The 57185-nt window shown below is 44.6% G+C and overlaps 2 protein-coding genes across 2 annotated transcripts; both read right to left on the bottom strand.

Moving 5' to 3' along the window:
• Positions 1-805: 805 nt before the first annotated feature.
• On the bottom strand, positions 806-12194 carry LOC137534748 (gastrula zinc finger protein XlCGF57.1-like). The gene is made up of 5 exons (XM_068256378.1): positions 12143-12194; positions 9167-9222; positions 8816-8901; positions 8409-8694; positions 806-3030 (listed from the first exon to the last, which is right to left on the bottom strand). Exons 2-5 carry the CDS (start codon positions 9198-9200, stop codon positions 2258-2260), a joined length of 1179 nt encoding a protein of 392 aa, XP_068112479.1. The 5' UTR covers positions 9201-9222; positions 12143-12194; the 3' UTR covers positions 806-2257.
• A 4464-nt stretch (positions 12195-16658) lies between these two features.
• On the bottom strand, positions 16659-32151 carry LOC137534708 (zinc finger protein 260-like). Its single transcript, XM_068256326.1, has 5 exons — positions 31982-32151; positions 27203-27322; positions 25507-25641; positions 22034-22259; positions 16659-20579 (listed from the first exon to the last, which is right to left on the bottom strand). Exons 1-5 carry the CDS (start codon positions 32093-32095, stop codon positions 19405-19407), a joined length of 1770 nt encoding a protein of 589 aa, XP_068112427.1. The 5' UTR covers positions 32096-32151; the 3' UTR covers positions 16659-19404.
• Between the last annotated feature and the right edge of the window lie 25034 nt (positions 32152-57185).

The raw sequence follows: 57185 nt of genomic DNA, 5'->3' as shown, positions 1-57185 counted from the left end.
AGGCCTGAAGATAGCGCCGTTTCTCCGCGTTCTAGCTGCCCATTCTCGTGTCCTGGTAGACTTCCTGGTTGTCCTCTGGCTCCACCCTACGCGTTTCGTCACTCCGCGTGACTCATCAGGGGCCTACCCGGGAGGCACGGGGGAGAGCCCGTTAATTACTCTAAATGCTGTTACCAATCCCTACTCTTGTGAGTATTTTAGCACAATAAAACTGTTTACCTTTTTACGGAATTACGCTATGGGATCTTACTTTAACTTATGAGGTACACTGAGGAACTTCAACTTGAAGGAGAGACAGCCTGGAGAGGAGGATTATCCACCTGGAGCAGCAGACATCTGACAGTCTGGAGGATCTCTACTAAGGAGGATATCAGAACCTATCTTGACCAGTCTCACAGTGGTCAACTTGGAAGGGTGAGTGCGGTCCCTAAGGGGACATTCAGCTACCTTTCATCTACTAATTGAAGTGGAGCGCTATCTATTATTTGGATCATCTGTATATAACTCATTACAGGCACGGTGTGCAGCCAAATTACACACATCACACCCCTATTACTTCTCACATTCCCTGTGTACATAGTATGTATATAACTAAAATGGGAAAATCAGTCATCTAAGTATACTGCATTATTGCTAACACTATTTGTTAAGAATAGCTCCACTTTGACACATAAATCTTATAATATATATGGAATCAAACAAGTCATAAATTGGTCACAAATTGGTCTTAAAATGTGATCCGATCTTCATCTAAGTCACCACAATAGACAATCACAGTCTGCTTAAACTAATACCACACAAATAATTAAATGTTTCCATGTTTTTATTGAACACGCCATGTAAACATTCACAGTGCAGGTGGAAAAATTCTGTGAACCGCTGGATTTAATAACTGGTTGAACCTCCTTTGGCAGCAATAACTTCAACCAAACGTTTCCTGTAGTTGCAGATCAGATGTGCACAACGGTCAGAAATAATTTTTGACTATTCCTCTTTACAGAACTGTTTCAGTTCACCAATATTCTTGGGATGTCTGGTGTAAATCGCTTTCAGGTCATGCCACAGCATCTCAATCGGATTGAGGTCAGGACTCGGACCACTCCAGAAGGTGTATTTTCTTCTGTTTAAGCCATTCTGTTGATTTACTTCTATTCTTTGAGTCATTGTCCGGTTGCAACAACCATCTTCTGCTGAGCTTTAGCTGGTGGACAGTATACAGTATATCTATATATGTATTGTGTAGTGTATGTATCTTAGTCTAGGGCCAATTTAGGGGGAAGTCAACTAACTTATCTGTATGTTTTTGGGATGTGGGAAGAAACCAGAGTGACTGGAGAAAACCCACACAGACACGGGGAGAAAATATAAACTCTGTGCAGATAGTGCTGCCCTGTCTGTATTCAGGGATGAACTCCAGTCCTCAAGTGCCAAAGTTCCTCACACATTTTAGGTGCAGCTCAAATTAACTGATGGAACTAAAACCAAGTGAGGTTCATCATGTAGAACACGTTTCTCAGTCCATCCTAAACACTGGCATGGCATTGGCCGTCAAGGACTGGAGTTCAACATCTGTGACTTGGTAGGCTTGTGTGTAGCACAGCTGCACAACCAAGTTTGGAGGGTCTCAGCACTAGATTGGTTGGATCGAAGAGGACGTTCAATGAATGATCACCGCTATCAGCTGCAGCAGTGATCATTCATTCATCAGACACTTTGATTGGTTTTTGGAACACATTCCTATTCACCAATCAGTGCTCTGCCGTGTAACTTCGAGGGCCTGTAAATACACAAGTATGCATGTCTATGCCCCTGGGAGCTAGAGTGAAGTTTTAAGGGACATAGATATGAGTAGCAAGAGTTGGTAAGTGGTTAAAGCCTCAGTCCTAGCCCCTGCATCGTTTGTATGTGAAGGGAATACAAACATGTATTTATGAGTAGTCCTAATAATACTCATTACACTTACATTCATATTACGCAGCTACGCAAAATAAAAGAATGATGTTAAGTGGAAGTTTAGGTAACATTTTATTTTTACCATTTGTTAGAAGCTGAAGGGTTAAACCACCTGAATGGTTTCTCATATCTCTTGCACTTGGCGAGATCTCTCCAACTGAATCTGACTTCCGCCATTGCAAGCAGCTGACCCTCCGTAAAGAATTTCACACCCTCAGGGCATCAACGAGCACAGCTGTATAACTCTTCTGTGGTCTATGGTAATCATTCCATGTAAAATATTTCCTACCCTCTGAACGTAGCACTAAGCAGCATGATTTTTCTGATGTCGTTGAAGGTCTGCTTTCATGGTGTACCGTTTTCCACAGTCCGAGCACTCAAAAGGCCGCTCCCCGGTGTGATTTCTCTGATGTCTAAGCTGGTGCTCTTTCCGACTGAAACCTTTCCCACACTCTGAACATGAAAATGGCCGCAATCCAGTGTGAATTCTCTGATGCCTCCGCAGTGCCCCTTTATCAATGAAACTTTCATCACACTCTGTACAAGAAAACGGGCGCTCTCCCGTGTGAATTCTTTTGTGCCTAAGAAGGTCTTCTTTCTGAGTGAAACCTTTCCCACACTCTGAGCATGGAAATGGCCTTTCCCCTGTGTGAAATTTCCGATGTCTGAGGAGAGCTCCTTTAACAATGAAGCATTCCCCACACTCTGAACATGAAAAAGGACGCTCATTTGTGTGTAGTTTCTGATGTTTTAGTAGGCTTCCTTTCTGTATGAAACCTTTCCCACACTCTGAGCAGGAAAAAGGCCTTTCCACCACATGACTGCTCTGATGTACAAGTAGAATCCGTTTTCTGTTGAAACATTTCCCACAAACTGAACATGAAAAAGGCCGCTCGCCTGTATGAATTCTTTGGTGTACAGCAAGATATGATTTCTGAGCAAACTGTTTCCCACACTCTGAACACGAAAACCGTTGTTCACTCCTGAGGCTTTTCTGTCTGGCGCTATTGCCTTCTGCTCTATTATTCCTGGTTGCCATACGGCGTCCCACTGAGGTATTGTTCATATATTTTCCATCTGCCGGGGAACAAAATATTGAATTTGAGGAACACTCATTTTTCACTTTTTATGTGGGTAACATGATAGCTGTACTTGTTATATGGAGAGATCTGATGGCTGCATTTGTTATATAGAGACCTGATGACTATGTTTGTTATATGGAGACCTGATGGCTGTGTTCGTTATATGGAGAACTGACGGCTGTGTTCATTATATGGAGACCGGATGGCTGTGTTCATTATATGGAGACCTGGTGAATGCATTTGTTATATAGAGACCTGATGGCTGCACTTGTTATATAGAGACCTGATGGCTGCACTTGTTGTATGGGAGACATGACGGCTGCACTTGTATGGGAGACATGACGGCTGCACTTGTTGTATGGGAGACATGACGGCTGCACTTGTTGTATGGGAGACATGACGGCTGCACTTGTTGTATGGGAGACATGACGGCTGCACTTGTTGTATGGGAGACATGACGGCTGCACTTGTTGTATGGGAGACATGACGGCTGCACTTGTTGTATGGGAGACATGACGGCTGCACTTGTTGTATGGGAGACATGACGGCTGCACTTGTTGTATGGGAGACATGACGGCTGCACTTGTTGTATGGGAGACATGACGGCTGCACTTGTTGTATGGGAGACATGACGGCTGCACTTGTTGTATGGGAGACATGACGGCTGCACTTGTTGTATGGGAGACATGACGGCTGCACTTGTTGTATGGGAGACATGACGGCTGCACTTGTTGTATGGGAGACATGACGGCTGCACTTGTTGTATGGGAGACATGACGGCTGCACTTGTTGTATGGGAGACATGACGGCTGCACTTGTTGTATGGGAGACATGACGGCTGCACTTGTTGTATGGGAGACATGACGGCTGCACTTGTTGTATGGGAGACATGACGGCTGCACTTGTTGTATGGGAGACATGACGGCTGCACTTGTTGTATGGGAGACATGACGGCTGCACTTGTTGTATGGGAGACATGACGGCTGCACTTGTTGTATGGGAGACATGAAGGCTGCACTTGTAGTATGGGAGACATGAAGGCTGCACTTGTAGTATGGGAGACCTGACGGCTGCACTTGTTATGTGGGAGACAGAATAGCTGCACTTGTTATTATAGGGGGGAAAAAAACAAAAAACACAAAATCCAGCCTCCTCACCTCGAGCTAGGACATTCAAATACTTGCAGATGTAATACAGAGGTGCTGGAAGGGGTGTGGCAAGCATAACAGCAAAGTCAAAATGAACTTCCGCACACTCATGTAAATCCTCATGTGAATCCATTCACAAAAATCGTGCAGAAATCAATGCTGTCCCTACAGCTAAATTAAAAGCTGAGACCTTCGTAACAAGAATAAAGTCTCTTGCATAGTCACATACACCGCGTAGAGGTAGCCCAGTTTTGTATGTGTCCTAACTCTGGCCCTGTAACATGCATAGCACAAACATGCACGCATTCAGCGCATCAAAACCTATATAAGGAATAGGAGCACATATTCCTAGGTTTTGATTCGCTGAATGCGTGCATGTTTGTGCTATGCATGTTACAGGGCCAGAGTTAGGACACATACAACACTGGGCTACCTCTACGCGGTGTATGTGACTACGTAAGAGACTTTATTCTTGTAACGAAGATCCCAGCTTTTAACTTAGCTGCAGGGACAGCATTGATTGCTGCACGATTTTTGTGAATGGATTCGCAGGAGTGTGCGGAAGTTCATTTTGACTTTGCTGTTTTGCTAGCCACACCCCTTCCAGCACTTCTCTATTTCATCTGCAAGTGTTTAAATGTGTTCAGAAGTTCATTTTGACTTTGCTAGTTATTATAGGAGACACAGTGGATGCACTAGTTATTATAGGAGACACGGTGGATGCACTAGTTAGTGATACAGTAATAGCTGTCCTTAGTCCACAAAAATGAAATAAACCAATCAAAAAAATAGTTACTTGTGCTGAAGTCCCCGTATTTTTAAAGTCAGATATACATATCTGATTGTGACTGTATATATGATGTGTACACAGGAATCTCTTATATTTACTAAATAACATCTATGCTGTAAGTATAAAGCCTGATGTGTAGCCGTGTCACTAATAGAGATGGTCAATGAGATGGAAATAATTCTGCGTTGATGCTGATTTATACAAATTTATGCACTCTCTTTGCTCATGAAATCCAATAATTTGATATGTTGTTAGAATTTGGTTTGGTGACTATGAATTAAAGCGTACCTGAGACGGATGAAAAGAATAGTTTTATACATACCTGGGGCTTCTTCCAGACCCCTTCAGGCCAATCAGTCCCTCGCTGTCCTTCTCCACCACCTGGATCTTCTGCTATGAGTCCCGATAATTCAGCCAGTCAGCACAGTCTGGCCACGTGCTGCTCCTACAGCCAGGAACATTCTGCACCTGCGCAATAGTGCTGCGCAGGTGTAGAACGCTCCCGGCGGCGGAGTGTGTGCATGCGCACTTACGCAGAGACTGGCTCAAATGCCTGGACTCATAGCAGAAGATCCAGGTGGCAGAGGAGGACAGCGAGCGACTGATTAGCCTGAAGGGGGCTGGAGGAAGCCCCAAGTATGTATAAAACTTTAATTTCATCTGTCTCAGGTTTACTTTGTTACACAGTAGTACTATACTGTACATATGCACTCCCCACAGAGCTGCAGGGAATCCACTGAGAATGTTGTGCACATTGAACACAGAGGTGTTGTCTGTCACCCATAAACCTGGTTCAGATTGTGCATGAAGAATGTGTAATAGAGGAAGAATCTCCTTATTCCCCTGCAGAGTACCTGCACATCCCTCTTACATGTACCCACAGTCATATTGCCTAGGGCCTGATCCATGTTCAGATTGTGCATGAAGAATGTGTAATAGAGGAAGAATCTCCTCATTCCCCTGCAGAGTACCTGCACATCACTCTTACCTGTACCCACAGTTACATTGCCTAGGGCCTGATAGATGTTCTTTGTTCCTGCCTGTACCTTTCTACAAGTACTTTTACCAAGGACTAGTTTTAGTCTATGACTAAAAGTATTAGAGGCAGAAATCAGCCAAATAGTCAGGTAACTGGTATTGTTTAAAAGGGAATAAATATGGCAGCCTCCATATCCCTTTTTCTAATGCACAATAAATGTGACCACACAGTGAGTCTTTTTTGGACATACACGCTTGTTGAGTCCTGTTTTCCCCATTTTCCTAAATGTTGCAGCCTCCATATCCCTCTCATTTCAGTTGTCTTTTAAAATTGCTAAGCATTGGCAGTTAGGACATGCATTTTATGCTAAATACTTTCAATCAACAAGATTGTAATATGCAAATTAGAGGAGTCGGAGGAAACCTAAACTGAGGAGTCGGTGGATTTTTGTACCGACTCCACAGCATGGTTATTATAGGCGACACGGTGGATGCAGTAATTATTATAGGAGACATGGGGCCTGATGCATGTAACTGCGATAATATTGCCATGCGCAGACAATACACTGCAAAATTACCCTTACTTCCGTCAGCAGTGATGCGAGTTACGTTATTAGTGCGACCCGTGGTACTCGTTGCTGTACTCGTACTGTTGCTATGGTAATGTGTATTACTAGCGAGTGGTACCATAGAAACCGTGGGTCAGGCTAATAGGGTAACTCACGCTACATTTATAAGCCAGTCATGTTGCCCAGCTACAGTGGTGTGAAAAACTATTTGCCCCTTCCTGATTTCTTATTCTTTTGCATGTTTGTCACACTTAAATGTTTCTGCTCATCAAAAACCGTTAATTATTAGTCAAAGATAACATAATTGAACACAAAATGCAGTTTTAAATGATGTTTTTTATTATTTAGTGAGAAAAAAACCTCAAAACCTACATGGCCCTGTGTGAAAAAGAAATTGCCCCCTGAACCTAATAACTGGTTGGGCCACCCTTAGCAGCAATAACTGCAATCAAGCATTTGCGATAACTTGCAACAAGTCTTTTACAGCGCTCTGGAGGAATTTTGGCCCACTCATCTTTGCAGAATTGTTGTAATTCAGCTTTATTTGAGGGTTTTCTAGCATGAACCGCCTTTTTAAGGTCATGCCACAACATCTCAATAGGATTCAGGTCAGGACTGACTAGGCCACTCCAAAGCCTTCATTTTGTTTTTCTTCAGCCATTCAGAGGTGGATTTGCTGGTGTGTTTTGGGTCATTGTCCTGCTGCAGCACCCAAGATCGCTTCAGCTTGAGTTGACGAACAGATGGCCAGACATTCTCCTTCAGGATTTATTGGTAGACAGTAGAGTTCATGGTTCCATCTATCACAGCAAGCCTTCTAGGTCCTGAAGCAGCAAAACAACCCCAGACCATCACACTACCACCACCATATTTTACTGTTGGTATGATGTTCTTCTGCTGAAATGCTGTGTTACTTCTACACCAGATGTAACGGGACACGCACCTTCCAAAAAGTTCAACTTTTGTCTCGTCGGTCCACAAGGTATTTTCCCAAAAGTCTTGGCAATCATTGAGATTTTTTTTTAGCAAAATTGAGACGAGCCTTAATGTTCTTTTTGCTTAAAAGTGGTTTGCGCCTTGGATATCTGCCATGCAGGCCGTTTTTGCCCAGTCTCTTTCTTATGGTGGAGTCGTGAACACTGACCTTCATTGAGGCAAGTGAGGCCTGCAGTTCTTTAGATGTTGTCCTGGGGTCTTTTGTGGCCTCTCGGATGAGTTTTCTCTGCGCTCTTGGGGTAATTTTGGTCGGCCGGCGACTCCTGGGAAGGTTCATCACTGTTCCATGTGTTTGCCATTTGTGGATAATGGCTCTCACTGTGGTTTGCTGGAGTCCCAAAGCTTTAGAAATGGCTTTATAACCTTTACCAGACTGATAGATTTCAATTACAGTACTTTTGTTCTCATTTGTTCCTGAATTTCTTTGGATCTTGGCATGATGTCTAGCTTTTGAGGTGTTTTTGGTCTACTTCTCTGTGTCAGATAGCTCCTATTTAAGTGATTTCTTGATTGAAACAAGTGTGGCAGTAATCAGGCCTGGGGGTGACTACAGAAATTGAACTCAGGTGTAATAAACCACCTTTAAGTTATTTTTTAACAAGGGGGGGCAATCACTTTTTCACACAGGGCCATGTAGATTTGGACTTTTTTTTTCTCACTAAATAATAAAAACCATCATTTAAAACTGCATTTTGTGTTCAATTAGGTTATCTTTGACTAATAGTTAACGGTTTTTGATGAGCAGAAACATTTAAGTGTGACAAACATGCAAAAGAATAAGAAATCAGGAAGGGGGCAAATAGTTTTTCACACCACTGTATATGAAGCTCTCACTCTTCTAGAACCAAAATATAAATGTTAAATGCTGCTGAATTTAGAGTTTGTTACTTACCTGTGTTGATATCTAGAGAACAATCCTCTTGTATGATTGTCTTGATCACCTCTCCTTCATCCATAGACTGCTGATCACCCATCTCATCTTCATCTTCTTCCTGTTTAATGGTTATCATCAATACACCCTCCTCTATAGACTGCTGATCATCCCTCACATACGTCTCTTCTTCTTCCTCCTCTTTAACAGTCTCCATTATGTTACCCTCCTTTGTTGACTCCTCATCAAATCTCCCGAATGTCTCTTCCTCTTTAACCTCAACCTTCATAACAATCAAGTTCTCATCCTAATTCCACAAAAATCCAGAAAATAAAAATAATATGTTAGCCTTATGATAGACTTGAATAAAACGTTACAGTTTGTAATATTTTTTTTTTAGCATTAGAGTGACTCTCACTTCCACCTACTTGATAATGGTGATCTTCCTGTGGACAATCCTGTGAATTAAGAGAACCTGTATGTCTCTCTGGTGGGTTTCTGTTGCTGGATCCATCTGTAGGAAACACACACACTGACTGATTACATTGCCTCTGTGCAATTATCAGATGATGGGTGATCTAGGTGGACCCTCCATACTGCCCTCTCCTTTGTAAGAAATGAAAGGAGTTTTGAATCAGGATGATTCCATTTATTGTCTAACTTAGAAGAAAAGGAGTAAGCTTTTAGCTGTGAAGCCTTCGTCAGACTTGATTCCTGCATACTGACAACATTTAGAACACACCAGCTAATATACACTGGACATTAAAGTCTTCTCTTACCCAGTGACGTGAGGGGTGGCAGATTCTCCATCATGATGTCTTCACAGTCCTCTCTCCTGTATGGAGCAATAGATAAAAAAACTTTAGAGCTGTCTATCTGAACCTTTTCGCCCAGGAGGAAACCTTCAAATAATTTTTGGATCTCAGAGAGATCTTGTATTAGCACCCCATTGCATGTTACTCCTCAATAGTGCTTTCTATTACTGCAACCTGTGGTAGTGTTTCTTATTATAGTCATACCTCCCAACTTTTTGACATAAGAAAGAGAAACACGTTAGCCAAGCCCCTGCCACACCCCTAATCACGCCCCACCACGCCCCTAGTCACACATACCATAAAGATTTCATGAGAAAAGTATGTAATTTTCCAATTCTAACCACACTGGTCCTTTCTATCCTGGTTAATTTTCCTTCATATTAACATTTGAAAATAAGAAATATATTAATTTAAAGGATGGGAATAAAGTTTAGCATCAGTTAAATACATTTTTCACTAGAAAAATATATATATTGACACAGATCTGTACATCAGTCCTGAAAGAGGGACAAATGAGGAAGAAAGAAGGATAGAGTTCCCAAAGAGGGACTGTCCCTTTTTCGGAAAAAAGGGACAGTTGGGAGCTATGATTATAGTTCCCAGGGCTGTGGAGTTGGTACAAAAATCATACAACTCCCAGTGTTCTCCCCAGGCTCTTTTAGCCGGGTGCTCCACCCGGCTAGTTTTGGTGAGCACCCGGCTGCCATCAGCTCAACTCCACCTCTGCTGTAAGCAGAAATGTGCAGAGAAGCACTGGCCCTGCATTCTTTCATCTCGCCCCACCCGGCTACTTTTTCATGCCACCCAGCTGGAAAAAAATTCTGGGGAGAACACTGGACTCCAATTCCAACTCCTCAGTTTATGAATCCACCGACTCAGACTCCAACACCAATTACCAAAAATGGCTCAGACTCAGAGTCCTCCACTCCGACTCCTTAGTCTAATTCGTACCAGGTTTGTGGATTCGGTACAACAATCATCCGAATCCGTCTCCTCAGTTTCTGAGACCACCGACTCCAGGTACCCAAAATTGCTCCGACTCCTCGACTCCAACGCCACAGGCCTGATAGTGCCTACAGTTTTTATACTACCTCACCAACATACTGTTTTTATTACTGCCCGCCTTATTATACTGATTCCCAATTTAGCTTTTCATTTTATTGAGGAGTCAATGAGGTACTTTTTCACCCCCCCCCCCCCCCCCCCCCCCAAATGAGGCCAGCCCTATTGGAGAGAGACATGCCAGGGAGCCCCTGCAATGTCCTCAAGGAACCCTAGTTTATATTGGTGTAACCAATATCTTTCATTTGGGGCTTTCCACAAACCATCTACTGTTCTCTGATACAGTAAAGGTAACATCCAACTGAAAATTGCTACAGAGATCTGGTCACCCCAAGATGCTTTGTGATTTTCTTAAAAATGTTCTATCCATTTCATCCACTCAATAGTGATTAGCATCATTGTCACATGATCCAATCACAAAACGTCCTGTATGCCCGGCAGTTTGACTTTTTTTTAAAGGAGAATATTAGCAGCCACTACATGTAATCTCCACTGGGATTACCTGAACTGTTTTTAATGTACATACAGAGGTGAAGTAAACTGTAAATGCAATGTGTGCACTATTATTGTGGGATGGGGTGTAATGCTGGGGACTGCACTGTAATGTGTGGGTTAGGGGAGGGCTTGGGGAGTCACTGGCCTGGGGTAAAGGGGGAGGGGTAGAGGCGGGCTCAGGCAGAGCAGTGAGCAGAAGGCTGAAGTGACTCATTTCCCCAGGATTCAGTGAACCCATCTTCCTCCTAGGCATCTCAGTCTCTATGGCCCCAGCGGTGTCTGTCATCATATAACCTGCTGGTAAATGTCCGGCTACCTAATAATGGGGGCTTTCTGGCAGCCTAATACTAGGGGATCTCCTCTTGCTATTTTTAGTGTCCGTCACATTCTGGCTACATGTACTCAAAGGTTCCTCTGGCTATTTTGAGTGCGAGTCACATTCTGGCTACCTTAGACTGGAGAAGGGGGGGGGGGGTCTCTGGCTACCTATATTAGGGGGTCATGTTTGGCTACCTATACTGGGGGCCCCACTCTAGATACCCAGTACAGGGGGCTCTGCTGGCTGCAAACTAATGGGGGGTACCTCTGGCTACCTATACTGGGGTCCCCACTCTATGTACCTAGTACAAGGGGCTCTGCTGGCTATAAACTAATGGGGGGGGGGGGTACCTCTGGCTACCTATACTGGGGGCCCCACTCTATATACCTAGTACAAGGGGCTCTGTTGGCTATAAACTAATGGGGGAGGTACATTTGGCTACCCATACTGGGGGCTACCTAGAACCCCTGGCCAATCTAGCTATGTACACATGTGGGCTGCCTAATACTGTGGGGCACCTTTGGCTATGGCATTGCAACAGTGCCCAAGTCACTAGGTATGCTGCTATAGCACACATCCAACTGAATCACTTTCTATTGATTTTGTGCAGCTTATCGAATGAAAGTCTGATCTTTCTTTTTACATGCCAGTGCTGCAGAGCTAGGAAGGCTGCTATCTACATAACCTTACTAAATGGGAGGAACAGTGACCCACTACAGGGTAAATGTGACTTTTTTCACATCGGCTAATAAAGTAGTTACTGCACTGATAAAGTGCTGCAAATGAATGGCCACATAAGACTAAGGTAAGATTTGTGTTTGGAAGAGTTTTCAATTAATACATTCCCGTTTTATGGCAAATGCAAAACAAGAGAAGAGTCAGTTTCTGAGGTCTGAAGAATAGATATGCCTGTATCAGGTAGTTTGTAAAAATATCTTTCAACTCCTCACATATGTATGAAAATAATATGTGGGTGTAGGTAAATATAACAGATGGTACAACAACCGCTTGCAGGTGGCTCAAGAGGAGTATATACATAATCAATCATCATGAATTCATGTTACCTTCTATCCAGCAATGTCCCCTCTCTATTTCCTGCTGCTTCACATCTAGGAACTTCCTTTTCTAAGTATGACATAATTTCCTGTCACCGTTCACCACCTTGTGGTCAATGTGGGAACTGCCGTTCTAACTTCTTAATGATTTTTTTTATTACAGACACAGTACAAGACAAATAAGACAAGACAAATAACATTTATATTGCGCTTTTCTCCTTGCGGACTCAAAGCGCCAGAGCAGAGCAGCAGCCACTAGGGCGCGCTCTATTGGCAGTAGCAGTGTAAGGGAGACTTGCCAAAGGTCTCCTACTGAATTAGTGCTGGCTTACTGAACAGGCAGAGCCGAGATTCGAACCCTGGTCTCCTGTGTCAGAGGCAGAGCCCTTACCCATTACACTATCGTCACTTTACTCAGAATCAATGTATTTCTCAAAAAAAAAAAAAACAAAACAGAAGTTGTACCCAGAATTGTTTGTGGCACATACCGCATCGGTGATGGTACAGCAAGCATAAACACAGGGGCAAACCCAGGATTTTCAAGGGGGGTGGAGGGGTTAGGATCGTGAATGGTCTCCCTCAGCCATGCACAATACAGTATAATATGGTAGGACATCATGCTGGGTACACATGGTGCAATTTCCCGTCCGACTGACAGCATCTGACAATTATTTCTTAACAACAGGATCGATCAGGAGCAGTTTGGATACAGATAATAATGAGGACAGCTGACATTGCTAATGAAGGGGAAAGTGAAGCATTCACACAGAAGGGCACACTGCTGCTCCATGCTCTGTACACACCCTGCTGCTCCATGCTCTGTACACACGCTGCTGCTCCATGCTCTGTACACACGCTGCTGCTCCATGCTCTGTACACACGCTGCTGCTCCATGCTCTGTACACACGCTGCTGCTCCATGCTCTGTACACACGCTGCTGCTCCATGCTCTGTACACAGGCTCGTGCTCCATGCTGTACACACGCTGCTGCTTCATGCTCTGTACACACCTTGCTGCTCCATGCTCTGTACACACCCTGCTGCTCCATTCAAAGTCAACTGTAGCAGGGAAAGAAAGGGGGCAGTGCTGTGAGCTGCAGGATACCTGCAGATATTCTGTTGTCTCAACTTGTGCCTGTCCCCAGACACTGCACTGGCCCTAGTGTGAGGGGGGGGGGGGGGGGGGGATAGTGGGCAACTGTAATCCCCCACCTGAGTTTGCCTATGCAGGTACATTGCTGTAAGCTTGCTACTGGGATGGCTGGAAATTGTCTATCCAGTATCCTGCTGAGGACTGTCTCTTGTGTGGAGGAAAAAATGGATGGTGAAGGTTTGGAAGCTTGTGACTAGGATTGTTGGGATTTGTTGTTCATGTAGTAGCCTGCTGCAGAGAACAAAAATCATTTTGTGGACAGTTTTGTGTGCAGTCTATGCCCAATAAATGATATCTGTAACGTTCAGCTATGCTATGCTGCTGTGTGCTCTCACCTGCCTGGCGTTCTGATTCCCGCGGCCTGCGGGAAAGTTTTTTGCAAATTTGTTTTAATCACGTAGCTAGTCTAGCGCTAGCTACATGATTCCCCCCTCCCTGCGGCATCCCTCCCTGCCCTCCGATCGCCGCCGGCGCAAAGACCCGTCCAGAAATCCCGTTCTGAACGTGATTTCCTTGAGGGCTTCCCCCGTCGCCATGGCGATGAACGTCGTGACGTCGTCGACGTCACAGGGAGTCCCGATCCAGCCCTCAGCGCTGCCTGGCTATGATTGGCCAGGCAGCGCACGGGGTCTCGGGGGGGCCCTGTATCGCGGCGGGTAGCGGCGGATCGGTGGCGATCAGGTAGGACACGCAGCAAGCAAAGTGCTTGCTGCATGTTTTAAAAAAAAATTATTCAAAATCGGCCCAGCGGGGCCTGAGCGGTGACCTTCGGCGTCTCTGGAGGAGCCTAGCTCGTCCAGAATGCCAAGTGGGTTAGAGCAGGAGTGTTTCAACAGCAACTGGTCTGAGTGTATTAAGTGATAAAGATGCTTATCCTGCAAAACGTTTTCTGCTGTTATGATTTGAGTTATCAGATACTTAAAGCCGAATATAACCCAGCATTTCATCTTTGCTCTAAAACATTATTTACAGCATATTATATGCAACCAGCATTTTTTTTTTATTAGACCAGCATTCGAAGGGTTACACACAGAGCTTGAAAGTTAAGTGCAGTGAAATGTGGACACATCCGAAGTTGTAGATTACTTAAATGTGTCAAGTGAGGAATGTGACATTTTCTGACTGTGGAGAAGCAGCTCCACACAGAGGTCTGGTGCACACTAGAGGAATTTTTCTGAGCGTTTTGAGTTTTTAAATATGCTGCTAATGTTATCCTATGTGTCTGTGCACACTGGAGCAATGAGGTTTTGTAAAAAACCCATAGCATTACATTGGGAAGAGCTTTTGAAATCTCTAAAAGCTCTTCCCAATGTAATGCTATGTTTTTTTTTTTTACAAAACCTCATTGCTCCAGTGTGCACAGACACATAGGATAACATTAGAAGCAGATTTAAAAACTCAAAACGCTCAGAAAAACTCCTCTGGTGTGCACCAGGCCAGACAGAGTCAAAGCATGTCAGCCTTCAATACATAATGAATAAAACCAGTTATTAATAAAATGCAAAGTCAGCTCACAAAGCAAAAAAACTGTACTTTTGGGAACCTATAACTTCTAAAAGAATAATACTACTTATGCACAAATGCAAATATGATAACCGTATGGCATATAAAAAGTAGGAAAACATGTTTTTATTGAATATTATGTCAGGGTTTTAAACCGCTTTAAGCAGCACTGGCCCTTTAGGAGTTAGTGCCAAACAGTTGCATGCTGGGGGTTCTTTTTATCTATAATATATTTATTCCCTTTATTTCCCTGCCAGCTGCTTATCTGAAACACGATCCCCTGCTCACTTGTGTTTACAAGCAAGGCTGAGGCTCAGTGATTGGAGGAGAAAAGAAAAAAAGTAAAGGGCAGAAATTACATCAGGAATGTAGCCTAAACTATGGGCAAAAAACATGGCCCACACCAGGAACAGAATTCTCTTCATTTACTATATAAAATTCACTGAAATCAAAACGTGGACAGTACAATACATGTGTTATGTAAGTAGATCAAGTATTTATCTACTTATATATGTTTTTTTTCCCTGCCATAGTATGGCTAATTTTACTGCTTTAACGGACATCCGAGGTGAAAATAAACGAATTACATAAACAATTGTATCTGTCCTCCTCCATCTAAAAATAACATTTTTAGTTATTCCAGTTTTATTTTATATTTAAATCGACTTTTTATGTTTTTACTGTATCATGGCCTCTTCTCAATGACACATTCACTGATGTATGCCAGAGCTAAAATCTATGAGCTATTGATCCTTTTTATCTCTTTTCTGCTCTCAGAAGCTATTTACAGTCAGAAAAGTGTTTTATGGCTGCAATTCCTTATCAGTGAGGGTTACCCTATAGTCCACTTGGACAGAAACGGTCACTTGCATACCTGATTTTTAACTCTTTCAGGCAGAGAAAGAAAAAAAGGAACACAGTATAGTTGTGTGCGTGCTTGGCACTGTACATAAACATGTCTATCTCATCATGTCACATCGGATGTCTTTTAAGGTGGCCATAGACTTGACGATTCTACTCATCAATATCAGGCAAATTCACTGTGATCACTGTGATCTAATCTGTTAGAAATCGGTGCTGAAAATGATGCCTGATTGATCAATTTTCATCCAAAAGCGGAAAATGCTGCTTGATGGGCAGTGGATTGGGAGTGTCGAGTGTGTCACTAACATTCATTCATGTCATCGATTTGGTGACAAGTGATGCAGAGTGTTGTCAACAGAGCTAACTCTCACCTTTCTGGCCAGCGAGCCTCCTCTTGTGTCTGCTGTCTTTTCTCTGTATTTCAGCACTCCTCCCTGTATCTTCTCAACCTGTTTTATGTGACAAAAGCTGGAGGCCAAACACTTAGAGGCCCGGCTCTGCTGCCAACACCAGGGGTGAGGATAGATGGGTGAGAGATGAGTGAGACCTGGGTGACCCAGCAGGCGGCAGTACCACAGATCAGAGAGCGATCTATCTGATGGTCGATCTGGTGGCCATCTATAAATGTATGGCCATCTTTAGTCCGGTCACTACTGAACCATCACAACGGCCAAAATGTCTTTTAAGGTTTTACCGTGGTGTCCCCACTGCAAACCTCCTGCAACACTTCTGTTCCTTGAGGCATAACTACAACCCCTGCGGTGTGGAGAACAGGACATGAGGGACAACAATACAGCTTAGACAAGAGTTCTGGAGAAATTCACCCATTTCCTGTCAGGACAGATGGGATCACGACAGCAATGTAGGCACAAAAGAAGGTTGCATCCCCTTTTCACACTATCCAAACTTAATTCATATATTAGCTTGAGATGGGATGTAGCTGTTGGGAGATAAAGTATGTCACCAAAAGGAATTTATGAGGCACATAAAGAACAAGGACATAAAGTTAAGGAACTGAAAACCATTTTATTGACACAGGAAGCAGAACACTTACTTACAGTATATCGTATATACACAATGCAAGTTCCAATAAAACAATAAGGAAATGTTGTGTATGATCCTACTATCCAAGTAGTGCACCAACATACTGACAATAAGAATATGGAGGCTGGAACCGGAGCCAATACTGCAGACTTGCCTGACAAGGTGGAGACTCTACACTTCCCCCGATCTTATTATTTAATTTAAAAAAATAAATAGAATTGTATTAAAAAGATTGGCCCACCCCCAAAAAGTGGAACTAAACTCACAGCATGTTGACCTTTATGGGCAAAAAATGGTCTTCATTACAATTTATGGAAATTCTGGAGAGGTAAGGGTGAATTACCCTATTGTTGAGAAAATCCACTCAGTTCAGATCTATTAATGAATACAAAAACACATACAGAAGGAATTCTGAGCTGTCCCTAGCCAGATTGCAGCAATATTCATCTCTAATGATGCCCATAGATTACTCGACTTGGCAGTCGATGGACCATACGATTCGGATTGTCTGGAGTGTGCTGGCTGATGGGAGTATAATATAACAAACATAGTGCAAAGTGGTATGGGCGGAGCTGCAAGTGTTGGTGACGGCAGTGCAGTGCAAGCTGCTTGTAAGGCAGATCTTCAGGCGCAGAATCCTGCCGGAGTAATTCAGCTTAATTCTGGTTGAATTTCAATCAAAATAATGGTGAAAACATTTAGGGGCCTATTTATAAATATAATGAATCAGCTGATGGCCAGAAAACTGCGTTCAGCAAGATCAGCGTTCACCAAGATCACCATTACGGATTTCCAAGTAACGCTTAACAATTTGAACATAGAGAATGTTATTCCAAACAGGCCTCTTAGGTAAAATGATGCACTGTAAATATAACACTGCAGAAGCTGACCGCACCACTTGCTTGTATACAAGTGGGTAAGCTAAGTCCCAAGCTACATAAGCAAGCAGCATCATTATCACCAGATACAATTGTCAGGGGTCCCAGGTGTGCAGTATGTTCTGCTCCATGGAGACGAAAGCGAGCGCCCCAATGAGAGAGATGTCTGGATCAGATTATTCAAAAAGGAGAACCAGTAAAACAAACGGGGATCCAGCAGTTAAGCACAATATCATACCAGGATGTGCCACATGCATAGCAAAGGGCAGCTTCATTTATATAAATAAATAAGGATACCTTACATTCTACAAGTGTAGTGAGTCACACTTATTGTCTCTATGTATTGGGGGGGGGGAGGGGTTAAAGGAAGCTGTTAGTGTTTGGCGCCAGGAAGTAGATAACATTAGGGATGGAAGTTATGTTAGGTGTCAGGTAGGGCATAATGTCGGGGCAGGTTAGGGTTAAAATGACCATACATACACTAAATGATTCTCACCTACGATCAAACCTGCCAAAAATCAATGCTGCCCAATTGTAATTTCAAACCAATGTCACTAGAAGATTTTGCTATTTTGCTTGAAAGGGGACGGGCCAGGGGTGCGGCAGTAGTTCGACGGCAGGCTGACAGAACCCTCATCCCTCCCCTCCCCCCTCGGGTCTCTCCTAAAGTTTTAATAGTGGTCCCACGGAGGCCTGTTGTGACGCGGAGAACTCACACACTAACCTGTCCTGCTGGGACACTCTGTACTGTATCCTTCCGTCTCCATGACCCGGAATTGTGTTTTGAGAGTATGTATACCCTGCCGGGTCACAGAGAACATGTGGCGGGAGGGTGTAATGCAGACAGAAAGAAATGGAGGGTGTGCTATGTCCAAAGTGTGCTGTGAGCCATCTGCAGGGTGGGAGTAGATCTAGGGGCCCATCAGCCAGTCTTGGTCTGTGGCGGTTCTACAGCTTGTTTAATAGAATTCAAGCTAAAATCTATTCAGAGTATATTTGCAGTGTGTGGCTGAAATAGATTCCTTTCCAATTAGATTTTGAGTGATAGAGGGATCTATCTTTTGGGCATGTCAGAGTGGACATCTGCCAGTGTATAGCCAACTTTTGGTGTCAGGAAGGGCATTATATCAGTGGGCAGATTAAAGTTAATAATATTAGCAGGGGAGGGTTAGGCATCAGGAGGAAAAAACACATTAGGGAAATAGATTAGGTGTCAGGAAAGTGTGTCAGCTGTCAGAAAGGTGTCTAGCTTAGGGTAAGGTTGAAGGAAGGTGATAACATTATAATTAATCCCAAAAAATAAAAGATCGAAATGTATTAATGCATTATAATAATAATGATCAAATGATTCTTCAGATAAAACTCTTGTCCAGCAATTCTAATCACACGACCAAAAGCAACTGACTTAAGAGAGCAAGTTTCTGGCTCTGAGGTTGGGACTGCTGCTTTGACAGAATTATCCTGCAGTTCAGATTGCAAGGGGGAGGGCACAGACTAAATCTTTCTGAGAAGATTGCAGCTTACAAGACTCACAGTCTGTGATACAGGATGTGGCCGGTTTTTGGGTTCCTGACATTAAAAGTGATATATCTGAAATTAGCTAATCGATGAGCTGCAGGTAAGACACAAACAAGTACTGCACAGGACTAGGGGAAGATTTTTTTAAGAAAAATATTAAACTCCATTTTTATTATACTACGAAGGAAGCCACAGGAGGAGAGGGAAGAGTCTGAGTTGGGTAGCAAAAGGAAGCAGGAATGGAGTGTACAGGATCTCACCCCTCACTTATCAGTGAATTCTCTGGTGCACAAAGTCTCATCTCAGAATAAATTATGTTCCACATTCTTGACCTAATAAAGTTCCTCTGTGTGATTTTTTCTCATGAGAAAGAAGGCTTTCTTTCCTAGTAAAGCATTTCTCGCACTCTGAACAGGAAAATGGGCGTTCCCCTGTATGGCTTCTCATGTGTCTGAGGAGGTCGCCTTTGTGAATGAAACATTTCGGGCACTCCGAACAGGAAAAAGGTCGCTCGCCTGTGTGACTCCTCTGGTGTATGATGAGCTGACAATTCTGTGAGAAACCTTTGCCACACTCCGGACATGAAAAAGGATGCTGGCCGGTGTGCATTCTCTCATGTCTGAGAAGATCTCCCTTGTGAATGAACCCTTTCCCGCACTCTGAACAAGAAAAAGGCCGCTCTCCTGTATGGCTTTTCTGGTGTATGATGAGCTTGCCTTTCTGTGAGAAAGCTTTCCCACACTCAGCACATGAAAAAGGACGCTCGCCTGTGTGAGTAATTTTATGAACAATGAGCGTTTCTTTCCGGGTAAAACACTTCCCACACTCTGAACAGGAATAAGGGTGCTCACCGGTGTGACTTCTCTGGTGTCTAAGGAGGTCTCCTTTGTGGATGAAACCTTTCCCGCACTCTGAACATGCAAATGGACGCTCGCCAGTGTGACTTCTCTGGTGTATGATGAGTTTACCTCTCCGTGAAAAGCCTTTCCCACACTGGGGGCATATAAAAGGCATTTCCCCCCTGTGCGACTGCTGGTGCATGACAAGCTCGGACTGCTGAGTGAAGCACTTCTGGCACTCTGGACAGGAAAAAATAGTTCCTTCTAAGTGAGCTCTCTCATGCACATCACGAAGAGACTGGCTTCTAAAGCACTTACCACATGCAGAGCATGAATATGTCTTATCGCTCCCATCTCTAGCGCTACGGGGTTTCTCAGGGAAGAACTCCAGAGAATGAAATGGATCATGCAATCTCTCCTCACTGTGAAATCTCGGATCGATATTAAGGATAAAAGGATGTGATGGATCAGAGGATTCCTCAGGGTCGGAGGCTGATACTGAAGTATCCATATGGTAGAGTCTGTGATTTATATATTGATTAATGGGGTGTTCACTGGTAGAATACTGTGCCAGGCCATTTTCCTCTGCAGCATCGTTGGAAGACAAATTAAGATGTTCCTCTGAAATGTCCCCATCATATTTCCCATCTGTTGAGATATACAGGGAGCATGAAATAAAAAGAGTACAGGCAGCTGTCCTTCCTGTTTCACAATAAGTAGCCATGTATTGTTGGTAATATGATGTTATACTGAGGAATGGAGATGGGCCTTTCATATGGTGTACAGTATCTGCTCCTCATTTGTTGGGTACATGATGTTATACTGAGGAATGGAGATGGACCTTTCATATGGTTTATAGTATCTCCTCCCCATTTGTTGGGAACTGATGTTATACTGAGGAATGGAGATGGGCCTTTCATATGGTGCACAGCAGTGTTCCCCAACCCTGTCCTCAAGGCCCACCAACACTGCATGTTTTGTATAAATCCACAAAGGTAGTAAATCAGCTCCACCGAGACACTAATTACCCCATTTGTGACTGTGTGTGGTTTCCTGTAAAACATGTACTGTTGGTGGGCCTTGAGGACAGGGTTGGGGAACTCTGCAGTGCACCATATGAAAGGTCCATCTTCATTCCTCAGTATAACATCATAGCACCAACAAATGAGGAGGAGATACTGTACACCATATGAAAGGTCCATCTCTATTCCTCAGTATAACATCATAGCACCAACAAATGAGGAGGAGATACTGTACACCATATGAAAGGTCCAGCTCCATTCCTCAGTATAACATCATAGCACCAACAAATGAGGAGGAGATACTGTACACCATATGAAAGGTCCATCTCTATTCCTCAGTATAACATCATAGTACCAACACATGAGGAGGAGATAATGTACACTATCTCCTGATTTGTTGGAGACATGATGTTATACTGAGGAATGAAGATGGACCTTTCATATTATGTACAGTATCTCCTCCTCCAAGAAAACAATAGGTGGTGGAGGCAGTACAGCGATATTTTTATCACCAGCAATGAGAATTTTCACAAAAAGTTTAATTTCAGTTTCAATATGTGGCATATGATATATAAAACTATAATGAAATATAATTAAAATCTCATCAATCTCATAAAATCTCATCAATTAAGGATAAATTGTCAATAGGTTTAGACTCTTAAGGTCCGTACACACGCCAGACTGCAGGCAATGACGGGTCCGTCGTCACCTCCCGCTGGGTGGGCGTTCCAGCGACAGTCTGGCGTGTGTACAGTCTGTCTGCAGACTGATACGGCTGTTTCCGAGTGATCCGCCTGGCGGATCGCTCAGAAACAGCCGTATCAGTCCGCCGACAGACTATACACACGCCGGACTGTCTGCTGAAAACCCGCCCAGCGGGAGGTTGCCTGCAGTCTGGCGTGTGTACGGACCTTTAATCTTGCTATAATTAAGACAACTTTTTTCAGTTAAAGATAGTCTAACTACACTATGTGTAGCTTAATGTAACATGCACCTGTGTATGATGCAGCCTCATCCTTTTGGATCATATAAAAACACCCATGCCTCTTTTTTAGCTGTTCACTCATGCGTCTTTTTTACCTGTTCTGATATCTGGAGAAAAGTATTCCTCTTTAATTGTAGTCAAGATCTGTTCAAACCCCTCCTCTGAAGACTGCTGATCAACCGTCACATATGTCTCTTCTTCTTCATCTTCCTCCTCTTCAGCTGTACCAATCATATCTCTCTCCTCCATAGACTGCTGATCACCCACTGCATGTGTATCCTCTTCTTTGATCTCAACTTTCACAACAATCTCCTCCTCATCCTAAACCCAAGAAATAATAGAGAATAAGATATTCGATACATCTGAGCAGTTGGACAGTGTGCTTGCTAACAGTATAAGAGTAGAATACCTTCTATTTTAAGAAGGCAAACTGTTGTTTTGCATAACATTTTAGTAAGAAGGCACACTCCTAGGAGTTCTGGTTCACCATGAGCCTGCTGGGCAATCTGTAACTCTGGGTGTTTCAAGTCCTACTCCAAAGAGCCACATTAATCCATGCCATGCACTGATGAGGATCAACAAATCCGAAACAGTCTGTATGCATGTTGGATTATTGTGGCTCTGTACAATTACCAAGCTGACACATCATTGCATTCCAGCAGTAATGGAGGTGTGGTTAGCTTACAGGGACGACAAGAGATGATTTGCATATTCAGCAGTGATGCATCATGGGAGACATCATATGCGCACTCCAACATGAATTATGGCAAATACCTTCTGTTTTAAGAAGGCAAACTTCTGTTTTGCATAACATTTCAGTAAGAGGAGAGCTTTTTGGTCCATTGTAGCCCCTTACACACTCCTAGGAGTTTTGGTTCACCATGAGCTAACTGGGCAATCTGTAACTCTGGGTATAAGAGTAGGAATCCTTGGACTAAACTGCTTAATTAATGCTCCAGGGTGGCCTACTGAGCATACCTTAACTGTCTGCAGCTCTCAAGCACCTTGAGCCCGACAGGAGAAAAGCACTATACAGATGTTAGGATTTCTTGTGAACTCTAATCAACCAACACTGATAAAAACATTTCATCTCATATCATAGATTGATGCTTCGTTAGAGTTCTAGAACCTCAGCTCCAGATACCTGATAATGGTGTGGGATGGTGTGGTCTTTCTGTGTATGATCGTGTGGGTTTCTGTAACTCAATATACTAGCTTAGTGAAATGCCCCCTATACAATGTGACCCATTGGCATTCCTCTTTGACTACAGTGTACATTATCCTCTACCTATAATATGCATTCGTGAATCATAAGGGTGAGTCGAGTCCTGGATCCTGTAGGCCAAACTCTTTTAAAAAGTCATGTGGCTGGATAGTGTACTGGTTAAGGGCTCTGCCTTTAACATGGGAGACCAGGGTTCGAATCAGGGCATTGATCAGTACCTATTCAGTAATGAGTCCTTAGGCAAGACTCTCTAACACTGCAGGGTGGTCTCTTCTGCATGCCCTTAAAGAGGAACTGTAACGACAAAACGGCCCCTGGGGGGTACTCACCTCGGGTGGGGGAAGCCTCAGGATCCTAATGAGGCTTCCCACGCCGTCCTGCGTCCCTCGGGGGTCTCGCTGTAGCCCTCCGTGCAGCGGTGACGCAATATTTACCTTCCTGGCTCCTGCGCAGGCGCTCTGATGCCTCTCGGCGCCGAAGTAGGCGGAAATACCCGATCGCCGTCGGGTCTGCTCTACTGCGCAGGCGCAAGTTTCCGGCGCCTGCGCAGTAGAGCGGACCCGACGGAGATCGGGTATTTCCGTCTATTTCCGTGCCGAAAGTCGCCACAGCGCCCCCGCTGGAGCCAGCAAAGGTAAATATTGAACTGACAGTCGGCACAGTCGCCGGCTGTTCGGAGGGCTGCGGCGAGACCCCCGTGGGACAGAGGACGGCGTGGGAAGCCTCATTAGGATCCGGAGGCTTCCCCCACCCGAGGTGAGTACCCCCCAGGGGAGGTTTTTGTTGTTACAGAGTCTCTTTAAGTGGCAGCAGCCCTCAAGTGCTTTTGAGTCCAACAGGAAAAAAGCATTAGGGCTATTATTATTTCTAATACTTAAAAGAAAAAGCAACTGTAACTACAACTACAGCCAGATAGGCCAACAGACTTTGGGCATCTTTTGCCACATGCCCAACTTGTTGCTGTATGCTCCATCCCCTATTGCCTGATGAAGCAGGGCCACAACCACGATACACGTTGCCTTGACCCTTTGGAGTGTATATATAAATAAATTTGCTTGTTGATATAATATCAACCGTTTTTTAAAGAAAACCTGTAACGAAAAAAAAACCTCCCCTGGGGGGTACTCACCTCGGGTGGGGGAAGCCTCCGGATCCTATTGAGGCTCCCCAATCCTCCTCGGGCACACGGCGGCGGCGATAAAGCTCCCCGAACAGTGGGATGTAAGTATTTACCTTCCTGGCTCCAGCGCAGGCGTAGTATCGAGTATAGGCGGAAATAGCCTGCGCAGTAGAGCGGACCCGACAGAGATAGGCTAGAGCCAGGAAAGGTAACTAAATCAGCGGTTGTCAGGCTTGTCGAGGGAGGATTCCGGGCCACTTTGGCGGAGCCAGCGCTGGACTGCCTTCAGCTACAGGGGAAGGGAAAGCCTCATTGGGACCCTGAGGCTTCCCCCTCCCGAGGTGAGTACCCCCCAGGGGAACTATTTTTTGTTACAGGTCCTCTTTAAGACCACCACTGCCTCTGTTCACTTCAACATATTTCAAACAAATGTGATGTTTGAACAGACAGACACATATACCATTTATTTCTAAAAAAAAGGCATCTTTGTTTGTATTTGGGTCAACAAAAGATCACAGAAAACACACACACACACCTTTGCTAGATGTTCAGCCACTGCACAGCAGGTGCCTAGGGCCCATTCAGTGTCAGGGGGCCCAGCTGCCACTTTCTCTGACCCTTCTCCCATCTTACATTACCAAAAGGACCATAAGGAGGAGCCACAGCTACTGCCTTGCTTAGGGCCTCATTGCATATGAATCTATCTCTGCTTCCCCCTTCTTACTTGACAGGAAGGGGTGACGGGTTATTTGTGTTCTCGGTTGATAAATTAGGTCAAAGCACCTTCTCGATACCACAGCCCCCATGGGGAGAATTCTGCTTGCTTCACAATAGGCATCATGCTGACGACACTGCACACAATTGGGGAAAACACAGAACGTGTGCAAAAAAATGTCAGCCTAGAGCAGTGATGGCTAACCTTGGCACTCCAGTTGTGACAAAACTACAAATCCCATCATGCCTCTGCCTCCCTGGGTTATGCTTAGAGCTGTAAGAGTATTGCAATGCCTCATGGGACTTGTAGTTCCACCACAGCTGGAGTGCCAAGATTAGCCATCACTGGCCTAGAGCGTCTCAAGTCTGAGCTGCAGAAAAAGGCTTCTAAGAGGCTCCTGACCTGGAACTGTAACAGTGATTCATCAGATGTTACCCCAACAGGGAGATACTGCACAGGTCTAAGGAAATGTGTATAATAATGTACCAGAATGCCCAGCTATACTCACCTCTCCTGACAGCAGCTCAGTGATCCTCCTGGTGACTTCTAGAATCTTCTTTTTGTTATTTCGCTCAGGTGTCAGGGAGTGAGATGGAGGGACTGTGATGGTGACTTGACCACCAGCCTTCACTGGAGGAACCCTCTGTGAAGAAGACCAAGTAATGTTACATGAATCTCCCAGAATCCTCCTAACCTCTCTAGTCAGGTCTGTCATGTGACCCTCTATAATCCTCTTCTTTTCTCCATACAGCCCTGTGTTTTATTAAAGGAAACCTGAAGTGAGAGGAATATAGAGGCTGCCATCTTTTTTCCCTTATAATCAATGCCAGTTGCCAGGCTGTTAAGGTGGCCATACATCTAGCAATTTGGCTATACAATCAACCATTCGATTCGTTTTATAGAATTGAGAAGGAATCGAGTGTGTTCCAGAATTCCCAATCGATGAAAAGTGGCTGATTTCATGTCGAATCGACCAGCTTAGTCGATGGAGCAGGATGCAAGATATTGGTCGATCGCACAGGAATCGGCTACTATTCACATGTCATTCAATCGACTCTGAATCAATTTTTTGCATTCAGAGCATGGAAACAAAACATCAGTCAGATCTGTGAAGGTGATTGGTGACGGTGAATTGCATAACATATAGCTTGTAGTGTGTGGGCCACTGGTCGATCGACTTTCAATAAACCATACTGAAGTCAACTCCTTAATAAAGTTGATCGCTTTGCCGATTGAATCAGAATGGCTATAGTATGGCTACCTTTATGCTGAGCTTTTGGCTTTAGTTGTTTTTAAGTCACACATCTGCAGGCTTATTAAGGGCTAGTGTCTTGTAATATTAGCGGCAGAGCCTCAGAACAGAAGTCAGGCAATTGGCAGCATGGTTTATTAGAGAAAGAAGATGGCAGCCTCCATATACCACTCACTTCAGATTCCCTTTAACAGAGATAAGAGTGCTGTCATGTGACCGTCCCAGGATCTTCTTCACCTCTCCAGTCAGTTCTGTGTTTTATTAAAGGACCACTATCCCAAAAATTGTATTAAATGTAAAATATACATAAACACATACAACTAGGAAGTACTTTCTCCCAGAGTAAAATGAGCCATAAATTACTGTTCTCGCATGTTGCTGTTACTTACAGTAGGTAGTAAAAATCTGACAGAACTGACAGATTTTGGACTAGCCCATCTTCTTATGAGGGATCCTTTATTTTACAAGCACTTAGTTAATGGCAGTTGCTCAGTCCAACTGCTAAAATGGTGTGCAACAGGTGGGGGAAGCCTGCATGTTTGTATAGATCCCTTCCATGGAATGCTTTGGTGACAAATAAACAAAATGATAAAAATTCCCCAAAAGGAGATGGGCTAGTCCAAAACCTGTCAGTTCTGTCCGATTTCTACTACCTACTGTAAGTGACAGCAACATAGGAAAAAAGTAATTTATGGCTCATTTTATTGTGGAAGCAACATGCTTATTATTTATGTGTGTTTACATGTATTTAGAATTCTACAATTGTTCATGATAGTGGTACTTTAATAAAGATAAGGTTGATATACCATCTCCCAGAATCCTCCTCACCTCTCCAGTCAGGTCAGTGTTTATTAATAAAGATAAAGTTGATATCATCCCCTCTCCAGTCAGGTCAGTGTTTTATTGAAAAAGATAAGAGTAATATCATGTGACCTCCCAGAATCCTCCTCACCTCTCCAATCAGCAGGTAAATAATCTCCAGGGTGAGGTTTAGTATTCTTTTAGTTATGAGATTCCAGTCCTCATCCATCCTTGCAAATGTTGTCATGTGATCTACACAGGTAGATGCTCTCTGTACAGAGATAATAAAGGAGAATTATTAGGGCTGCAGGACTCTACACTATATTAGAATGGGGAGATACTACTTATGTTGAAACCTCAGCATTTTAGAGGTTGCATGTTATACTGTGCAGATGTCATCTTTTAGGATAGCTAAAGCAGTAACTATCTTTGCCTCGTTTCTCAAACATTGCTCCATAATTGGTTGACACAAGGCAGTATAATCGGTATGCAAGAAGTAGGGCAGCCTTTAAGAAAGAGAGTCCCATGGTCAAATTCCGGGGACAATAGAATGTTATTTCCCAACCCCCCAAAAATAAGTGGTGCTCTCAGATTCTCAATGTGGTACTCTTTGGGAACCTCAACAGAGAGGGATGTTAAATCCCCACACCCCAGGCATACATCCAAATATACAGCCTGATAGTTAAGCAATCAGAGTAACAAAATGTTAATATTTAGGTTTCCAAGGACAAAAAAAAACAACTTTGGTTATATGACCTGTAGCAGCCTAGCTAGACTGAAATAAGGCAGGCTCTGTGGGTGGGACTACTGCTTGGCTTGAATTATCATGTTTGCCCATCCCTCTTCCAGGACATCTCCCTAATTTCCAGAAATCATCTCCACCAGTCTCTGCTCTGCACATGTAGCTTCCAATCCTCCACAATGGTCCCGCCCTCACACTCTTAGGCCACATACACACATCAGACCATAGTCTTTTAAAAATGAAAGATCACAGACCAATCTTACCACCCTTCATGTAGTAGGAGAGCCATACTCTACACAGTCTATTCTATGGAGCTAAACTCCCCATCAGATAGAAATCTTTGCAAGATGCTGCACACACAGATGCTGTACAGACACAAAAGATCAGTATCTGCAAAAGATCTGTTCCTGCCAAAAATCCATTCCTGCAAATTGCAATGATAGTCTATGAGATCTGCAGATAATCATACACACCTTGTTTAACAGACATTCATCTGCAGATCAGATCCACCAGGATGGATTTTCAGATCTGCAGATGATTGCTTGATCTGCAGATGAATGTCAGTTAAATCATGTGTGTATGATGATCTGCAGATCTCATAGACTATCATTGCAATTTGCAGGAATGGATTTTTGGCAGGAACAGATCTTTTGCAGATACTGATCTTTTGTGTCTGTACAGCATCTGTGTGTGTAGCATCTTGCAAAGATTTTTTTCTGATAGGGAGTTCAGCTCCATAGAAAAGACTGTGTAGAGTATGGCTCTCATACTAAATGAAGGGTGGTAAGATTGGTCTGTGATCTTTCATTTTCCAAAGACTATGGTCTGATGTGTGTATGAGCCTTTACACCCAAGACTTCTCACAGACTGCAACCTTTATTTGAATCTCTCTGCTAACCCATGATAATTACTGCTCTAAGACTTGAAATCTTCAAGGGCTCCTTTAGAACAGTTTTCTATCCAAATAGAGAGAAATCACAACACACCAGGCCTCCAATACCAAACTGATCTTGATGTGAAAATAAACTTATGAGCTAATAAATTGTATAGATGACAAACAGAACTTCTAAAGATGTATGGGCAAATCATCGAAAACACAGATCTCTGATCAGAGAGATTTTCTGTTGGCTGCACATACGTTTCAAGCGATTCCCAATTAATTTCAGCATGAAATCTCTCTGGAATCTGCCTTACATAGTTACATAGTTATTTGGGTTGAAAAAAAGACATACGACCATCGAGTTCAACCAGAAAATAAAGTACAACACCAGCCTGCTCCCTCACATATCTCTGTTGATCCAGAGGAAGGCAAAAAAACCCCACAAGGCATGGTCCAATTAGCCCCAAAAGGGAAAATTCCTTCCAGACTCCAGATGGCAATCAGATAAAATCCCTGGGTCAACACCACTGGGCATTACCTAGTAATTATAGCCATGGAAGTCTTTCATCGCAAGGAAAGCATCTAAGCCCCCTTTAAATGCAGATATAGAATTTGCCATAACTACTTCCCATGGCAATGCATTCCACATCTTAATTACTCTTACTGTAAACAACCCTTGGTACTTATCCGTTAGCCGGGCGCATCCGGCAGGTGGCGACAAAACTCCACCAGAGTTACATCTTTCCCTACTATCCATGTCGGCCTGGAGGGGGAATAGTAATTAGCGCCACCTGCCGGATGCGCCCGGCTAATGGATAAGTACCCAACCCTTTCCTAAATAAAATGTCTAAGGGTCCATTTCCACTTGTGCGGGACACGTCAGCGAGACGCCCGCCGGCACTGAGCGGGTGTGCGAGATCGCAGGCGAATCCCATCAGCCGTGCCATGCACGGCTATGGGATTCGCTGCCTCCCAAGCGAATTCTGCGGGGAGTTCTGGCCGAATCGCTACCACAAGCGACTCGACCAGCGGCACCATAGTCCCCTATGGCAGAGTTTCCCAGCGCGATTTGCCTGTGGGGAAATTCTGCGGATTCGCGGCGGTTTCCGCTATAGTGAAAGCGGGCCCTAAAATGTTTTTCCTTGTGTTGCGGCACCTGCCGCTGTCTCCCCAAATGTTATGTGGTGACTCCCAGTCTGGTACGCTGCTTCTCCTGAGCTCCGTTGTCACACGCAGTCACCACGTCGTGGCATGTACAGCACGTGGCATGAGTGTGACCTCACACACACACGCCTGGCAGCGCTCAGGAGAAGCAGCGGACGAGACCGGGAGTCACTAGAGCTGGAGCAGGTGAGAACACAATGCACGGTCATCAGGTGGGAGGAAGGGGCATTTGGGGGGACAGTGACTGGGGGTCCATTGCGGTCATTGTATTTTGCACGCTGTTACCGCCATGCATCAAATCGGCCATGACAGACCGAGATCTTTGCAGCATGTTTGATTGATACATTCAACCGATTTCACGCCGATCGTCCATGCTTGTTGCAGCACCGATTTCCATCCAATTCAATACAATTAACGGATAGTATGGTCAATCAGGGCACAACATCGCTAGATGTATGGCCAGCTTTATACTGCAGGATGAAATTGTAAAATTAACATTGTATTAGGTTACAACATATGACTTTATGACTTATTGTATACTGCTATGTCAAAATATTACTGTTTGACTGTTATTTTTTGAAAAATTCTTAATAAAAATTATTGAAACTAAAAAAAAAACAAAACATTGTATTAGGTTTAATTATCTTTTCTAACATGTTAAACACAGTTTTGACAAAAACATGAATATTACCTAAAGCAATTTTTTTTATTTTAACAAAAATAACAAAAACTGCTTTAGGTAGTATTGATAATGACTCAAGGATTTAAAATGTAAATCCAGGCTTCATACAGAAGTGCATCAAAACCACTGTGATCCCACTTGAACCTATGTTAAAGAGTAACTGTCAGGCTGCAGAAGCTAATTTAAACCTCTATTCTCCTGTGTTAAACAGTTTAGAAGGAAGCCCAAAAGCCATTAGTGAAGATAAAAATCTCAGTTACCTTTGATGTGTGCTTATCTTAAAGGCTGTTATAGACCCATAAGGACGCAAGCCGCATACTAAACTGCAAAGCATTCTGGGGCCCTCCCCTCGGCTGCTAATGAGACGTTACAGCAGCTTCTAATCAGTCCAGCGCGTAGCACTGATAAATCTCGGGGCAGAGTACACTGCAGGAGTCAGCTATTGTTCCTAGCCACATGGCTCATTAATATTCACTGCACACTGTGTTATTTAGTACCAGCTTTTCTGTGATCAGGAAGCAGGCAGGACATGACGACACATTTGACAGAAAAACATGGAGCCTGCCATGAGCTGTCAGGAGCATCTATCTCTGCATATACTATATACAAATTCTGTGAAATCCAAACGTGGACAGTGAAATGCATATGTAATGTAAGTACAGCCAATCTTTAGCTACTGATATATGTGTTTATTTTCTCTGAGACCTTATACCTAACAGCTCCTCTTTAAAACTATCTATATATGGTAGGGCCCGTTTCCACTATCGCGGTTTCCGCCGCGATTCCGCAGAGTTCCCCCGCACATGAATCACATGGGAAAACTCTGCCCTAGGGGATGACGGCGCCGCGGCGGAATCGCTTGGGGGAGCGATTCGGCCGGGACCCCCCGCAGAATTCGCGGCAGAGGCTGTGAATCCCATAGCCGTGCATGGCACGGCTCATGGTATTCGCCTGCGATCCCACCCACCCGCTCAGTGCTGGCGTGCGTCTGCAAGACGCACGCCGCACTAGTGGAAAGGAGCCCTCGATATTAACAAGCTGTCAGATCATTGCATTCCAGCGGTTCTGGAGTTGTGTTTAGCTATCAGGGACAACAATGGGATGATTTGCATATTCAGTAGTGGGACACTCACTCCATCCAGAATGATCACAAATACCTTCTGTTTTGCTACAGCAACTTTTAGTATTTTGACAAAAAGTGTGTTTTCTAATATACTCCCCAACATTGAACTACACCTTGTGTACATTGTCAGTCCCTCCTATATTGTTTTACGATCAGAATACAGAACGCATAGAGTGCATTATCAAGCCGTGCCCCTCTGTGTGCTGTGCCTCTGCTGCCTTTATTATCAATTACTGATTAACAAGGTCACATGACTTCCCTCCCCCTGCCAGGTGACAGCGACCCCATTCCCCCTACTTGTCACCCCCTGTGCACAGAATAGTAAGAAGACATCATTACCTCCTCCGCACTGCGCAGGGTGCTGCCTGTCTCTCTCCATCCAACACTCACCACATCATCAAAATTAGTCTCCTTATCCTCCTCCTCTTCCGGGCTATAACAAAATGGTCGCATACTTTCTACTGCTCATTACAAGCACTGCGGAGGCAGTTGGTTAATAAATGTTTACTACTCAGTACTATTACCGGTACTTTATTCGAAGGACTTCCAGCGAAATAAACGACAGAACTATGTGCTAGTCAAGACGAATATGGACTACAAGAAAATGGCCGCCGCTTTCCTACACTGAGGAATCGGACACTTTCGACTCGGGCGGGGGAGCTCGTGTGCTGTATGTGGATCAGTGTCTGCCGATGCTGCAGGTGTATTGCGAAATGTGGTCAATTAATGGAGGAGCTTTATTTAATTCAATTGTATAACAACCAATCACCCTGTGGACACACAGAATTAAAGATAGAGGGGGGGGGGGGGGGGGGGACCAGCTTATGGCAGCCATAGCTATTAACCTATCGACATACTGACAAAAAATGTGTGCAGGTAATTAATGAAACCTGTCATGGAACAAAATGAGGTGCCAACTAAGCTATAGTATCCACCAGAACGATTAGGGATTTTATCATATACATAATATCATAAATGGCCCCACACACTGAAAAGCCTTAGTAAAAAATAGGAGGCAGCTGCATGTGATGACTTCCCCAAGTCAAAAAAGGAGCATCAATAACCCTCCCAACTCTTTAGGATGGAAAAGAGGGAAATCTTCAAATGCAAAGCTGTTTACACAATGTTCCCTGGCCCTGACACAGTCCCAGTTATCAATCCATTAATCACGACAAGACAAAGAACATCCTGTCTTGTCAGTTCTAGGTGGACTCAAAGCTGCAGCAATTAGGGTGTGCTCAGTAGGAAGTAGCAGTGTTAGGGAGTCTTTCCCAAGGCCTCCTTACTGAATAGGTGCTGGCTTACTGAACAGAAAGAGTTGAGATTCAAAAAAATAATTATAGCCATGGATGTCTTTCAACGCAAGGAAAGCAGCTAAACCCAGTTTAAATGCAGATATAGAATTTGCCATAACTACTTCCTGTGGCAATGCATTCCACATCTTAACCTCTTGACGACCAGCTAACGCCGATTGGCGTAAACTGGTCGTCTGCGGGTTTCCATGGAAACGGCCTTTCCATGTCCGTTCACGGAGGCTGTCTCCGTGAACAGCCGGAGAGCCGCCGATCGCGGCTCGCCAGCAAAATGTAAACACGCGGGGAAGAAATCCCCGCTGTTTACATCATACGACGCCGCTGTAAGGCAGATTGGCGATCCCCGGCCTCTGATTGGCCGGGGATCGCCATCATTTGATAGGCTGAAGCCTATCCTACAATGCGCAGGACGGATATCCGTGGGAGGGAGGGGAACGGAGCGCCGAAAACGCTGCGGAGGGGGGCTTTGAAGAGCCCCCCCACGCAAAGCGCAGAGAGCCGGCGGCAATCAGACCCCCCCCAGCAGGACATAACCCCTAGTGGGGGGGAAAAAGTGGGTAAGTCTGATCGCCCTGGCTAAAACCTGATCTGTGCTGCGGGCTGGAGAGCCTACGCAGCACAGATCAGACCAAAATCCACTGGTCGGCAAGTGGTTAATCACTCTTACTGTAAAGAACCCTTTCCTAAATAAATGGCTAAAACGTTTTTCCTCCATGCGCAGATCATGTCCTCTGGTCCTTTGTGAAATTCGCCTCGGCCATAGGAAGTGAGTATCATTTCCTGCTTTGCCGGCTGCCAGATAGGAGTTACAGCGTACTAACGCAGTAATCCCCGAAGAATGCTGTCGGCAGTGGGGCCGCCAGGCTTCCGCCAACATTCAGAGTGAAACTGGCCTGAATTTGCCAGAGACTAATACTGCACTTTGGAAGCCCGATCGATTTACGTTCAGACTGGCATCAATCTGGCGTGCTCGAAAAGGCTCGGTTAGATGTGTGGCAGTAGCGGCTTCTTGATTCCCTTTGTGTAATGCGTACCCACAAAACGCACAAAATGAAAGTCAATGGGAACGCAATGGTATGCGTTTTTCATGCGTTTTTTCCACAAAATATTTTTTTGCTGTATTTTGGTTTCCTGCTGTCTTCCAAGTGATTTGCATGAATGGAAATCTAAAAATGCATGGAAAACGCATACAAAACGCATATGCGTTTTGTATATGCAAACGCATTAAAACACATGGAAAACGCATTGCAAATGCACCACAAACGCACAAACACCGCACACAACATTAACTTACAACATGACATAAAACGCAGCGTTTCATGCTATGTCCTATGTGAACCCAGCCTTATGCTACGTACACACATGCGACAACGATCGTTCATTGAGAACGACGAACAAACTTTTAATTGATGAAAGAACGACCTAAGTAAAGTTAGTTTTTAAATGTGTGTAAAGATCTGATCGTTAGAACGAACGTTACATCACGTAAAGCAACTATTGCGCTTGCGCATAAAAATGAGAAGTTTCATGGAGAAATAGCGAAATGCGCATGTCAAGCCTAGTACGAACGACCGTTTCCAACGATGTACTACTTTTGCAAACGATCGTCGTTGGTAAAAATCCGCCAAGCTAGATCGTTCGTTTTTAACGATCTAGCTCGTCCGTCGTTAGACTTAATGATCGTTGGTTGCTTTTTGTTAAACGATCGTCGTTTGAAACGATCGGGGAACGATCGTTTCAAACGACTATAGTCGCATCTGTGTACGCACCTTTACATGTGCTGTCAGTGCAGATTAAGGATTAGTGCATTAGGGCTGTACAAACAGACTGCGTTGCGCTGTGTTCTTATAACATCATGCATTTTTTTTCAATTGCAAAGCCTTTTTAAAAATAATGAAAATTGTGATGAATTATACACAGTACTAGGATGTGATTTTAGAAACTTGCAATTGCAGTGACTGCATTAGAAAATCGCATACAAAAAAGGCAAGGAAATTGCATTTTTTCGAGGTCAAATCCCAGGAGACCTTGCAACTTCCTGTCGAAGGACTTTAAAGAGACTCAGAGATGAACAATACTAAAACTCTGATATTTACCCGCGGCTTTCTCCCATAAACACGTCTAAATCCCACGCCGTCCTTCCGCAGTCTGCCGTTCAGCTGCGGTGAGCCCCGGTAACAGGCTCAGTTACATCAGCCGCTCTGCTGGACGCGTAATACAAAAGTACCTTCTCCATCATTATTTCATTCATATATAGATTATATACACCATGGGCTTGATTCACAAAAGAGTGCTAACTGTTAGTACGGCCGTTTTCGCACGAATTTTTGTGTTTGCGCGCGTTCGGGAATTTTTTCGCTCAATTAAACGGTTTCACGCGCAAACGCGAATTTTCGCGTGAAATCGCTATTGTTTTCACGCGCAAATTCGAGTTTGCGAGCAAAAACGATAACGATTTCGCTGCACGTGAAAACGTTTAATTGCGCGCAAAAATTCGCGATCGCGCGCACACGTGAAAATTCGCGTGAAAACGGCCGTGCCAACAGTTAGCACTCTTTTGTGAATCAAGCCCCCGGTATTTGTCCAGATCCTGACAAGCAACGCAACATGTGAAAACAAACATGATGTATTGATATAGATCCACAGAAGGGTAGCATCAGGAGGAGGCGGAGTTATGCAAATTAGTCACAGGTGCATTGCTCTGGCCAGTTTTGCCTGTTAAGGGCCATCATTTCTAATTTTCATTAGATTTAGGCTAGTTTCACACCAGGACGTTGCGTTTTAGGGGACGTTATGGTCGCATAACGTGCCCCTAACGCAACGCCTGGTGCTCTCTAAGGTGGACGTCAGAGTGAGCCGCGTTGTGCAGCTTCCTCTGGCGTCCGTGATGCCGTGATGCGTACTCTTGTGCGCATGTGGCATCACGTGGTCCCGCCAGCCAATCGCTGCACAGAGTGGCCGCTCCAGGAAGTAAACACTGCACGTCACTGAGTGCAGTGAATATTAATTATCCATGTGCCTGTCCGCTCTTCGCTCCTCCCCAACGTTACTGAGCATGTGCAAGCAGTCTAACGCGGCTCTGCCGCTTAGAAAGTACTGCATGCAGTACGTTGTCTGGTGGCGCAGCGTTACTGTGTAACGCAACGTGGGCACTGTGAACAGCCCATTGATTTTTCATTGCTGTGCGGTGGGGTGCGTTACAGGCTGCTCTAATGTGCGCCTGTAACGTCCCACTGTGAAACCAGCCTTAGGCTACATATTCAGGATCAAGACTTCTTTAATGAATCTGTGTAGCCTGGGGGTTGTAAAACTACGTGTGGGTTATAAAACTAAATATCTCGCCATAAAGTGTAAACTGCAGAAATATGGGGGTATAAATAGCAATTGACTCGTCATAAACAGTAGCTATGTGGGTGTGAGGGGAGAGGTGAGTCACTGGTAACAGGGATGTCTCCCTCCAATGGGTCCCATAAAAAAAAAAAGGGACTACATCCGCATAGTCTTTTTTTTTTCATACTGACGCAGTGCGGCTTTATGTGACGGAAGTGACGTTTTTGCTGCATCCCTCACGCGACTGCATACGTTTGTCACCACGCGGTTCCTGCGGAGGACCGGAAGCCACGTAAGTCACGGTAGCCACGCAAGTTTTATGCATTGCGTGGAAGCGTATTTTTGCAATACACTTCCGCGCAGGTGATCACTTCTAGGGCTGATCGGAACAGCTGAATTCCGATTTTGTCGAAATTTCGTGTACCGCATGCGAAAACCGAATTTAATAGTCAATAGTGCCAAATTCAGCGGTTGATTGTAAAGCCCCTGTACATGCGATCATCACCAAATTTGGCATGTATAATAAGCAGATGAGTAGGAACATGGTAAAAAAAAATTTGTGAAAAGACCTTATAGTTTTTGAGCAAATAGATTTCAAAGTTTCATAGGAAAAATGGTTTTTAAACTGTGTAATATGACACTGCTGCAGTACAGGTTACTGCATTCCGAGTTCTGTATACATATTGTATACATTTCATGAAAACAGACAGCGTGGGGTCCCCCCTTCCAAGCATCCTTAACTCCTTGTCTCCCATGCAGGTTGGGATAGCCAGAATGCGGAGTCCCGGCCACGTGGGGCTTCGCACCCTGAGCTATACCAGCCCGCATGGTCCATGGTATGGGGGGGTCTCTGGAGGAGAGGGGCGGTCAACCTCCCCCTCTCCCCCAGAGCCCTTGTCCAATCCATGGACAAGGGGCTCTTCCCCACCTCCGGTGCCCCTGGAGGAGGTGGGGACCGCCGCCGTCCTGGAGGGTTCATGGTGCCATCTGGGGTTCCCCTTTAACAAGCGGACCCCAGAAGCCGCCCCCTCCCCAAGAGAAATGAGTATAGGGGGAAATGGTACCCCTTACCCATTTCAGCAGAGTTAAAAAAAGAAATAAAAACACGACAACAAAAAAAGTCATTTATTGTTCTAATTAACTAGGGATACTTACCTTGCGAAAATCCCACGCCAGTATCCTTAGAAGTGGTCCCATGCTAGTATCCTCTTAGGACATCTCACCTAGAGATGAGCGTAATGACCTAATTACGATTTCGCGAAATTTCGCGTAATTAGTGTAATTACAATTATGGCCGTAAGTACATAATCGTAATGAAGAAGGATTTCGCGAAATTTCGCGTAAGCGTAATTTTCGCGTAATTTTCGCATTACAGTCGTATCATGCCGTAATTTCGCATTAAACGCTACCGTAATTTCGCGTTAAACCGTAACGCTCCGTATGATATAAAAAAAGCCGCCGACTTTAAGGGTTAATAGCAAAGCCCCCTTAAATGCTAAGAGCCTCAAATTTGGAGAATATATTAAGGAGATCAGGAGGAATAAGAGGAAAATTTTTTTTTTCAAAAAGACCTTATAGTTTTTGAGAAAATCGATGTTAAAGTTTCAAAGGAAAAATGTGAACATTTAAAAACCCGCCGACTTCAACGGTTAATAGCAAAGCCTGCTTAAAGTTTAGGAACACCAAATTCCCAGGGTATATTAAGGGGATCAGTGGGAATAAGAGGAAAAATTTTTTTTTCAAAAAGACCTTATAGTTTTTGAGAAAATCGATTTTTAAGTTTCAAGGGCGAAAATGTCTTTTAAATGCGGAAAATGTCAGTTTTTTTTGCACAGGTAACAATAGTGTATTATTTTCATAGATTCCCCCAAGTGGGAAGAGTTTTACTTACTTCGTTCTGAGTGTGGGAAATATAAAAAAATCAGAAGGAACCCCATTGGTCTGCTAAGGACCAATGGGGCTCCTTGGAGCCCAAATACAATGATGCTTAGAGAGCTCTGAGCTATAGCTCAGAGCTCTGTCGGGTCCTGCAGCACAGACGCGGCGGCGGCGGTGAGTGACGTCGGGTGCGGCGTAGTTACAATGTAACAAAGTTGTTACATTGTAATAACTTTGTTACATTGTAACTGATAGAACATTTCCGAGGATATTGCGAGGGATCATTTATTTAAAGGGACAGGTAAGTATTAATGGTTAATTAAGAATATTAAAGGACTTTTTTCGTGGTTATGTTTTTTGTTCAATTAAAATACTTTTTCTAAGTGTTTGTGTGTTTATTTACTTTTAACTCTTAAAGGAGATGGGTAAGGGGTACAAGTACCTCTATACTCATTTCTCCTGGGAGGGGGGGTGGGCATCTGGGGGACCCCGTTTTAAAGGGGACTCCCAGATTCCACCATGAACCTCCCCCCCAGGAAATCGCGGCCTCCACCTCCACCGCCCATCGGAGGTGGAGAAGAGCCCCTTGTCCTTGGATTGGACAAGGGCTCGGAGAGGGAGGGGAAAGCTTGGCTGCCCCTCCCCTTCCGAGACCCCCCAATCCATGGACCATGCGGGCTGGTATAGTCAGGGTGCGGAGCCCCACGTGGCCGGTGCTCCGCTTTCTGGCTATCCCAGTTTGCATGGGGGACAAGGGGTTAAGGAGGTCTGGGAGGGGGGACCCCACGTCGTTTTTTTTTTTATATTTCCCACACTCAGAACGAAGTAAGTAAAACTCTTCCTACTTGGGGGAATCTATGAAAATAATACACTATTGTTACCTGTGCAAAAAAAACTGACATTTTCTGCATTTAAAAGACATTTTCGCCCTTGAAACTTAAAAATCGATTTTCTCAAAAACTATAAGGTCTTTTTGAAAAAATGTTTTTTCCTCTTATTCCCACTGATCCCCTTAATATACCCTGGGAATTTGGTGTTCCTAAACTTTAAGCAGGCTTTGCTATTAACCGTTAAAGTCGGCGGGTTTTTAAATGTTTACATTTTTCCTTTGAAACTTTAACATCGATTTTCTCAAAAACTATAAGGTCTTTTTGAAAAAAAAATTTTCCTCTTATTCCTCCTGATCTCCTTAATATATTCTCCAAATTTGAGGCTCTTAGCATTTAAGGGGGCTTTGCTATTAACACTTAAAGTCGGCGGCTTTTTTATATTCTACGGAGCGTTACGGTTTAACGCGAAGTTACGGTAGCGTTTAATGCGAAATTACGGCATGAACGAAACGCGAAATTACGCGTTGAAAATTACGCTTACGGTATTTTCAATTACGATTTTAATGGCAATTACGCTACCGTAATTTCGCATCGTAATCGCAAATTTCGCATGCGTAATTTTAGTAATGCGAAATTACGGAAATTTCGGCTCAACTCTAATCTCACCACCCTCCCACACCGACGAACTCCCGCCACTGAATGGTCACAGTCAGCCTCTGCATCTGTATAGCAGAAGCTATGAACACGAAAATGTTGCCTTTGAAACAAGAAATTTCGGCAAACAGTGATGCAATCAAAATGGCCACTGGGAAATCCCGGAACGCTGGATGCCACACTAGAGTGGCGAAACCAGCCATTTTTCACATAGATGGTGGGTCCAGGTGATCAGAGCAGGAGGTGCCCTGGTCCCCTGGACCCACCTATTTATTTATGTGAAATAACACTCAGTCTGACACTCTGAGGTGGCCTCCGGGGAACGGGAGTTCCCCAGTAGCCATTTTGTTTTTGGCACTGTTTGCCAAAAAATCTTGTTTTAGCAAACAATTTTAGTGTTTCTAGCTTATGCAATACAGATTGCAGAGGCTGTCTATAGCCATTCAGCCCCCGGAGTTGGGCGGGTGCGTGGGACCACTCCTAAGGATACTGGTGTGGGACCACTTTTGAGGATACTGGTGTGGGATTATTGCAAGGTAAGTATCCCTGGTTAATTCAGAGCAATAAAGGACTTTTTTCGTTGTCGTGTTTTTATTTCTTTTTTTAACTCTCTGCTGTAATGGGTAAGGGGTACCGTGTACCCCTATACTCATTTCTCCTGGGGAGGGGGCGGCTTCCGGAGTCTGCTTGTTAAAGGGGACCCCGGATGGCACCATGAATCCCCCAGGACGTCAGCTGCCCCCACCTTTTCCTGGGGCACCGGAGGTGGAGAAGAGCCCCTTATCCATGGATTGGACAAGGGCTCTGGGGGAGAGGGAGAGGTTGGCCGCCCCTCTCCTCCAGAGCCCCCCATACCATGGACCATGCAGGCTGGTATAGCTCAGGGTGCGAAGCATTCTGGCTATCTCAATATGTATACAGAACTCGGAATGCAGTAACCTGTACTGCAGCAGTGTCATTTTACACAGTTTAAAAACCATTTTTCCTATGAAACTTTAAAATCGTTTAATTCAAAAACTATAAGGTCTTTTCACAAAATTTTTTCTTACCATGTTCCTACTCATCTGCTTAATATACATGCCAAATTTGGTGATGATAGCATGTAAGGGGGCTTCACAATTAACTACGGAATTTAGCACTATTGACTTCAATGTAAACGCGAATTCGGTACTTGGAATTGCCGAATTTTCGAGTTTCGAGTGCTTACTCGGAACGTCCAAATTCAGATGGCAAACTCGAAATTCGGAATCCGAGAGCTCAGCCCTAGTGAAAGCCTAGGGACAAAAAGCTCATCCGCCAAGCTTTTATATTGCCCTCTGATGTATTTATACGTTAATTAGATCCCCTCTAAGGCGTCTTTTCTCCAGACTAAATAAACCCAGTTTATATAACCTTTCTTGGTAAGTGAGACCTTCCATCCCACGTATCAATTTTGTTGCTAGTCTCGGCACCTGCTCTAAAACTGCAATATCTTTCCTGTAATGTGGTGTCCAGAACTGAATTCCAGATTCCAGATGGCCTTACTAGAGAGTTAAGCAGGGGCAATATTATGCTAGCATATCAAGTTTTTATTTCCCTTTTAATGCATCCAAAAATTTTATTAGCTTTAGCTGCAGCGGCTTGGCATTGAATACGATTATTAAACTTGTCGATGAGTACGTTTTTCTCCAAGTTTGATGTCCCCATCTGTATCCCGTATATTTTGTATGGTGCTAGACCATTGGTGCAACCAAAATGCATTACTTTACATTTTTCAACATTGAATCTTATCTGCCGTTTATGTGCCGATATAGACATCCTATCCAGATCCTGTTGCAATATGTTACTATCTTCCTAAGAGTTGATAATTCTGCCCAATTTTGTATCATCTGCAAAAATAGCAACATTGCTTTCTACTGCATCTACTAGATCATTAATAAATAAATTGAAGAGCACTGGACCCAGTACTGACCTCTGTGGGACCCTACCATTCTGAATAAGATCCATTGACCATATGTCAGGCTTGCTCATGTGACTGCCCGTAACACCTGCACAAAACTCCTACCTAATACAATTCTACAATACCCTGCAGGCAGATGTAACATACAGATTGACAGATAGTATTCACCAAACAAGGAGTAAGAGTAATAGGCAGTGTAAACTTATAGTCACCTGAGGCCTGGTGTTTGGAGGCAGTCCAGATTATAGCCAGGGGATGACAGGCTGGTGGTAGATAGGTTGTAAGTAGTTACACACTTTCCAGAAGACATGGTCAGTGTCACGGAACAGCCGTGAGAAACGAGAGAGCAAACGCAATCGGTTTATTGCACTGATTGCCAGTGACGTGCTATATCTGGATTGATTGTGTAGGAGCATCTGCAGTCTTTTCTCAGCAGAGAGATAGCATCAGCTTAACTGCAGGATGGCTCTTTTGATATGCTAATGAGCAGGAACAAACCCTTGTGTTCAGGAGGCTAGAGTTTACTTTTCATTACCTCCGATAGATGTCAATGGGCTCACCAAATGGTGACTCTATTCAAAGCACTGCTTCCCCCCCAGACTGGCCGGAGCCATATAGACAGAATAAGAAAGCATGGAGTTTAGGATTTTGAGCATGTTTAAGCAATACCGTTCAGGTGAGAAATGTGAAAGTTATATCATTCTGCTGGTCCGGATCTTGTGAGTATTTTGATATTAAATTGGGGCCACTGGCATTACCAGAACTCGGGGGATTCCACCGTTTTTTAACCGGGCATGCAAACATGCCCAAGTTTGGTATCATATGAACTGGCCTAGTCTGAGAAATATGAATATGTAATTATTATTTGTGTGCCGGCCGCGTAGGTCGGCCCTATAGAAAATGTCAGGGTTATGGGGCTGGTGAAAGCCCCTGCCCAGATGTTATTACCATAATCCGGCCCAGGGGCCGACTCTGGAAGCCCGCCTCTGAACTCAGCTCCATTAAAAGTGAATGAGCTGCCCGGGCAATTTAGTCCTCCAAATTCCACCTTCACGAGAGCACACTGTCAGCCAGGGGACCATGTGGTTGGCGGCCATCTTGTCTGAACTGAAACAAAGGACATTTTCCATTTTGCTTGGATTGTAAATTGAGCTGAAACAAAGAACTTTGCGGAACTTGAAACCAAGGACTTGATGATTTTCCCACAAAAGGACATTTTCCATGAAACTAAGTATTTTTTCTCCCCTTTATTTTCATACTGTGTTATCTCATGTCTCAATAATTGTTGATTTTAATAATTTTCTGTATATATTAATTATTTATATTGCCGTGAATAAAGACTTTATCAAAGTCATTCACTGTCCCACTACCCTATTATTCAGCATACACAGGAACTGAACTCAGGTCTCTGAAGAGACGCTACTATTGTTGATATCTAGACAGAATAGAGTGTGTTTAACCGTTTTTATTCGCAGGACCAGTCAGTCGGGTCCACTGGCCCATACCAGTGGTGGTGGCAGATACCCTGAAATAGTGTGTAAAGTTGTAATTACCGTACCTCACAGGCTCCCTTCTGGTTTGTCTGCGGCCAATTCCCGACGGTTCCTACGCATTGACTGCGACCAGAGTTCGCACGATCTGTGCGCTGGCACCGTTTGGAAGGCATTTCGTGTTCCGACCACTAGGGCTCCTGTGACAGTCAGTACAATCCAAGTCATTCCAGGCAGCGTTCATAAGAATAATCCTTTGAGCGAGCAGAGGTCGATCCAGGCAGCAATCAGGGATATCCAGGAACAAGCAGAGTCGGCAATGGGTAGTCCAAACAGAGAACATGGTCAGGAACAAGCAGAAGTCAGCAACAGAAGATCTATCTGAAAATAAACTTGGTCTAGGTACAGACAAAGTTGATATAAGATCAGCAGTTGTGAGCGCAGTCTCAGCAACAAGCCCAGCAGAGGCTATCACGGGCGATGACAGAGGGCGCTCACCTAAGTTTTATACTAGGCCTAACCAATCAAGTATAAAGAATCCAAAAGTATCCAATCATCTTGCGGCGTGTCAGCAAGTCAGCTGACACACCGTGCATACATGCTGTCACCGTTTACAGCGGTGGAGCGCGTACTGAGGACGCGTCCGCCGCTTAGCCAATGGGAACTGAGCGTCCTGCGTACGCTCCATTGACATCAGAGCTTCGCCGAGACCCAGAGGCTTGCACCTCAGCATGGGTCTCTGCATTCTGCCGCCATGAGTGGCGAGATCTTACACCACAACTCTTTGTTTTGTGTCCATTAGCCAGTTCCCTATCCATGCACACAGACTCTTCCCCAGTCCTTGCATCCTCAACTTTTGCACCAGACTTTTGTGGGGAAGTGTAGAAGGTCTTTGCAAAGTCCAAGTATATCACATCTACAGCATTCCCAATATCCACATTAGCGTTCACTGCCTCATAAAAGCTGAGCATGTTAGTCAAACAGGATCTGTCTTTAGTAAACCCATGTTGATGCTGAGAAATAAGATTATTTTCTACTATGAAGTCTTGTATAGTATCTCTTAGTAACCCCTCAAATAGTTTGCACACAACTGACATTAGGTTTACAGGTCTATAATTTCCCGGATTTGATTTTTTTGCCCTTCTTAAATAATGGGAAATCGTGGGCTGTATGCCAAGCTACTGGAACTCTGCCAGTTGTAAGAGTTACAAAAGATAAGATAAAGGGGTTTATTGATAACTGAGCTTAATTCCCTTAGGACCCAAGGATGTATGCCATCTGGGCCAGGTGCCTTGTCTATTTTTAATTCATTTAGTCTTACCTTCACTTCTTCCAGTGTTAAGTATTTATTACAAGTGGAAGAATGAGACTCTTCTGCATCTGTAATTTGCAATAGCGATGTTTCCCTTGTGAAGACAAAAGCAAAGAAAGCATTTCATAACTCCGCCTTACCTTGATCATCCACCATTGAGTTCCCACCCTTATCCTTTAGGAGTCCAATACAGTTAAACTTTTTTTTTTTAGAGTTGATGTACTTGTAAAACTTCTTTGGGTTAGATTTGATATCCCTAGCGATTTGATTTTCAGCTTCAATTTTTTTTTTATTTCTTTTTTTTTTTTAACTTTTATTGCACTCCTTATATAGGTAGAAATGGTTTGGCTAGCAAGGTACAGAAACATTTTTATTGCACTCCTTATAATTGCTTAATGCAGCCTCGGTTCCCTCCTGTTTTAGGACCTGATAGTAATTCTTTTTCTACTTCATTTTATCTCTTACCGTTCTGTTCATCCTGCACAGAGGCCTTTTTTATTCCTAAACGTTTTGTTTCCATATGGGATATATTTACTATTGATTTAGAATAAGTTTAAAAGCTTGCCATTTCCCTTCAGTGTCCTTTCCTTGTAGTACATAATCCCAGTTCACCAAACTTAGTGCCTGCCTGAGTTGATTGAACTTTGCTTTTCTAAAATTCATAGTTTTAGTTGTTTCGCTGCCCCGCGGCCGATCAGTCACCAGATCAAATGTTATGTTGTGATCACTATTTCCCAAATGTCCTTGAACCTGCACATCTGATACATTATCTGGTCTATTTGAAATGATCAAATGCAGTAATGTATTCCCCCTAGTTGATTCCGTTACCATTTGAGTCAGGTAACTGTCCTGTAGTGTTTAGCAAAGAAATGAACAGCGCTACTTAAAAACAGATAAGTGCCTACCTGCAAGAGAGTGCAAGCCCCACTTGTGGGATAAAATACACACCCAGCATACACATAACCTGTCTACCACTGGAGGATGTTGGTTTCCTGTAACAGCTTGCATGCAACTTGTTAAGTACTCGTCCCTCCCACTGCGGAGAAGTCATCCCCCTATGGGAGGGGACCTAACACTAACTAAATCCTAACCTATGCATATGCATAGCCTGGGTGCGCTACCAAATAAAATCGAAAATTGAAAATTGCGCAAAAGGTGGATCAGCGCATCACCAGGCCGCCTCCGAATGGCCTACAATCAGAGGTGCGCTGAGCCCCCTCAGAAACTGCAAACGCACCTTGAACCCAAACAGAAGCTCTGTACACCAAAAGCAAGGCTGCTAAGTGGGAGCAGCTGACCAAAAATGAATTAAATTAGTACATAGCAAAGAAATGAACAGCGCTACTTAAAAACAGATAAGTGCCTACCTGCAAGAGAGTGCAAGCCCCACTTGTGGGATAAAATACACACTCTCTTGCAGGTAGGCACTTATCTGTTTTTAAGTAGCGCTGTTCATTTGTTGTATATGCAGAGCTGTATATGCAGAGCTTCTGTTTGGGTTCAAGGTGCGTTTGCAGTTTCTGGGGGGGCTCAGCGCACCTCTGATTGTAGGCCATTCGGAGGCGGCCTGGTGATGCGCTGATCCACCTTTTGCTCAATTTTCAATTGTCCTGTAGTGTTGCCAGAAATCTGCCACTTTTACCAGAATGGGTAGCCTCAATACTCCAGTCAATGTCTGGAAAGTTGAAGGCACCCATAACTATGACCTAATTTTTACTTGCAGCTCTTTCAATCTGCTGTAGTAATTGCAGTTCTGCAGCTTCATGAATATGTGGTGGCCTGTAGCAACCCCAGTAAGCAAATGGCATTGTTTATGACAGCTGTAAAAGAGTTCTTAACAGAGAGACAAACCCCTCCACCTTTTCTCCCTGGTCTATCCTTCCTAAACACATTGTATACCTCTAAATTTGCTATCCAGTCATGGCTTTCATCCATCCATGTGTCTGTTATTCCCACAATGTCATAGCCTTTGATGGGCTGTGTGGCGGACGCAAGCTGACATTTGAGTGCACAGCCAGATCATCCACAAGGCAACCTAGGCCTAGGCTCAATGGGTGTCCAGGGGCCTTTTTGGAATCTCCTCTGATGCCTTCTATTACCTCTTCTTACCAGAAAAGTCAAATCTGCTATGTTACCTAGGGCCACATTCAACCTTAATCTGTCTGTGCATGAGGGTATGTCTTATAATTCTTTGTATAAAGAGGTTTTCATATTGCTCTGGAGCAAGTTTATAAGTAATTGCTCAAATTTTATGTAAAGTACATGATGTCATGCTGGCTACATCATGTGTGTTCCGTCTTTTTGTCTACCAGATATTACTATGTGTTAAAAGCTGAGAGAAATGTGTACACAATGGGGTCTGTTATTGGGGTAGAACCAGTGCTATCATGGTTATTTGCAGGGCTGTGGAGTCGGAGTCAAGGCAATTTTGGGCACCCGGAGTCGGAGTCATGATTTCATAAACTGAGGAGTTGGAGTCGGAAGATTTTTGTACCAACTCCACAGCCCTGGTTATTTGTCCTATTTACTGCACCAAGCAAGGCAACAAGTGTAACACCCCCCCCCCCCATACACAAACACACACACATACAAGTAGGTGGTGACAAGCAGTGGGCAAGTGATAGGTGTAGTAGCACTTGGTGATAAGCATTAGTGGATGGCAGACACTTATGTTGTCCTTCATGGTGGTAGAGCGTTGCATAGATAGTATTTTCGGGCTTTGGTTCGGATCCTGCAGTGTAAAGTGGTGGAGGGCAGCATCTGTTCCTTTAACTTGCCCTCTTGCCAACCACTCTCCTCTAAGACAGTCTTCCTTCGTTGGCCAAAGGAAGGGAATCTTTCTGGAGCTGCATCACAAGCTCTCCCTGCACGGTCAAACTAGCCAATCATGTGGCAGGGGAGAGTAACTATCTGCACAGACCTGGTCCACTGAGCTGCAGCTTCCTGGAGGTTTTAAAAGTGACAAGCTGTGGGGGTTCAGCAAATGGAAGTCCCCCTTGCTAGCAGGGGGCGCACCAGGCACTGGCATGGTCAGCCTGGTCAATGAAACAGCCCTGGATAAAGTGTCTGAACTATCAAGACCATTTCCCTGGATGAATTTGAGTCTTTATTTCCCATGGCAGAGCAATGACAGCATTCAGACACTAAGCCAGAACATAGATCTGGTCTTTTTTATTGTTTCAACTTATCTATACAACAAAACAACAAAGCAAAATAATACAGAAGAAGAACACACAGCTTACAACAAGACAACAACAAAAAGGAAAAATAAATCTAAACTAACTAACTAATAAAATAAATCTAAAACTATGAACAAGCTGCACTATTCACTGAAGACATTAGCTTTACTTCTGTTCTAAGACTGGAAAAAATACTTTTGCAGCAGTTCAGTTATTTGGGAGTCCAGATCCGTAAAAAAATATTTTTAGAGCTAATGTACATAGGTGTTTGTATTTTACAACTAATCTGCATTTCTTAAAGTGACCCCGGGGTGTAAATAAACTGATGAGATAAACATTTATATTTATCCTTCTACTCCTAAAAATGACTTTATGTATCCCATGGTTTTCTTTTATATTTAAACATTTACAAAGTAGGTTGAATGGTTTACTGTAACGATCGGTGGGCGCAGAGAGTATCTGATTACCGGTGATCTGCAGTATCGCCGGAAATACAGATATATACCAGATTATAAGTGATCTGCAGTCTCACCGATAATCCGATATACAAACTAACCTCTGTTCGCCTGAGTAGAGTGTAGTGTTTTGGTGTAACAGTAACACTAGGAGGCCTAGGCCTCAGTGCAGCAAGGAGAACTGCACGGATTCCTTCCGCAGACCTGAGCTCTCCAAGACGGGAGGAGTCAGACTGACAGTAGGAAGGAAAGTCCGAGAGTGACACTCAGGAAGAAGTGTCACTAACAGGACTGGGAACCGCCTCCAATCGTGAGGTCGGTTCTCGAGGTCAGACAAGCCAGGTCGTACACACACGGACAGATAAAGTACAAATACAGTAGGCAAAGGCGGAGTCAAAGTACAGGCAGGGTTCGGCAACGGGGTATCAGATATATCGGGGTACAAAATCAGGAGGCAGAAACAGAGTCTAGGAACGAGCCGAGGTTCAGCAACAGAGTATCAGAAATATCGAGGTACAAGGTCAGAGTTCAGGAGGATAGTCGAGGCAGGCAAAAGTCATAACATATAATCACAATCAAACCAGTACTTTAGCTATCAAATATCTAGCTAAGTGTAGGATTACAGCTCCAGCTGGTCCCGGCACACTTTAGGATCTGACTACGGATCTGGGTGCTCCCACGTATGTGATCGCACGCCAGACAAAGAGCAAGTGAACAACCAGCAGTATATATACTCTAGGACCTTTCCAGGACCTCCCTAATTGCTGGTCCAATGAGAGCAGTGGAATTTGTCAGCTGACCCAGCTGGTCAGCCGACACCCTTCTAACTGCTATTTAAACTCTGCCTCTCTGCTCGCGCGCGTGTAAGTCTGAATCTTGGTGGACTATCAGTCCCAGCCACACCAGTACTGTCATGCAATGTATCTAGTGCGGGGGCCGCCTCTGATGCGGATTCCGCCGTACTGCCTATGCGGCATGCGGCGTTTTTCCCGCGTTGTGACGCCATGCTGGACGCGGAAACAGCCGCCTCACCTCGAGAGATGGCGGCTTTTCCGCGTTTCCTTACAGTACCCCCCCCCCCCGAGGAGTGGACTCCGGACAACTCCCACCAGGTTTCTCGGGGTGTAAGGCATGAAACTCCCTTTTTAATTCGTCTGCATGCATGCGCGTCCCCGGTACCCATTGCCTCTCCTCAATGCCATACCCTTTCCAGTGCACGAGGTATTGTACCGAGTTTTGTACAGAGCGTGAATCTAGAATCTTCTCCACCTCATATTCGTGTTGGGCATCTACCAAGACAGGAGGAGGAGGAGTGGGACCCACCTGGACTGCTGGCTTAAGAAGGGACACGTGGAAAGACCTCACCCCCCGCATGTTAGAGGGAAGATCAACGGTGTAAGTAACATCATTGACTTTCCTGACAACCGGGAATGGACCCACAAACCTGGGACCAAGCTTATTCGAAGGTTGTCTTAGGGTCAAGTGACGTGTGGACACCCAGACCAAGTCTCCTGGTCGGAACTTCCACTCCAGCGACCGTCTTTTGTCAGCTTGACCCTTCTGACTCAAAAAGGCCTTCTCCAGGTTACTTCTAACCGTCCCCCAAAGGTCCTTCAATGACTTTTGCCAGGCCTCCAGGGCTGGGAAAGGAGTGGAGGCTATAGGTAATGGGGAAAATTTGGGTGATCTCCCCGTCACCACCTGAAAGGGAGAGAATCCGGAGGACGAGTTTTTTAAATTATTCTGGGCAAATTCTGCGAAGGGCAGAAATCTGACCCAATCGTCCTGCGCCTCTGCCACATAACACCTTAAAAATTGCTCTAAAGACTGATTTATTCTCTCAGTCTGGCCGTTGGTCTGTGGGTGATAGCCCGATGAAAAAGATAGCTTTATGCCCATGAGGTGGCAAAAAGCTTTCCAAAACCGTGAGACGAATTGGACTCCCCTGTCTGAAACTATGTCTTTGGGAATGCCATGTAAACGGAAGACATGAGTGATAAACAACTCGGCCAATTCCTGAGCCGAGGGGAGTCCTTTCAAAGGCACAAAGTGGGCCATCTTACTAAAACGGTCGACTATCACCCAAATGACCGCCATACCTTCAGACCTGGGAAGCTCGCCCACAAAATCCATGGACAGGTGGGTCCACGGCTCATTCGGGGTGGGCAAAGGCTGCAACGTACCGACAGGTGCCAGCCGGGAGGGTTTACTCTTGGCACATATCAAACACTCTTTTACGTATTCCTTACAATCCGCTGCCAAGGAAGGCCACCAGGCGCATCTGGCTATCAAATCCTGTGTCCTGGATGCCCCAGGATGCCCTGCGTTCTTATGTGCATGAAACATCTCAAGAACCTGCAGGCGAAAAGGCAGAGGAACAAACAGGACCCCTGCGGGCTTCCCTTCCGGAATGTCTTGCTGAAAGGGAGCCAATGTCTCCCTCCAATCCTCCCAAGTTTCAGTGGCTGCCAGTATTAATTTCTGGGGAATAATGGTCTCTGGAATGGAGGGCTGTGCTGTCTCTGACTCAAAACACCTGGATAGAGCATCCGCCTTAACATTCTTGCTCCCTGGGGTGTACGTAATAATGAAAGTAAACCTGGAGAAGAACAACGACCATCGAGCCTGGCGAGGGCTCAACCTCTTAGCCCCCTCGATGTACTCTAGGTTTTTGTGATCGGTGTAAACCGTGATGGTATGTTCAGCTCCCTCTAACCAGTGTCGCCATTCCTCGAAAGCCAATTTGATGGCCAAGAGCTCCCTGTTTCCAATATCGTAATTCCTCTCTGCAGGGGAGAACCTGCGAGAGAAATACGCACATGGGTGCATTCTACCCTGCAAGCCTGACCGCTGTGACAGCACAGCCCCCACCCCAACCTCCGAGGCATCTACCTCCACAATGAATGGGAAAGAGGCATCCACATGTCTGAGGATGGGTGCTGAACAGAATAGGCCCTTCAGGGTGGCAAAAGCATGTAAAGCCTCAGGAGACCAGTGAGTGGTATTTGCCCCTTTCTTAGTGAGGCAGGTAAGGGGAGCAATGACAGTGGAGTACCCCTTTATAAACCGTCTATAGTAGTTGGCGAAGCCAAGAAAGCGCTGAAGGGATTTCAACCCAACCGGCTGTGGCCACTCCAGAACAGCGGAGACCTTGGCAGGATCCATAGACAGGCCTGTGGTGGAAATTATGTACCCCAAGAACGCAACAGATGTTACTTCGAAGATGCACTTCTCAAGCTTTGCGTATAACGAGTTCTGCCTTAACTGATTTAACACAAACCTCACATGGTTTCTATGTTCAGTGAGGTTGTTGGAGAAGATAAGAATATCATCAAGATAAACTAGTACAAATTTCCCCAACACCTCCCGGAATACCTCGTTAATGAGTTCCTGAAAAACGGCCGGAGCATTACATAACCCGAAGGGCATCACCAGGTACTCATAATGCCCGTCTGGTGTATTAAAGGCCGTCTTCCACTCATCGCCCCTTCTTATACGTATCAGATTGTACGCGCCCCGCAAATCTAGCTTAGAAAAAATCTTGGCGTCAGTAACCTGAGTGAACAAATCATCTATCAGTGGCAACGGATAGCGATTCTTTATAGTAATCTTGTTGAGACCGCGATAATCGATGCAGGGTCGCAAGCCTCCGTCTTTCTTTTTGACAAAAAAGAACCCTGCTCCAGCAGGTGACCGGGACGGGCGAATGAAACCCTTGGCCAAATTTTCACGGATGTATTCCTGCATGGCCAATTTTTCGGGCCCTGACAGATTGTACAAGTGACCCCGGGGGGGAACACAACCTGAACGGAGATCAATGGGACAATCGAAAGGACGATGTGGGGGCAATTTATCAGCTGCCTTGGGACAGAACACATCGGAAAATTCAGAATACTGATCTGGTACCCCTTCCACCTGAAATCTGGTTTGCCCCAAGGTCAACTTCCCCAAACACCGCTGAAAACAACGAGGTGACCAAGTGGTTAACTGACCCGTGGCCCAGTCTATTTGAGGTGAATGAAGTTGCAACCACGGCATGCCTAGGATAATAGTTGAGGTAGACATGTGCAATACAAAAAACGATAATTGTTCCCCATGCAGTGCCCCTATGGTGACCTTCACCTCCGGGGTCTGTGACAGAGCACGATTCCGTTGTAGAGGGGAATCGTCTACTGCCGTGACCTGAATGGGGGGTGTCACAGGAGTGAGCGGAATACCCAACTCCTGAGCAAACTTAAAGTTCATAAAATTGGCCGCTGAGCCTGAGTCAATAAAAGCCTCAGTGGCCACAGATTTCTTCTCCCATGTAACTGTACAAGGGAGAAGCAATTTCTTTTCTTTAAGGGGTGCAAGTGGCGTGCCTAGGGTGTCACCCCCCACTACTCCTAGGCAAATTCGTTCCCCGACTTGTTCGGGCAGTTGATCCATCATTCTCCGCCTTCGCTCCACCTGGGTCAATTTCGAACAACCAATCTGCATTGGTTCGGGTGGAGGCAAGGCCGGAGGAGATGAGACAGACGGAGGTGGCGTTACTAAGGGTGCAGCGGAGGGTGCCACATATGATGTTACCCTGGCACGGTGACTGCCCCGAATCTGCCTCTGATGGCGTAATCGACGGTCGACTCGAATGGCCGATGTGATGGCCTCATCGACTGTCCTGGGCTCGGGCAAGGTTAGCATTAAATCGGAGACCTCCTCCGACAACCCAGACAAGAAGTAATCCATGAGGGCAAAATGATCAAATCTGGCCGTGACTGACCATTTGCGAAATTCAGCCGCGTAATCCTCGACTGAACCCCTGTCTTGCCGCAAAAGTTTGAGCTTCCGCTCAGAGGTTGCCGCAAGATCAGGGTCGTCGTAAATTACGGCCATGGCCTTAAAGAATTCCTCTACCGAGGTCAGAGCAGTATCGGTAGGAGACAGGTTGTATGCCCATGACTGGGAGTCACCAGTCAGTAAAGTTTTAATAAAGGTGACCCGTTGGGTCTCAGTCCCCGAGGATCGGGGTCTCAACTTGAAGTACGATAACACTCTACTCTGAAAATTCCGGAAGTCAGACTTGTGGCCGGAAAATTTATCTGGTACGGGCATACGTATGTCAGCACTAGGAGGGGATCGCACTGAATCAACGGACGTCTGGAGGGTTCGCACAGAGCCTGATAGGACATCAATCAAAGTCTTGTGGCTACCCAGCACTTGGTTGATGTTTTCCACCGAAGTGGCAAGTGCGCCCAGACGGTCAGTGTGTGCGTCCATTTGCATTTTTTGGTCTGGCGTTCTGTAACGATCGGTGGGCGCAGAGAGTATCTGATTACCGGTGATCTGCAGTATCGCCGGAAATACAGATATATACCAGATTATAAGTGATCTGCAGTCTCACCGATAATCCGATATACAAACTAACCTCTGTTCGCCTGAGTAGAGTGTAGTGTTTTGGTGTAACAGTAACACTAGGAGGCCTAGGCCTCAGTGCAGCAAGGAGAACTGCACTGATTCCTTCCGCAGACCTGAGCTCTCCAAGACGGGAGGAGTCAGACTGACAGTAGGAAGGAAAGTCCGAGAGTGACACTCAGGAAGAAGTGTCACTAACAGGACTGGGAACCGCCTCCAATCGTGAGGTCGGTTCTCGAGGTCAGACAAGCCAGGTCGTACACACACGGACAGATAAAGTACAAATACAGTAGGCAAAGGCGGAGTCAAAGTACAGGCAGGGTTCGGCAACGGGGTATCAGATATATCGGGGTACAAAATCAGGAGGCAGAAACAGAGTCTAGGAACGAGCCGAGGTTCGGCAACAGAGTATCAGAAATATCGAGGTACAAGGTCAGAGTTCAGGAGGATAGTCGAGGCAGGCAAAAGTCATAACATATAATCACAATCAAACTAGTACTTTAGCTATCAAATATCTAGCTAAGTGTAGGATTACAGCTCCAGCTGGTCCCGGCACACTTTAGGATCTGACTACGGATCTGGGTGCTCCCACGTATGTGATCGCACGCCAGACAAAGAGCAAGTGAACAACCAGCAGTATATATACTCTAGGACCTTTCCAGGACCTCCCTAATTGCTGGTCCAATGAGAGCAGTGGAATTTGTCAGCTGACCCAGCTGGTCAGCCGACACCCTTCTAACTGCTATTTAAACTCTGCCTCTCTGCTCGCGCGCGTGTAAGTCTGAATCTTGGTGGACTATCAGTCCCAGCCACACCAGTACTGTCATGCAATGTATCTAGTGCGGGGGCCGCCTCTGATGCGGATTCCGCCGCACTGCCTATGCGGCATGCGGCGTTTTTCCCGCGTTGTGACGCCATGCTGGACGCGGAAACAGCCGCCTCACCTCGAGAGATGGCGGCTTTTCCGCGTTTCCTTACATTTACGGTCTCTAATCAGTGGCAGCCTATTAAGTGTCCCAGAGTTAGAAAAAGGTCAAAAGTTCAGGTATTTTATCTCTCCCTGCCCTCAGTAGTTGTATTCTGCCAGGAAAACTTTTATGGCTGTAATTTTCTTATCAGTGATGCTTACTATATTCCTGACAAGGTAACGACAAAACAGAAGCTGTCACTTCCATGCCTAGAAATTAACTCTTTCAGGCACCAAAATAGAACATGTAAAACGGCCTGGTTATCAATATGTTTTGAACTGTACATACATGTTTATCTGATCATGTCACATGTCGCCTCGGGTACACTTTAAGCACTTTCAAGCACACCTGAACTAAATTTAAATATAAGTGCTTGTCATACCTGGGAATTTCTGCTTAGCCAACTTCCCTACCAACATCTTGCTTTGTCCTCTTGTTCTTGCATGAACGGCACAAGCTCAGTCCACCTGCGCACCCTCTTTCTGTGTGCTCTGCAATGGCTGTGTCTTGGAGCCTCCTGCGCATGTGCAGTTACAAATGAATCTGAACTGCGCATGCTGCAACTGCTGTGCACAGCCATTCAGGAGTGCAATTAAAAGGGGGCATGCAGAGAGGACAGAGCATGTGCCCTTGCTTTGACAGTCAGAGCTGTAAGCCGTAAGGGGAGAAGCAAGACAAAAGGGGTAGTCAGCTAAAGCTGTGGGGACCCCGAGGTTATGGTGGCATTTTAGGGACACTTACACTTTTAGGGACACTTACCATACATTTAAATGTAGTACCTGTGTGCTTTAATTCATCTCAAATGCAGGCTTTGAATTTAAAAACAATGTACAGAGCTGTATAAAGTCTTTTGCTTTGTATTTGCCTTTGACAGGCTTTGCATTATATTAAAGTCCAAGTCAACCCAAAATTGTAATTAGATTATAAAAAGACATGTTGTGCAATGTAAATAACAAGTATTACTTTTAGCACTGTGCTGGTTGGCTTTCTGTTCAGAAGGTGTGGTCTTGAAATCCCACTTCCAGTGAACTGCAAGTCTACAGCATGCTGTGCCAGATACTGACTGATACAAGCTCATGACCATCTCTTGTGCATGAGTATAAAGGTACACTGTGCAGATAAAGAAACAAATGTGCAAAATATTTCCATGCTGTAATCGTCACTGCTTCTGTCACCACCATATTTTCCACTGTAATGCTCTGAAATGCAGTGTAGTCTTAAAGTACACCTGAACTGAGAGGAATATGAAGGCTGTCATATTTATTTCTCTTTAAAGGACAACTGAAGTGAGGAGAATATGGAGGCTGCCATATGTATTTCCTTTAAACAATACCAATTGCCTGACAGCCCTGCTGATCTATGTGGCTGCAGTAGTGTCTGAATAACACCAGAAACAAGCAAGCATGATCTTGTCAGATCTGACAATAATGTCAGAAACACCTGATCTGCTGTATGCTTGTTCTGGATCTATGGCTTAAAGTATTAGAGGCAGAGGATCAGCAGGGCTGCCAGGCAACTCTCAGGGAGCCTATTGGGCCAATCAAAGTGCGGGGATCATATCCTAGAAAGCTACAGAACCCGACAGGGCTCAGGGCGGGATTAACGAAGCGGCCGTCATTTAAAAGGAGTGCACGTAAGTTACCAGTGCACGCTACGAACCACTACAACGCATAGCATGCACACTGACATTTTAACTTGCGTTGCTCAAATAAAGCTGTGCTGCTTTAGCAGCGCAGCTCAACGAATCAAGCCCCATACCTTTCAAAACAGACCTATATTTTCGGCTGGGCAAGTAGTGGCTAGCAGTGAGAGTGTAACAAAATGGCCTGACAGCAGTTTTGCGGCGTTACCACTTCATCAGTGCCCCAAATTTCTGCCCCTAACAAAGTGGTAACACTGTAGAACAGCTGTCAGGCCACACCCACAGCTAAGAACTGCCACATAGGAAGACCTGTTTGTTTTTAACAATTAACTTGTCTTACATTACTTTTTTTAACTATGCATGTTGGAATGTTTATAGCTTGCAAAATGGGCCAATCTTTTACAGGGTTATAGGAACGGATTTATAGGAGCATTGCATAGATGGTATTAACATCACCTGTATTTGGGGTATTGTATAGTACAGTCCACTTATCCTAGCACAACATTAGCCATAATAGAAAAGTGTGTAGGTGTGATGCAAGCTTACAGTTATATTAATAAGTAATTGTCATATGCCGTGCTTTGCCTGTTTAATAATGCTGTAGTGCCTGATCAGATGGGAAGAGTGTTATACAAATATACTGATGTTTCTAAAAGCAAAACATTGACTTAAGAATACATCTAATACATCGAATACATCAGTTAGAATTTGTCCTGTCTTGGGTTTAATTGTGCTATAAAGCAATACTGAAGCGACCCTGAAAAAAGTTAGTGACCTATGTAGCAGGAAGACTCTTTGGGGGTCCTTGTTAAGGCTTCAGACATACTCGCATCCCCGAGTACTTCTACACAGGCAAGAAAAGACTTTGCAATAAGTGTCCATACTGTGCACGTGAGAGTCTCGGCTTGCACATGCTCAGTACAGATGTGCCCATCTTTGGAATCACTCAGGGACGTGAGAGTCCCAAAAGTGTTGCATTTCAATGGGGGACAGTGGTGCAATAAGGACACAGAGAGATGACCAGGGAGACTCTATGGCACAGGTGTGGAACTCCAGGCCTGGAGGGCTGGATCCATGCCAGTGTTTAGGATGGACTTAGAGGGAGGAATGTGTTCTACCTGATGGACCACACCTTTCCTGATTCAGACCCCTCAATTCATTT

This window comes from Hyperolius riggenbachi, chromosome 10 (genome assembly GCF_040937935.1).
Source record: "Hyperolius riggenbachi isolate aHypRig1 chromosome 10, aHypRig1.pri, whole genome shotgun sequence".
NCBI classification, from domain to species: domain Eukaryota; kingdom Metazoa; phylum Chordata; class Amphibia; order Anura; family Hyperoliidae; genus Hyperolius; species Hyperolius riggenbachi.
The sequence above is the reverse complement of the archived record's forward strand: the minus strand, read 5'-3'. Positions and strand labels throughout refer to the sequence as shown.

Bases quoted from the DNA above. Each gene is read 5' to 3' on its own strand.
- LOC137534748 (XM_068256378.1), bottom strand. From the start codon at position 9,200: ATGATGGAGAATCTGCCACCCCTCACGTCACTGG. The intron at 8,695-8,815 runs GTAGGTGGAAGT...TTGTGGAATTAG, and splicing joins AGGAAGATCACCATTATCAA to GATGAGAACTTGATTGTTAT. The intron at 3,031-8,408 runs GTAAGTAACAAA...GTTCCCCGGCAG, and splicing joins TTCTCTAGATATCAACACAG to ATGGAAAATATATGAACAAT.
- LOC137534708 (XM_068256326.1), bottom strand. From the start codon at position 32,095: ATGCGACCATTTTGTTATAGCCCGGAAGAGGAGGAGGATAAGGAGACT. The intron at 27,323-31,981 runs GTAATGATGTCT...ATCTCTGTACAG, and splicing joins CCCTGCGCAGTGCGGAGGAG to AGAGCATCTACCTGTGTAGA. The intron at 25,642-27,202 runs GTGAGGAGGATT...TCTTCTTCACAG, and splicing joins TTTACCTGCTGATTGGAGAG to AGGGTTCCTCCAGTGAAGGC.